Here is a 72,089-nt window from a genome sequence, read left to right on the forward strand (position 1 = left end):
AATATGAGTTATGCAAAATAGGATCGTTTGTTAACTTGGACACATCGGGTAGTTCCAACGTAGCCAAAAATGGTAGCTGCGGGTTGAAGGACATCTGTGGCTGAGGGTTGGAGGCGGTATTAGGGTTCCACCCAGATTGGGGTTGCCCCCACGAACTTTGTCCGGACGGGCCCGGCCCGAAAGGACCTGGCGCGTAGGAATTTTGTCCCGATGGACCTGGTCCAAAAGGACCTGGCGCATAGGGGGTTTGTCCGTAGGAGTTTTGTCCATGTGCGGACGATTGTCCCTATGTTTGCCCCCCAACTCCCCATGAATTAGCAGCTTGCCCGCCAGGTTGACCATATTGATAATTTTGATAGGGAGTGGCCTGTGGTTGCTGATAATTTTGATAAGGAGCATATTGATTCTGCCCCTGGGCTGCTGGTAGCCGTGCGACTGCTGGGTCCCATACAGAGCCTGGTAAGCAGGCTGCGTTTGGTATGAGGGTTGATAACCCGTTTGAGTCTGAGGCCCAGAGTAGTGTCCTTGAACCGGCTGAGGTTGAGTCATACGTCCCGAAGGTTGACTTGGTTGGATTCGTGATGGACCTGGTTGGTTAGCAGGATAACCTTGCTGGACGCCAGGTCGTCCATGTGCCACCAAGGGTTGTCTTCACGGAACAGGTGGTCGGATTGGTTGGATAGCTGGTTGACGTCGAGGTTGGCCAGCTTGTCCAGGTTGACGATGAGGGTAGACTCCGGGTTGATTTGGCTGTATAGACGGTTGGCCCGTTTGTCCCCTACCGTAACCGGGTTGGGAAGAGGGTTGGCCTTGCTGCGTGGCAGGTTGCCCCCCTCGCCCAGAAGGATTCGTGATTTGAGGGGCAGGTTGGCCCTGTTGAACATAGGGTTGTCCACCCTGCCCAAGGGGATACCCTTGCTGGACGGCTGGTTGATTTGAAGGATTGTAAACTGAGCCAGTTTGTCCAGAGGGGTACCCTTGCTGGAAACCAAGTTGGTCTTGTTGAAAAGACGGTTGCTCTGGTTGCCCAATAGGTTGATTCTGATATGGATATGGCGGACCTCCAATACCCATCGGTTGTTCCTGGTAAGGTTGACCTTGTGGGTGCCCAGATGGTCCTGGGTCAGGCGGGCCATACAGTGGTTGCCCCTGGGGGTTTTGCACGTGAAATGGCGGGCCTTGATTGGATGGTCCTATGGGCTGCCGGGGAGGATCTCGGTTTCCAAAGTACATAGTAGTGTCATTATACATGACATTCAAAGATTCCTCGTTTTCTTCAAAAGGGCGATGAGGGAGACTTGAGATTTCCTCAAGAAACTCACCATTTTCATCATAGTAGAAGACGGGACCTTCGTAATCCGGGTCCGTTATGGGTTCCCCATAAGCATCATACGGTCCTGATCCTGGAATTCCTCCAACAAAAGAACCAGCTTGAGGGATTTCAGACGAGGAAACCGGTACAGCACTGATGACCGGAGTCGAACGTGCTATACAAACAGTAGGTTGAGTGGGAACTGAGGTGACGGGTGGGTTGAGTTCTGTCGTGAGGGGTGGAAAAAGAGGCTGCGAAACAAAAGGGCCAATAGAGGCAGCGAGACTAGGATCCCATATAGTGGTAGAGGTTGTTCTAGCATTATACCTATCCCTCAGCGATTGATAGCGTGGAGGGACGGGAGAGGAAGCTTGGATCGGGGTCTCGATGTCCATGACCATGGGTGTCTCGATGTTTGTGACTGCGGGTGTCTCACCCGTACTGGAAGCTGCCCCCTCCATGGGAGATGACATATCTAGAGGGGTACGAGGGGTACGGGGGGTATCCCAATCCTCCTCCCAGACGGGATTCCAATCCTCTAGGTAATCTGGGTTGCCTGGGGCACGTGCGTTGATAGGCTGGATACTCGGAACAATGGGAAGAGTACTGCTTACAATTGGTACCTCGGGAGCAACAGAGGATGGAGAGCCTTGATCACTTAGACCGGGGGTTGATGGGTCAGCCAGGATGACCAGACCCCTTAGAACTCCTAAAGGAAACTACCGATAAAACCCTACTCAAAACTATCGCACACAAGATCTAGAAAGGGTAATGTTATCGAGGCCAAATTAATTTTAAGACGCAAGAACCAAACTTGACCTTTTCATATTTCAGGAGTCGAGAAAAGGACAAAAGATGACTCCAGTCTCCTTCGAATGTTTAATGAGCACGAAGTGACAAGACGCTCATAGGCACCTTTTCGTTTAGGGAGTCCGAAAAGGATCAAAAGTGACTGCTCTGGAATTCTAGGTAGAGGGTGTGCCAAACTTTTCGCAAAACCACAGAATACTTTTTAGGGTACGGGTGGTCAATCTTCGTGAATGTTGTGTTCACTGCATTGCGAATCGTAGGGCGGCCGACTCGGCTTCCTATGGATAAAGGATAAAAGCCTAGTGGGGTCTCCCTATATACTCGACGGTACGTGGGAGCGCAGTCCGTATTAGACCACTATCGAGTCACAGAAGGAGGAATCACCCAACCTAATGTGAAACAACAGTGACTATGTTTTAAGACGCCGGAACACATCTCTAACCTAGACCTCTAAATATTTGCGTTTAGTTCCAATGCGTTCTTAGATTCATTTGGTTCATTTTACAGTTGATCTTGAGATTAAGTTTCGATTTCAAGCTCTATCGTATGTTCGCTCACAATTACTTAGATGCAATCTACATGCAAAAGAATTTCGTTTCGTTCGATGAATTCTAGCTACGAGAGAGCAAAGAATTTTAAACCAAACCAAACAACAAACAAGTAGCTAAATGCAACTACAGCGAGGAAAGGAAACTTTTCTTTTGAAAATGCAAGCCAACGAAATGTTCTTTTCCTTTTCGAATTCTTAAAGCAAGCTACTAATTTGATTTCTCTTCAGTGACATAAAGCATCTAAAGGAATTTGGAGGAACCAGAACACCAAGTAAACTACTTAATGAGAGCACACAAAGTTCCCGAAACACTCAACCAAAGTTTCGAAATCAAAAAGGCAAAGCAATGCACGAGCTATGTGATCTAAGCTCCGCAAAACAAGCAAGGATCGCAAGCAAGGAGGAAGTGAAAAAGACCACTCGGAAACACAATCCAAAATACTCTAACAATTACTGAACAAATGCGAAAACAAGCCTAGAACGAGCTGGTCAATTAAGCAAACAGAGATCCTAACGGTAGGCTTGACACACACACGGCCACTAGATGTCCTAGGGTTCAGAGTGCGAAATCAAGAGAGAAAGGCAAACATCCGATGGACCAGAGTTAGGACCAGTCAATTAGAGACTCAACACAATCTAGCAATTGCAAAAGTGATGATGGAAGCACGGACCAAGCAGCGAAAGCAAGAGAAGGGAAGGTGTTTGCAAACTTAAACTGAGAAAAAACGAAACCCTGTAAAGCTAAGCTCCGTAATCAAACAATTCAAGGTTCAGACAGTGAAAAACCAGTCATTAGACAGATGAGGAGAAGAAGGGAAAGTCACTGCAAGAGGTTCAGGAGGCCAATTTGGTCAAAAATGAGTTTTTCAGGCTCAGCGCGGGTAGCCTTCAGCAACTTGGCGCTGACAGGGGGAGGCCTTCAGCAACTTTGCGACGTCAGCGCGGAAGAACAGGGAAAAAGCGCGCTGTCTCGGAAAAACGAGGTCAGCGCGGAAATAAAACACACAGACGCGATGACGGAAACCACAAAGAAGAGGGGGCGCGATGTCAGCGCGGAAGAACACGAATAAAGCGTGCTGCCCTTGAAAACGAGGTCAGCGCGGCTGTTAGACGTATAGGCGCGATGAAGAGAAAACCAAAGAACAGGGTCGCGATGTCAGCGCGAATGTTCCGAAATAAAACGCGCTGAGAGAAAAAAACAAGGAAAGCCAAGATAAAAACTTCCAGAACCAAAGGCAGGAGCTTTTTAACAATAAAAAGGGTTCCCAGACACACCCAGAAAGTTCATGGGCAACAAAGACAATCCCAAAACTCGGAAAGAGGTCAATCAAAACCAAACCCAAAAGTGGACTCAAGAGACAGTAAGGCTCGCTCCCCAGCGGAGTCGCCAAATTGTTGGAGAGGTAAATCCCCTCTACGGATAGAGGCGATCCCTACTAGCCCAGCGAGGGTCTAGCAACAATCACACAATGCTGCCACGCATGTTCCTAGTTACAATAAAACAAGAAGTAAAGAGCACCTACTTGGATTCCTGCGCTGTCGTTTGTCGAAGAGATGTTGCCTTCGTTCCTTCGCTTCAGCTGGTCACAGTCCTCCACGATCCCCGCGAACGGACACCTTCACACACGAAGAGAGAGCAAACGCAAGCGTGAAATCTAGTAAAGTAACTATATGTCAGTCAGAAAAGACATAATTCACATTTACCCATTGCGTAGACAAACGAGAATGGAACAATAATAACAGTCATCTATTATTAATCAGAATAGAGAAGAGTACAACCAAATGTTCTGATGTCGGTATCCTTCTCAGGAGGGATCAGTCAGCATGTATCTCAAGCATTCACCTTTGAGGATGGTTCTCCCAAGACAAATAACTCTCTCTCTCTCACACAAATGTCACAAACAACCTTCCCCAAGCAATCAATCACTTCCACACCTAGCACACCAAACCTATAGCAGCAATCTGAGCACTACAAGCTCTGTACAATCCAAGCTGAGTCTAACTATGTCCAACTAGCTGCTCATGGTAATGGTGAGAGTTTATATAGGAGAAGGAGTCTCCTAAAAAGGTGGAAGGATGAGCTTATCTTCAAGGGGAGTTGTTGGAAAGGGTCGAACAGACATGCCATAGAAGGGAGTCGACATTCACAAAGCTAACAACCAAGCCTGGAGTGATCTGGAAGGCTGGTTGTTTGAACAAATTCGCCCAAACTGGATCAGCACGGATTATAGGGAAACTTCCGTGTTGTCAGTGCATATCAATAACTGAAGAAGCCATGTCAGCACGGAAGAACACGGGAAAGGCGCGCTGTGTACCATCGCGGAAAAGTGATGTTCTTCCGCGATGGCAGCGCACAGAATACATTGGAAGGCGCCTTTCATCGCGGTTATTTTAGGAACAGACGCGTTGATGACCAAAACTTTGGAAAAATGAGTTTTTAAGCCAGTTCAGGGATCAAGCACTTTGGTTGAGTGTGAATTCTGGGCACAGCAGGGTGACTGACAGGAAGGCAGTGAGAAATTACTGTGTAACACACCCGATGGACAAGATTGAACTACACAAACAAACGGGTGAGATGGTCTATGCTTCATTAGCAGACCAAACCTTAGACAATTACAGGCTACATAATAGCCTTAATAATACAGCTGCCCAGTTGGAATTGGAGAAGGCATCATCCCAGGCAAAAGACAACAGAATAAGGACCTTAGAGGACATTGTTATAGAGATTGGGCATGATCCCAAAGATATCAAAGGCATACAAGAGATCCTGAAATTAAGGGATGCAGATTTGGCAGCTTTAAGAAGGAAAATCAAACTCCCAGCCACTATTCACCCTCAGACTGACGATGTAGCCCAACAAAGACATGATCAACGGGCAAACACTCTGCTGATAACCCTGTACAAACAGCTGATGCAAACACAGGAAAAGCTAGGAGAGGCAGAAGCAGCACGAGCAGCATTACAGGCCACCTTGGCACAAAGAGAAGAAGGGCAGACTTCCCAGCCTCCTCCTGAAACTATCAATCTGGAAGAAGATGCCACTACTACTGCTCCTCCTTCTCAACAAACGGAAGCAATAGCACCAACTACATCAACAACTTCACCAACAACAGAGCAGACTCATAGTCTGGATATGCAGAAGCTGCAAACTGAAATACAAGTCCTGGAAGCTCAAATGAAAGAGCTTAATGAAGTCAAACAATCCCTAGACAGTGTGAATGACAAGTATGATAAAAGAAAAAGAAATGTGGCTGAGAAAGAAAAGGATGTCAAAACTTTAAAGAGAAGAATAACAGAGCTGGAAAAGGATCTCACACTGGACAAGGTAACTGCTGAATTAAAAACTGTGTTGTGGGCCAATATTGGCCAATCTATTACTGACCAATGGCAGTTTATAGAAACCATCCACGAGCAATTAGAGCTCATTCCAAGAGCACGAGCAGAAATTCACAAAGCAAGGGCTACTCTAGGCAGCACCCCTGAAATAGCAACAAGGATGATCAATGTGCTCAACCACAAAACAAGCAGTCAGTTGGCTGCCATGGGCATACCTAACAGAACTGAGCACATCCAGTCAATCAAAAGGGTTCTCACACTCAAGAATTTGGTACAGACATTAGACAGAAGAACCCAGGACATGCAGACCGAGGTAAACAAATTTATGCAGAAGTTTCAGGTGTTGGAAAGCAGAGGGCTCCCTGGTTTACTGAATAACGAAGGGAGATTATACACCCATGACCAATATGCCAAAAGGGTCAACACCTTTGCCACCAGCCAGATCAATGAAAGGCCCAGCAGCTCAGAGGAAATAGGGCCAACTACAGGACAGACTATCTACAACAAGGTAGAAAGTCTATTTTTCATAATGAATGAGATCAATCATCTTTTTGATGCAGCTCCCAACTTTTTCAAGTACACAGAAGTAGAAGAGACCATGGGTGCAATCCTAAGGCATCAGTTACCTACTCAAGAATGGTGGACCAATGCTATACAAACTATTTTGTGAACAGCGTGCCATTCAGCAACTTTTTGCTCATATGAAAGGTAAAAAACTTCCATACACAGGACAACTGCAAAGGGATCAGCATATAGTCAAGATTAAAAGCTGAGCCAGCTCAGCAGAGATTTCGGCCAAAAGGCAAAATAAAAGCTACAGGTGTCCAGGCCGAAAATCTACAGCAACGCAGCTCAAAGAACGCATTGTCACAGCAGTTATGCAGGTCACTCCAACCGACTTAGCAGCCTCCAAAGGCTAAAAATATCTTCTGACAAAGTATAAAGACACATTTACTTTATATTCAATGCTGTAATAACTTTCTGATGTTAATATCTTAAGAGTTGTTGAGATTATTAAATCTGAGATAACTTAGAACTCAGATATTTTTGTAAAGACCGAGAGTATATATTTTCCCCTGGCATAAGTTTAAGGGGTTGTTGTTGATTTCTCAAAAAGAAACTCTTATGTTTTAATCCTTTCTGAAGCCTAATAAAGAAAGCGATGGAATTTCTCGGATGTATGAAATGTTGAATGCGTTCTGATGCCTGTTGATGACTGCTGGATTCCTGTGTATTTCACCATACAATAAGTCTCTGTAACTCTCCCTGTTAATTAGTTGTTTTTTGTTAAAATCCATATATGTTATCTAATTTTCAATACTAAGCAGCAAGGAAAAAGAATAACTTTCAGGATTTATTCACTGAGTACCCTGAGTTCAATCTATGTTGTTTATGAATGTTTTTCTTCAGCTGTAATCTAGATGAGTGTAATTCTTAATTGCTGCACTTTCAGAATACACCTTTCACAGTGGCCTTTGCCACAGGAATTCAAGTCATGCGCCTGTGCAGTGTGCTCACTTTCACCTCACCAACTTAATAGAAAATTCTTAATTGCTTTCTATCAATTGACATGCCTCATCATCTAATCTAATTTTGTTTGTCTAAAATACACAATAGGCCCTGCAGTTTGAACAACACCAGTCCTGTACATCAAGTCATTTCACAACACCAGACTCCATTGCCCAATGGTATTTCACTATCTAAACACTACATCATAAGACCTGAAAGAAATCCTTCAACCAAAACTTAAACCAAAACCTGAGCATAATAGCTAGCCTAAAACTCCATCAAAACAGAGACAAATCATAAAGAGAGAGCCCTCTCTAATTACAGTTCGGCTAGAAACTGTGATCCAAAGATTGGTTAGTGGTTACCCCGGCCGTATTCCCTTGGGAGTCATAGGGAACAACCTGGGTGTTAACATAAATGGCGACTCCACTGGGGACTTCTTAGGATTTTTCAGTTACTATCTATCTTCCAAAGCTACCATCAAGCCTGAAACCAGCCAAGAGGCCTTAGAAACTGTTTCTATACCACAGTGACAGCTTTAGGGAAGAGCTAGTTAGGGAATCTTCATCTTAGCCTTGAAACATATATAGCCATTCCAAAATCTTCATCCAGTCCCTGAATATATAAAACTTCATATAAAAGTCCTAAAAAACAGTTAGAAACTGGCTCCTAAGAAAAATCCTCGACATACTAGGGCTAATCCTGACCCTAATCCACCCATCATTGTTGATAATCCAAACACTATTCCAAGAAACATCAGGAAGCAACAAAAGCAGGACCAGCCTGCTATTTTGACCTCAGTTGCAGATTTTCCCAACCTTTCTACTCCGCTTAAAGTCCTCTTTAGGTCTGTTCCAAGTCCTCCTAGTTCACCATCCACATCTCAAAGTCCTCCTCCCTCATCCTCATTCACTGCACATATCCCCTTCAACCATCATTCAGGTTCAGCTTCACCTGTTACCCCTGTGGTACCCACTGTTCCTATTATCCCAGCAGTCCCTATAAATACACCCAACCCACCAAATATGGAAAATAGATATGCACCCTTGCGGCTACCTGCTAATCCACCAGCTCTACCCCAGGATTACCAAACCAAAATCACATATTTTGACTCCACTGGCCCTTACTCTGCCATCCAACATGCTAAGAGGATGCAAGACCATTTTGAAAACTATGAGATAGATGATGACAGTGTGAGGATGAGAATTTTTGTCCAAAGCCTGACAAGTGATGTTAGAACCTGGTTCGGGTCAATTGTTGCAAATACTATCACGACCCCTGATGAGCTTTATCAGGCCTTTACTACCAGATGGGAGAAGAAGAAAGATCCCCTGCACATAGTTGGTGAATATGAAACAATCAAGAGAGGCCCTCAAGAGACTGTTCTAGAGTATTGTGCTAGATTCAACAATGTGTACAATGCAATACCACAAAACTTGAGACCCCCCCCTGATTTGGCCTTGTACAAATTCCCTGATGGATTTGATTCTGACATAGAATTTTAGTTGAGGGAAAGAGAACCTGAAACCCTTGAAGATGCTCAAAAGGCTGCTGTCACAGTAGAAGCAAACTTGATTGCCAAGAGAAACAGGGCAAGGTTAGAAAAGAGAAGCATATACAAAGAAGAACCCACAACCTTTGACCAAAAGCTTGATGCCATACTCAATAGCATTAAAATATTGGGTGATAGGGTGGAATCAGTTGAAAGAAAAGCATCATGGGAAGCACCACAAAATAACCCTCCTAGAAATCCAAATTTTAGGAGAAACCCAAACACAAACAATGGCAGGGCCAATGTTGATCCTGAAATCAGACCTCCATTTCAAGAACTATGCTGAAACTTCCACATTGACTGAGCCAAATGAAGATCCTGAGATTAATTTGATAGGGCTAGATGGTGAAAGTCAAGTTTTCTTAACACAAGAAGGTCATGAGGATGAGGAAATAAAACTGTTCCAAACTAAATCAGGTGAATCCTTTGACTTTAAACAAGGCTATGACACTGTTGTTTATGAAGTCCATAAACAATACAAGTTGAGGAGCAGAACTGTGAATATCAACCAGCCTGAAAAGAAAAAGGATAATCAGCAGCCTGAAAAAGTTATAGTCACAGAACCTAGTGACCAACTAAACTTACCTACCAAAGAAGTGATTGTTGAAGAAATCACTGAACCACTATCCTCAAGACAACAGTCTCTGGACACTTCACCTTCTCATCCTAATTCAAGTATTAATCCTCAAGAGATGACTAACAAGGATAAATCCCAAAGACAAAGTAAAAATCAAGAAGAAGATGTAATGAACAAGGAGAGAACTGTCACCTGTAACCCCAAAACCCAGTCTGAAAAACCTTTTGATCTTGAAACAGAAATTAGCAAAATAAAAATAGCTATTCATCTCTCGGAATTAGCCAAGCATGACAGCTATAAAGTGCAAATCAAAAGGTCCCTACAACTCACTAGCAACAAAGATGATGTCAATGTACTGGATGACACCCCAGAACTCCTTTTTGGCCCAGAAGTAGATGGAAAAATAGTAGTCACAGGGGTACTGCCTTTCTATGTCAGTTTACATATTCATGACAAAGTACTACATAATGTAATGTTTGACTCAGGTGCCTCTCACAATCTTATGCCAAAAGCAGTCATGGAAAGATTGAATTTAGACATAACAAGACCATACAAGGATCTGTTTTCCTTTGACTCCAGCCAAGTCAAGTGTTTAGGTCTCATAAAAGACCTATGTGTCTCTCTAGTTCAATACCCAAACAAGACAATCCTAATGGATGTGGTAGTTGTTGATATCCCACCTAAGTATGGAATGCTGTTATCAAGATCATGGGGAGCTAAACTCCAAGGCTCCTTACAATTAGACATGTCATATGCTACCATCTCTGTTTTTGGGCAACCAAAAAGACTGTACAGAGAAACACTCATGAAATACATGGTTAGCAGTGAAGAAAAGCCTCAAAACTTTCCCATATATGCTGTCCATTCGGACATAGACTCATACATTCTCTTTAACAGCAGTACTGCTCTCACAAAAAACAATGTTGAAACTGATACACTCATACAAGAAGAAGACTCGGATGATAAAATCATCATTCACAAAACGAAAATTGATCAAATACTAGACACTGTTGATGATCTAGACTTCAAGCATACCAAAGTAAATGATGTAACTGCCCTACAAGACAAGCCAGAACAAGCACCAAAACTTCTGCTTACATTGCCAGCCCATGAACAGATCATAAAAACTCCTTCACAACAAAACATTCTATGGTTCCTTGAGTTTGATGGCTCAGTCAACAAGTTAGGAGCAGGAGCTGGAGTTTGGGTACACAATAAAGAAAATAGTTATGCAGAAGGCAGAGCTTATAGATTAAACTTCATATGTACTAATAATATGGCAGAATATGAAGCTCTTTTACTAGGCCTCAAGTTAGTAAAATTTTTGCAAGCTGCCAGGGTTTCAATCATGGGTGATTCAGATTTAGTCATTCAACAAGTGAAGGGAAATTTTGTCACCAATGACAAAAGACTAAGGACTTATAGGTCTGCTGTTGCTGATGTACTAAATGTTTTCTCTGAATTCCAAATCACCAAAATTCCTAGGACCCAGAATCTGCATGCTCATAGTTTGGCCACATTTGCAAGTACCTGCAAGCTGCCTTTTGGGCCCTACCATTGCTTCACAGCTGAAGTAAAACACAGACCCTCCATACCAAACAACATCAATGATTGGCAAGTATTTGAGGATGACAAGCAAATAAACCAGTTTTTAACTCTACAAAAAGAATTTGCAGGATTAAATATTGACAATGAGACAACAAGTCAATCACAAATACAGTTTCAACAGACTGCCCAGCCAATATCACCTAGGACTGCAAAACAAATGCTAAATCCAACTATTTTCAATATAGAAAACATTCAGCAAATCCAACAAGTTGACTGGGAAGAGGGAATGTCCAATACCGAAACTGAGATCATTGAGCTAAAAGACAATTTTCTACCAACAGGCCTAACCCCACTAGAAGACATCTTTGATTCAAATGATATTCCCAGAAAGCCAAAAATGCAGCCCATAAATGCAGCCATTGAAGAATGCAACATCGGTACCATTGATAAGCCCAAAATAATTAAATTGTCTACTTCCTTACCTCCTGACCAAAAGCCTAAATACATTGACCTCTTTAAAGAATTCCAAGATGTTTTTGCTTGGAGTTATGAGGACCTGAAGTCCTATGACACCTCTGTTATCCAACATACTATCCCTCTTAAGCCTGATCAAAAGCCCTTTAAACAAAAACTGAGGAGAATCAACCCAATGCTTCTCCCAGCAATGGAACAAGAGGTACAAAAAATGTTCAAAGCAGGCATCATAGCACCAATCAGATTCTCTGAGTGGATCTCCAACTTAGTCCCTACAAGAAAGAAAACCGGGGAAATAAGGCTGTGTGTGGACCTAAGAAATCTGAACCAAGTGTCCCTCAAAGACAATTACCCCTTACCCAAGATGGATCACATTCTCCAAAGAGTGGTAGGGGCCTCAAGGATTTCATTACTGGATGGATTTTCAGGTTTCAATCAGATCCTGGTACACCCTGATGATCAAGACAAAACAACATTTACAACCCCACGGGGAATTTTCAAATATGTAAAAATGCCTTTTGGATTGAAGAATGCAGGGGCAAGATTTCAAAGAGCAATGGATATTGCCTTTGCCAAGGAAATTCATGACTTTTTAGTCATTTATTTAGATGACCTAACACCTTTTTCAAAATCAGACCAAGAACATATAAAACATCTAAGACAGATCTTCCTAAAATGCAGAAAATATGGAATCTCTTTGAACCCAAAGAAATCCCTCTTTGGTTTAGAGGAAGGCAAGCTCTTAGGACACATCATCTCAAAGGATGGCATTAGAATTGACCCAGATAGGATAAAAGCTATCCTGCAAATGCCTCACCCAAGGAATGTGAAAGAATTACAAGGATTCTTGGGAAAAATTAATTTCTTGAGAAGGTTTATCCCAAACCTAGCAGAGCTAACCAGATTATTAAACAACATGCTGAAAAAGGATTCAAAAGTAAAGTGGACTGTGGAATCCAATCAAGCATTTGAAGGTATAAAATTGGCCCTCACCCAAACCCCAGTCTTAACCAACCCTTAGTTTGACAGAGAATTTATTATTTTCTCTTTTGCTTCCCAGCATACTATTGTTGCTGTTTTGTTACAAAAAGATGACCAAGGAAATGAGAAGCCAATTGCTTTCTTTAGCAAAGCTCTCAGGGATGCACCTTTAAAGTATCAAATCATGGAAAAACAAGCTTATGCTTTAGTCAAAGCAATCAAAGACTTTAGGATTTATATCCTTTACTCCCATGTGAAAGCATATGTGCCAAATCCTATTGTCAAAGACATTCTCACCCAAGAAAACTTAGAAGGCAGAAGAGGAAAATGGATAGCCAGTATCTTGGAATTTGACATTGAGATAAAACCTACAAAACTAATAAAAGGGCAAGGCTTGGCCAAATTAATGACAGAAACAAATTTTCAAGCCTTAGACATCAATCAGTTGGACAGTGAAACCGAGATGGCGACTCCAAAGATCAATGTGGCCTTTGAACAATCCCCCTGGTACTCTGATATCTGTTATGTGTTACAAAACCTGTGTGCTCCCCCAGGACTGTCCAAAACTAAGTGTAGGTTCTTAAAAATGAAAACATCAAGATTTTGTGTGATGGGCAATCTGCTTTGGAAAAACCATGAACGTATATTGCTGCACTATTTAATTGAAAATGAAACTAACAATATCATGCAAGAGTTTCATGCAGGAGACTGTGGGGGACACTTGTACTGGAAATCCACTGTGGATAAGATACTAAGGGCTGGATACTACTGGCCCACCATGTTCTCTGATGTCAAGAAATTTATCACGTCATGTCATAAATGCCAAGTGTTTGAGGGAAAGAGACAACTGCTACCCCTTCCTTTAAGGCCTATTGCAACAGAGAGACCTTTTCAACAATGGGGATTGGATTTCATTCGGGAAATTCATCCCTCATCCTCAGGCCAACATAGATGGATCTTAACAGCCACAGACTACTTCACTAAATGGATTGAAGCTGCCCCATGCAGACAAGCAAATGATTCAGTAATTGTTCAGTTCTTGGAGAACAACATACTGGCTGGATTTGGCTGCCCTGATAAAATTATTACAGACAATGATGCTGCCTTCAGATCCAAGAAAATGGTGAATTTCTGTCACAAATTTCATATTACTTTGGGCCATTCTACTGCATACTATCCCCAAGGAAATGGCCTTGCTGAATCATCAAACAAAAGCCTTGTGAACATTATAAAGAAGGTACTTGAAGAGAACAAAAAGAACTGGCACAAGAAACTAGTCAATGCCTTATGGGCAGATAGACTAACAACCAAGAGATCAATTGGGACCAGCCCATATGAGTTGGTTTATGGACTAGAGGCCAAATTCCCCTCTTCACTAGGAGTGCCCGTTATGAAGCTTCTTCAAGAAAGCCAAGCTGAACCAAATAATATGCAAAGAAGGATCAATCAGATAGTTTGTCTGCATCAAACCAGAGATCAAGTGTTCAGCAGAGTTCAGGTATTACAGGAAAAACTAAAGAAAGCCTTTGACAGAAGAACCAAAGCAGAAGATTTTAATATTGGTGATAAAGTCCTCAAGTGGGATGCAAGAAGAGAAGAGAAAGGAAAACATGGAAAATTTGACTCCCTTTGGAGAGGACCATTTGTTGTCCAGGCAGTACAAGGTAATAATACATACTTTCTCAAAAGTCTAACTGAAGCTGACTTGGATGAAGGTCTTGTCAATGGCAGGATGCTGAAGCACTATTTCGACTATTTCCCATGAGTGCAACCTGAGTTTCCCTTGTATATATGCAGATGTACATATTGTTTTCTGTTTAGATTGTAAAAATGAAGTTTTCCAAGCTAATTGACTGACCAGCAAAAGATAAATAGAAGCAGAGGTCTACCAAGAAGAGAAGCACAAAATTTGGCACTTCAAAGCAGCAAACTTCAAAAATGATTTGGGCAGCCATGGACCAAGGAAACATGACCTGCTGTTCTTGGTCTTTCAAAAGAAAAACCATCCCCATGTGGAGCCACTGTTAGATACCTATACCAATAGGTTTCATATTTCATGATTGGCTATGGAAGGTCCAAATTTGTTCTGCTTTGATGACTCAAAGATCACACATTTTCAAGAGAATTCAAATTATGCTTATAACTTGGTATGAGCTTCTAATTTTGATGGATGATTTAACAGCTTAATCTGGATCATTCCATGGTTTAAATTTGCAGTTGTAGGATAGAGAAAGGAGTCTGTCCAAACTGTTTTAACTTGGCAGACAAGTAGTTCAGGTAGAGAAGAAAAGGCTCCCAACAACTTAATCTGGGACCTTGGAAGAGATAAGGGTAGAAGTAGATAGCAATTACAAAGAAAAATCCAAAGAAAATAAAAAGGCAAGTAAGGGTCTGGAAGTCCAAGTGCACCCTCTAAGAAGAAATAAAAAATGCTAGGCAAGTAGTTGGGTAAGTAGTTGGGGTTGCAGAAAGGTTATCTTTACCAGTGCAGATGTGTTAACTGTGCCTACGAAGGCAAAGTCTATCAAGTGACAAGGTGTTCGTCTTCATCAAGTTACATCAAGGAGCATGACTAACCTCCCTCCTCCCCCCTTTCTGTTTATTGCTAACATCCCCTTATCAGCTGAGATGCATGGAGGAAGATCATGGTTTCATGGTGGTTCTTGTTCATTCAAAAGCCACATTTCTTGTGTAAAAATCTTTTCATTTTGATCTACTCTCTAAACTAAGTGAGTTTCAAACAAACTTAGTGATATCCCCCTCATTTGCCCCCTTCATCCACATTAACCCCTAATTCTACTATATAACTCCCCTATCTTTCCTTTTCCCCTAATCGTATTAACACCATGGTGTATAAACCCCCAAATTTTTATAAATACCCCTCCCCTTGGCATTATAGCCATATGTTCTCTGAAAAGGGATCAAAATGACATCTGGTCACTTTGACGAACCTATGCCATTTCTCTCTCCCTTGCTACAGGTCAATCTAATCATTATACCCCCCATTTGCAGAAAAAATCATGTAAAAACCCATTTTACCCATATAGCCCTGTGAAAATGTGAAAAATGCCCAAAAAACCACTTTTTCCGCCTAAACCAAAGTCGGGCGCGTATATTTGATTTTTCAAAAATACGTTTAAAAAGCATTACAAGCGCATAGACCGTGACCTTTTCCGCCTGGCGCGTTTTTCAAAAAAATATAATATTTTATTTAAACCTGCCCGTCCGTATCCACCGGTCAAGTCCCTCACCCGTCCGTCGTTGGATCGGGCCCATCAAATCCGACGGCCCACAGCAATATCGGGTTGGACCCGACATCCCCCCGTTACCACCCGAGAAGATGATGAAGGGGTACGTCAGGCCTGTGCCACGCGTCCCCTTCTCGCTCTCTCGGGTCAGAGTCTGACACTAACCGTGCCGTATATAAGCCGCCCCGAGAGACCGTGACGGTTACAGCACTTAACCGTAACCGCCACGGCCCTGGCCGCTTGATAATTGGCCCACCTCAGCGCCACGTCAACTCCAAGTCACCCCGCCTACACCATTTCCTCCGTCCTTTATCCACCCCTCCACCAACATGGCTGCCACCTCATCATCCCCCATGGATCAATGAGAACCCGCCACGTCCCCCGATGACGTCAGCTGACGTCATCCGACCCTGACCCACCAATGACGTCATGCTGACGTCATCACAAAAAGGCGCCAAATTTGGGAAAAAGTCTATATTATGGCCAAAATTTGCGCTTTTACGTTCTTTTCGCTCTATTTTTTCTTGCTCAGTTGCATGTCGTTCGCGTCCGATTCCTCGCCAACCTGCTGAAATCAACCAGGCGACCTCAAGAGTACCATTCCTGCCTACTCGTACAACCTCTGTTCACTGTTCTACCAGGTATTTTTCGTCATTTTCCTCCGTACGCCTGCAGTTGTCTATAAAATCTCACAGGAAGCTTAAAAGGACATTAAAACTCATAATTCACTGGTGAATTCCTCTACAGAACCTCTCTTTTCAATCAACACCTCGAAAAACACTAGCTGAGCCTTAAAATTCCCAAATTTTGTCAAAACAATTGAGAAATGCTCGTGCAATCGTGAGCAAGTAGTTATATCCTTTAAAAACTTGCTACAAGTGACAGAGGGAGGCCTGACAGTATTGCAGCCCCAATTCAAGCAAAATTCCACTTGCTCTTGGATTAATTCCCCTCTGATACCCGTAACTCACCTGCATTGTGATAAATCATCCCTGAACTGGTTTGCCTACTTCAAACAGTTCAATTACAGCTTAGAAGACTTAAAAGCACCATGGAGACACCAATTGCACTCAATATCAAACCACTGAATGCCCCTCAAAAAGAATTGGAGTGGAAAGCATTAGGAGATGTGGATTACCAGATGATGGAGTGGTTTAGAATGGGTTCTAAATACAACATTCATATGCTCAATGAACTAAAAGCCCAGCACCTCAGTGGAGCTGACATCCTGGGAATTTGGGACTCCAATCTACCCATATATAACCTTCCTCAGGCTATCCCTTTGCCTGAATTCATTCACAGATGTCAGGAGTGCTATGACCCCTGTCAAAGAGCTGTTTTGAGCCCCACTGGCTCAATCCTATTTCAAATTACCCCTGAGAGCATCAATGAGATGCTACACTTCCACACAACGAAGTCATTGGCTCCTCTCTCCATGGAGCACCTAATAAGAAAGGGAACTAAGCTGGCAGATGATCAGATCATCAAAATCAATCAGCTGTTTGTCACACCAACCTCTGTAGCCATCAGAACTCCTCCCATTGGATATGCATACTTAAATGATTTGGGCAAAATGATGGTGGATTTGATCAGTTATGTCCTGGGATTCAGGGGAGTGGAGGATGTGGATGACAGTATAATGGCAATGCTGTCCATATTTTCACCTGGAAGGGCCCCTGCCATTCACTATGACTATGCCACATATATTGCAGACAGGATCCATGAGCAGCTAATTAATCTGCCAAGGGAGAGATTATTTAGGTATGCCTCATTCATCTACCATTTGTTTCTATTCTACCAATCAGATAGCTTCCCACTCCTCTTGAAGAAATTGAATGCCCAGGGGAGTCCAAGATCAGTTGTATTCTGGACATCAGTTTTCCACTGCAGCTCAGTGTCACCATATACATATAATGAGTTTGTGGACTTATTCATTCACCCAGCTTTGACACTTTTGTATGGTGTCCCTCCTCCAAGATTGACTGATGATATTAGGAGAGTTCTTCATCTGTCTAAGAAATACAACATTGGTGATTGGTACTTCTACCAACACCACACAGTGATCAGGATATATGGCTGTGAGTTAAAGCCATATAGATTGCCCAGGTATGTCCCAATGAGACTGTTTGCCTTGGAGTATTTCAGGCAATTCGGAAATGCTGACTGCCATCACTTTGAAAGCAAGAATAAGAAAGTACAGCTGAAGATAAGGAGACAGCTGGGACCTTTCCTTTACAATAGAAGAGAGGAAGGATGGAAAGAGGCAGACAGCATCCTAGAGGGCCTCAGATTACAAACCAGTTTTTCTTGGATACCCTATGACCCTAATCACTTCATTTCACTGAGAAGAATCAAATATAAACTAGGAACCTATGCACATGTGAGGCAGCCCGAGATTGAGCAGTATGCTAACACACTGAGATGGGCAGAGGGCACCTTAGAAGAGGAATTTAGTGAAGAAGAGATGTTAGAAAAGGAAGCCAGAAATATTCAAAAGAATACTGATCTGGAAAACTGTGTACAGGTTCCCTTCACATACCGAAGGCAGCTGGGGACAGCAACTTCCTCATCAACAACACAGCAGGCTGCCGAGGATATTACACACAGCAAGGGCAAAGAAAAGCAGGTGGAACAACCACCTCCTTTAACAGAAGAAGAGGTAGAAACATTGCTGCAAGAACAGCAAGAAGAGATGGAAAAGCAAGCTGAAGGAGTGCAGCAAGAACAGCCAGGGTAGCAAGAGCAGCAGCATCAAGAGCAACAAAGGCAGGAGCAACCTGTCCAGCAAGAAAAGATAGTGGAAAATCCTAAAACCACTGAGCCAATAGTGCCTCCAAGGCAAGATATTACAGCTGAGGCATCAATCCTCCAGACCCCTCAGAGGGAGGATACATTCATCTTTAGGAAAAGAGACAAGGAGACTCCCCCCACAGCATCAACAACTCATGGGGAGAAAAGGCAAAGAATAAACCCCTTCTCTGAAGAAGAAATTCCAATGGGGCAGTCCTTTGGCATAGTTCCACCTAGCAGGGAAACATCAGCTAGTTCCTTCCAACAGGAACAAGATAGGACATTGGGAGGAGAAGTCAGCTCCTCAAGGTAGCAAAAGGAAGGTGGACTTGGCATTAAGCAACAGTTCATCGAAATCAAAAAGAGAAATGAGCCTATCAGGATACAGATGTACAATCATCTGCTGAACATGGCTCCTACAAATAAACAAAGGCTCATGTCTGCCTTTGATCTACAAGAAGGCAAAATGATCATGAGTCATTTTATGCCAACATAACTTCAGCCACAATCTACTTCAGATTATCTAAGGACCAACTTGGAGGTCATGGCCAAAGACATCCACCCGATGGACAAGATTGAACTACACAAACAAACGGGTGAGATGGTCTATGCTTCATTAGCAGACCAAACCTTAGACAATTACAGGCTACATAATAGCCTTAATAATACAGCTGCCCAATTGGAATTGGAGAAGGCATCATCCCAGGCAAAAGACAACAGAAGAAGGACCTTAGAGGACATTTTTATAGAGATTGGGCATGATCCCAAAGATATCAAAGGCATACAAGAGATCCTGAAATTAAGGGATGCAGCTTTGGAAGCTTTAAGAAGGAAAATCAAACTCCCAGCCACTATTCACCCTCAGACTGACGATGTAGCCCAACAAAGACATGATGAACGGGCAAACACTCTGCTGATAACCCTGTACAAACAGCTGATGTAAACACAGGAAAAGCTAGAAGAGGCAGAAGCAGCATGGGCAGCATTACAGGCCACCTTGGCACAAAGAGAAGAAGGGAAGACTTCCCAGCCTCCTCCTGAAACTATCAATCTGGAAGAAGATGACACTACTACTTCTCCTCCTTCTCAACAAACAGAAGCAACAGCACCAACTACATCAACAGCTTCATCAACAACAGAGCAGACTCATAGTCTGGATATGCAGAAGCTGCAAACTGAAATGCAAGTCCTGGAAGCTCAAATTAAAGAGCTTAATGAAGTCAAACAATCCCTAGCCAGTGTGAATGACAAGTATGATAAAAGCAAAAGAAATGTGGCTGAGAAAGAAAAGGATGTCAAAACTTTAAAGAGAAGAATAATAGAGCTCGAAAAGGAGCTCACATTGGACAAGGTAATTGCTGAATTAAAAACTGTGCTGTGGGCCAATATTGGCCAATCTATTACTGACCAATGGCAGTTTATAGAGACCATCCACGAGCAATTAGAGCTCATTCCAAGAGCATGAGCAGAAATTCACAAAGCAAGGGCTACTCTAGGCAGCACCCCTGAAATAGCAACAAGGATGATCAATGTGCTCAACCACAAAACAAGCAGTCAGTTGGCTGCCATGGGCATACCTAACAGAACTGAGCACATCCAGTCAATCAAAAGGGTTCTCACACTCAAGAATTTGGTACAAACATTAGACAGAAGAACCCAAGACATGCAGACCGAGGTAAACAAATTTATGGAGAAGTTTCAGGTGTTGGAAAGCAGAGGGCTCCCTAGTTTACTGAATAATGCAGGGAGATTATACACCCATGACCAATATGCCAAAAGGGTCAACACCTTTGCCACCAGCCAGATCAATGAAAGGCCCAGCAGCTCAGAGGAAACAGGGCCAGCTACAGGACAGACTATCTACAACAAGGTAGAAAGTCTATTTTTCATAATGAATGAGATCAATCATCTTTTTGATGCAGCTCCCAACTTTTTTAAGTACACAGAAGCAGAAGAGACCATGGGTGCAATCCTAAGGCATCAATTACCTACTCAAGAATGGTGGACCAATGCTATACAAACTATTTTGTGAACAGCGTGCCATTCAGCAACTTTTTTCTCATATGAAAGGTAAAAAACTTCCATACACAGGACAACTGCAAAGGGATCAGCATATAGTCAAGATTAAAAGCTGAGCCAGCTCAACAGAGACTTCGGCCAAAAGGAAAAATAAAAGCTACAGGTGTCCAGGCCAAAAATCTACAGCAACGCAGCTCAAAGAACGCATTGTCACAGCAGTTATGCAGGTCACTCCAACCGACTTAGCAGCCTCCAAAGGCTAAAAATATCTTCTGACAAAGTATAAAGACACATTTACTTTATATTCAATGCTGTAATAACTTTCTGATGTTAATATCTTAAGAGTTGTTGAGATTATTAAATCTGAGATAACTTAGAACTCAGATATTTTTGTAAAGACCGAGAGTATATATTTGCCCCTGGCATAAGTTTAAGGGGTTGTTGTTGATTTCTCAGAAAGAAACTCTTATGCTGTAATCCTTTTTGAAGCCTAATAAAGAAAGCGATGGAATTTCTCGGATGTCTGAAATGTTGAATGCGTTCTGATGCCTGTTGATGATTGCTGGATTCCTGTGTATTTCACCATACAATAAGTCTCTGTAACTCTCCCTGTTAATTAGTTGTTTTTTGTTAAAATCCATATATGTTATCTAATTTTCAATACTAAGCAGCAAGGAAAAAGAATAACTTTCAGGATTTATTCACTAAGTACCCTGAGTTCAATCTGTGTTGTTTATGAATGTTTTTCTTCAGCTGTAATCTAGATGAGTGTAATTCTTAACTGCTGCACTTTCAGAATACACCTTTCACAGTGGCGTTTGTCACAGGAATTCAAGTCATGCTCCTGTGCACTGTGCTCACTTTCACCTCACCAACTTAATAGAAAATTCTTAATTGCTTTCTATCAGTTGACATACCTCATCATCTAATCTAATTTTGTTTGTCTAAAATACACAATAGGCCATGCAGTTTGAACAACACCAGTCCTATACATCAAGTCATTTCACAACACCAGACTCCATTTCCCAATGGTATTTCACTATCTAAACACTACATCATAAGACCTGAAAGAAATCCTTCAACCAAAACTTAAACCAAAACCTGAGCATAATAGCTAGCCTAAAACTCCATCAAAATAGAGACAAATCATAAAGAGAGAGCCCTCTCTGATTACAGTTCAGCTAGAAAATGTGATCCAAAGATTGGTTAGTGGTTACCCCGGCCGTATTCCCTTGGGAGTCATAGGGAACAACCTGGGTGTTAACAGATTCTTTCAGGAACCAAGAGGATATCCCACAAAACGAGAAATCCAAAATGAGATCCATTTACAATATGATTATCCTTTACTGAATGTTGGCATATGGATGATGTTTTCTATAGAGATGGAGGAGATCAAGAAATGAGTGATGAAATTGTTAAATTAGGAAGTCATCAGACCAAGTTCTTCTCTGTGTGGCTCATGAATCTTGTTGGTGCCAAAGAAACATGGCACATGGAGAATGTGTGTAGACTACAGGGTGCTAAACAAGATTGTGGTGAAGAATCAATATGCTATCCCTCAGATTAATTAATTTTTAGATCAGTTGAAAAATGTTGTTTATTTTACAAAGATGGATTTATGTAGTGGATATCATCAGGTTAGAATTGTAGAGTAGGATTTTTGGAAGACTACACTCAAAACTAAACAGGGGTTGTTCGAATGGATGGTTATGCCATTCAGAATGTGAAATGTTTCAGCCACATTTATGAGGGTAATGAATGATATTTTTAGGCATTTTCTTGATAAATTGTGCTTGCATATCTGGACAATATTCTTGTGTATAGTAGGACATGGGATGAACAAGCATGTCAAGTGAAGAAAGTGCTTGATGTTCTGAAATAAGAAAAATTGTATGTAAAAATGTGAAAGTGTGAGTTTGGGAGGATCTCTTTGGTTTATTTTGGCCACATAGTCTGGAATGGGAAAATGAGGATAGATACCTCTAAAGTGGATGTGATTATGAGTTGGCCTGAACCCACAAATGGTATGGAGGTCCAAATTTTCTTGGGCAAGGTACAGTATTGGAAAAGGTTCATTTATCACAACCCCCTTGCAAGCATTGAACAGTGTGAAGAAGACCTTTAAGTGGGGAGGAAAGAACCAGAAATGCTTCAACACACTGATAGAGAAGATCATCACAACACCAATTCTCTCCTTACTAGACCTTCAACAACCTTTTGAGATTCAGACATATGCCAGCAGATATGCCATGGGCACTGTATTGATGCAACAAAGAAAGACTATATGTTACCATTGTGAGACATTTTACCATGCAATTTTCAATTATCCCATGTGCGAGAGGGAGTTGTAGACCTTGCTTCGAAGTGTGAGGAACTGGAAACAGTATCTGATCAGAAAGGAGATCGTCATCCATATGGATCATTAGCCTTTGTAATACCTTTGGCCACAAACCAATCTTCACCAATCCTGTCATTTCAGATGGATGGGATTCCTCCGACTATTCAATTTGGTAATAAGATACATGAAGGGCACCAACAAAAATGTAGTAGATATGCTTTCTCGCCCTCTTCTTTCTACATCTGTAGTTATGAAAAATGTTTCTTTATCATTATAAATTTATGATGAACAATATGCTAACGATGATGATTTTAAAGAGATTTATGCAAAACTAAGTCATGGATCGTAGGTGGACAATTATCATTTGGATGGAAATCTATTGTACCATATTCAACAATTTTTCATACCCATTGATGAAAGGGTTCATGTAATCCTAGAGGCTCATACCTCTCTGGTGTCTGGTCATTTTGAGATTCAAAATACTTTATCTCATTTAGAGAGGTTTTGTTTTTGGCCTCATATGAAAAACATTGTGACTCGCTTTGTAAAGTTTTTTGTGTTGTGTTATGTTTCGAAGGCCTCTATCAGAAAACTTGGGCTCTACACACCACTCTGTATTCTGAGTTGACCATGTGAAAGTGTGTCCATGGACTTTGTAGGAGGTTTTCCTATGTCTAGGAAAGGTCACAGTTATTTGTATGTCCTTGCATTGGGGGAATCTTGAGGTTTAAAATGGGCCTCCTAAGATAAATGTACAATAAAAATAAACATATAAGAACCAATAGGATTTAAGATGATGATGTCGACCATGGTGGATGATTCACCATTTTTTGAATAAAAAATAAAAAATAATAAAATAATAAAACTACTTTCTCAACTTGTATTTTTAACTTATATCCCTAAGGGTTTACTCAAGTTTCGAGTAGGAGTACTCCTTGTATGAAAATTCTAATTCCTCGTCCAAGGAGTACCCATGTTGCATATTTTCGAAGGATCCTGCTACATATAAAATGAGAAATACATGAAAACACATGATTGCAATCATGTTTTTCATGTATTTCTCATTTTCATGTAGTAGGGTCCATCGGGAGTATGCAAGATGGGTACTCCTTGAGTGAGGAATCAAATTTTTCATCCAATGAGTATTTTTTCTCAAAATTTGTAGTAAACCCATTTGGAGATAAATTGAAAATATGAGATGAAAACATGTTTTCTTTTTCCCTCTAAAATTTGATGATATAATCTAATCTTATTTTATTATTTCCACTATTATTTCATAATTTCCTTAGGAATCCCATTTTAAACTCAAAATTCCCCTAATGTGGACCGTTTTAGTAAAATGTATATTTTAAGGCCTTGTAAAAAGCAGGTCAATGCTGAGGAGATTGCTTATCTTTCCTTTCAACATGTTTGGGTCCATTTTGGGTTGCACAAATATGTTGTGTCAGATCAAGACTCTCACTTTATTAGAGAGTCTTGGACCAGCTTGTGGAGAATGATGGACACTAAGATGAAAAGAAGTACAACTTTTCATCCACAGCCTGATGGGTAGATAGAGGCTATCAACTGCACCATGGTAAATTTGTTATGAGGCTATTGTGGAAAACATCCCGAGTTGCGATATGCATAGCTTCCTTATGTGCAACATGCATACAATCGAACAACACCTTCATCTACACAAAGCTCATCATTTCAAACATGTTTTGGCTATCTACCAAGAGATCCCTTTGACATGGTATTTGAGAAAGAGGAGGATGGCAATGGATAAGATGATATGGACAAATCATGGAAGTTTATTGAGCCGATACAGGTGATTAATCAGGTAGTACAGAAGCCGTTGGAGAAGATTCAAGATCAGTATAAATCCCAACATGATAAGCATCGAGTTGACCATCAGTTTCAAGTTGGGGACAAGGTATGGATCAACATCAACAAGGAAAGAATGAAGGCAGAAGGGAAGAAATTGAGACCCATTCGATATGGTCCCTTCACCATATTGGAAAAGTTTGGAGATAATGATTTTCGTCTTGAATTTCCTGCGTATATGCAATTGTACTCTGTAGTAAATGTTGAAAACTTGAAGCTTTGTGAACCTCCATTGATTATGGATATTGAAGAGGTTGAACATATTCCTACAGTGGAGGATTTTCCACCAGAGTATCTTGATAAGTTGAGAAAGATATCATACTAGACCGAAAAACGAGAACTTCACGATGGGGGGATGCAGAGTACATTAATGTTGGCTTCAGAGTAATGCATCTAAGTAAAGCTCGATGGATGGAGAAAGGGAAAGTGATGTAGAAATTTCCTCACTTTCCAATTGACTGAAAAGGATTTTGGTAGTCCAAAGGCTATTAGTGGGGAGGATTGATCCAAGTGGACCTTCATAAAGTACTAGTAGCATGGTAAAAGGCTCAAAACTCAAAGTGGTAGAATCTGAATAAATTTATCATTGGATCAAAGTGCTCATTATCTAGATTCCAATGGTGTGAATGGCACTCAAATCCGAGTTCATATGCAAAAGTTAGAGCAAGTCAAATATCAAGTTTTACTTGACCAGGTGGCAGGCAGGGGTGACATGGAAAAAGTCTTAGCGAATGGGGAAATGCAAAGTGGTAGGCTTCCATTAGCCCCACATATTGCATATTAGAGAAAGAAGAAGAAGTGGCTTAAGGAGAATCGACCCTGACAGAATCCTAGTTGGGATTGCGATATCGGATATCACAGGCCAAAGGAAGAACAAGTGTTAAAGAATCATCCCTCGACAGAGACAAGGTTGTGATGCGATCAAATCACAATCACAAATCGCAGCAGGAGCAGTCATATGGAGTACCAACCCAGTATCCGCCAATTGCAATTGGCTCCGAACCCAATAATTTAAGAACCATATTTTATAACCCTAGCAGATCTGCTACTAGTGTAGTGCATGTGCTTTTCCATCTGCAGGGGGAAGTGCGTATTGCGATTTGTGGGCAGGATCCAAAAGTCATATTTTATAAACTACATTTCATTATCTCAGTAAGTATGCAATCATCCTAGAGCGTGGGTCTATCTGCCGATTGTGATTTTCGATGAGGACCCAGATGCAATGTTTTATGTTTTGTGTCCTATAGCCTAGTGGATTCATTGTATTGCAGGTTGCGTGATGTATGGGTTGGTCTATGCACTGATGAAACTGGTTATTGTTGGGTTGTGTTATATTCTTTCCATGACTAGCCAACATAGTTAACCATGGGATTAGAGGGGTCGAGAGCCCCTCCTTCATTGCGCCAATTTTGTAGTGAGGGGGTCACAAGGGATTTGTGGGGGACAGGTAGGCCTCCTCTACAACATCTAGGGTAGTGCCATGGGGAAATTTTTTTCGACCCTATATTAGGTTGGGAAGACCTACCTATGGTTTTGTGCATTGCTTTCGCACATGGTTTTCGACATGATGGTTTTTGGTCCATGGTTTTGGATGCGATGGTTTTTAGTTCATGGTATTGGATGCTTCAGTAGGTATAAATATGTATTGTAACATTGAAAGGAAAATAATGAAAAATCAAGTTGGTAGTCCTAGTTTTGGGATCTAGGGGAAAATATTTATGTATATGTGTTTTATGTGTTATGCTCTCGCATTGTTTATTTTATCTGTTTTAGAATTTGTATGTAGGTGATTTATGTACAGCATTAAAACCTACATTTGGGATCAGAGTTGTTTTGGCTTCAAGCAGACGCGTTTGTTTCTGAGGGGCTTTACTTGGGCTTGTGGTAGACCCTATTCAGTGGGATATTTGTAGGATCAATTCTAGTGGTGAAAGAAGATGGCGAGCATTGGAAAGATAGAGATCGAGAAATTTAATGGTCAAATTTTTGAGCTGTGGTAACTCAAGATGGAGGATCTGTTGGTGGATAAATATCATTGGATCGAAGTAGATCCAAGTACTAAAGCAACAGGAATGTTCGATGAAGAATGGAAGAAGTTGGATTGGAAGGCTAAGAGCACAATATGTTTGTGCGTCTCAAATTCAGTATTTTTGAATGTATCAGGGGAAGCTACACCGACGGCTTTGTGGGACAGGTTAGGGACTTTGTAACAATCTATGTATCTGGTGAATAAACTGTTCCTACGCAAAAAGTTGTCTAACCCGAGGATGAAATATGGGGACTCAGTGATAGAACATTTGAATGCATTTAATAATGTGGTAAGTAAATTATTATATGTTGATATTAAAATTTCATATGAAAATAACTGCATCAGTTTGTTGTTTTCTCTATCAGATTCATGGGATAGTCTGGTTATTGCAATAGGTAGCAATTCAATTTCCTTGTAGTTTCATGAAATAGTCTCACCCTTGCTGATGAAGGAGATGAGATGGAAAAATATGGAGAGCTAGAATGGTGATGCCTTGTAAGTACGAGGATGGTACCAGAACAAAAACAAAAACAAGTCATCGAGTGGGCGATCTAAATCGAGAGGGAGATCTAAATCTCCAGGAAAACCTATAAAGGTGGTTTGTTGGAAATGTGGAAAGTAAGGGAACTACAAAAGGGACTGTAAATCTAAATCTCCTGAAAAAGGAAAGGGATCTAACGATCGTTCTTTTACAAAGGCTAAAACCACCTCAGATGAAGGTGTGAATGTGTACTTGGCTTCTTCAAGTACACGTAGATCATGAGGCATGGTTGATTGACGTAGGTGCATCCTTTGACTTCATTACCCATATAGAGTAGTTTTGCAAGTATGAGAAATATGATGGTGGTGATGTCTTATTGGGGATGATAGGAAGGCTAGAATTGTTGGTCACAGAAATGTAAAGTTGAAGTTGCAGGGTGGAAGGCTTAGAAGACTTCTAGGTGTTCTGTATATTCCTGCATTAGTCAAAAATCTGATTTCTGTAAGCAAGCCAAATGATGTAGGTGTAAAAACAGTGTTGAAGAAGGATGCATGCAAGATGGTTTAGGGAGCACTGGTATTAATGCGGGGAGTTCGAATTGGAACTTTGTAAAAGCTGCAATGTAGAACTGTTCTTGATGGGTGCAACAGTTCTATGGTTCCTGAAAGTGGAGCAGAAAATGTAGTGGCCTCTAGAAATAAGACCATTTTGTGGCATTAAAGGATTGGACATATTGGAGAGAAGGGCCTTCGAATACTTCATGGTAAACATATCGTAAAAGGTATGAGTAATAACTCTCTTGATTTTTATTTCTATGAAAATTGTGTATATGGGAAGTAGAATCAGGCAAGTTTCCCCTTTGGTGGTAAGACGGTGAAACATATATTAGAGCTTGTGCACAATGATGTGTTTAGACCTGTGAAGGTTCCATCACTGGGTAAGTTAGTGTACTATGTATCATTTATAGATGACTTCTCAAGGAATAAATGGATATATTTCCTTAAGAATAAATCTGAAGTCTTTGACAAGTTTAAAGAATTGAAGGCTCTGGTGGAAAACAAGACATAGAAGAAGATAAAGGTGTTGAGGCGAGTTAACAGTGGAGAGTTTTACAACAAGGAATTTGAAGAATTCTGTAAGAAGTGTGGTATAGCACGACAAAATACTACTCCATACACACCTTAGCAAAATGGAGTTGTATAAAGAATCAACAAGACGTTGATGGAAAGGGCAAGTAGCATGCTCAGTGGTGCTAGGTTAGGGCAAGAATTCTGGGCAGAGGTGGTAGAGACAACATGTTACCTAGTCAATAGATCACCTTCATCAGTGTTGGAGGATAAGACTCCACAAGAGGTATGGACTGGTAAGAAACGCTCTCTTTCACATCTAAGGATATTTGGATGTGATGCATATGTACATGTTCCAAAGGAGGAAGGAACCAAGTTGGGTAGTAAATATGAAAAGTGCATCTTTATTGGGTATAAAGATGGTTTAAAGGGTTACAAGCTTTGGAACCCAGTAACAAGAAAGGTTGTGTACAGTGGAGATATGGTGTTCAGAGAAGTGAAAGATGTTATTAAACATGAATTCCTATCAAAGGAACCTCAGGAGATAGAGTTTGAGCTAAAGGAGGAAGAATCAGACTTTACAGTAGAGGAGGAATCAAAAGATGAAGAGCCACAAACTCCAGGTGTGAGAATATTAGTTCGAGAAAGAAGGGAGCCAGAAAGGTATAGTCCATATGCTTTCTGTTCAAATTTTTCTTTATCTGTTATTGATGATGATCCTTGAGCTGTGAAGGAAGCAATAGATTCAGAGGATGGAAAACTCTGGAAAGATGCCATGGTTGATGAAATGGCATATTTGCACAAAAATGAGGCTTGGGATCTAATGGAGTTACCAACTGGAAGGAAACCCATTGGCAGCAAATGGGTGTGCAAGAAGAAGACGAATGCAGAAGGAGAGGTGGAGAAATACAAAGCTAGGTTGGTAGAAAAAGGTTATTCCCATGTGTCGGGAATTGATTTTGGTGATATTTTTTCTCCTGTTGCCCAAGTAGCTTCTATTAGATTAATTTTATCTGTTGCTACTGCTTTTGACTTTGAGGTAGAATAGATGGATGTGAAGACAAAATTTCTTCACTAGGATCTAGAAGAGGAGATCTACATGAAGCAACCTGAAGGTTTTGCGGTGAAGGGTAAGAAATAACTCATACACAAGTTAAATAAGTCTCTGTATGGGTTAAAATAGTCACCAAGGATGTGGCATCAGAAATTTGATACATTTATATGGGGACTTGGCTTCACCAGAATCAAGCATATCACTGTGTGTATTTTAAATTAATTGGTGACCATCTTATTTATCAGGTCTTGTATGTGGATGATATGTCGCTGGTTGGAAATGACAAAGAAATTGTCCAGGATTTGAAGACCCAATTATCCTCCAGATTCGACATGAAAGATCTTGGTGCTGCAGACTATATTTTGGGCATGGAAATTAAAAGAGATCGGGAAAAGAGGAAGCTTTGGTTAAACCAGAGGAAGTATGTCGAGACAATGCTATAGAGGTTTAATATGTAGGATAGTAAACCAATGAAGGTTCCTATTCCTGTAGGTGTAAAGTTATCTGCCGAATAGTCCCAAGACACAAGAAGAGGAAGAGGAAATGTCTCGTGTTCCATATGCAAGTGCAGTCAGTAGCCTGATGTATGAAATGCTCTATACTATATCAGACATTGCACATGCAGTGAGAGTGAGAGTATTGAGCAGGCTTATGTAAAAACCAGGGAAGGAGCATTGGACAACAGTGAAGTGGGTTTTTGGGTATTTTCATGGCACTTGCGATTATGGTTTTTGCTACCAAGGAAGACCATGATTGGATAGAGTGTTGGATATTCATGGTTTTGTTGATGCAAACTTGGTTGGAGATCTAGATCAGAGAAGATCTACAACTGGGTATGTGTTTAACTTATTTGGAGGTGAAGTCAGTTGGATGAATAAGAAACAATATGTAGTGGCACTATCAACTACAAAGGAAAAATACATGGAAGCCACTGATGGAAGGAAGGAAGTAGTTTGGTTGCAGAGATTTTGTTCAAGTAGGGGGTTAATACAAGGAGATATAAGGATAGACATTGACAACCAAAGTGCAATTTTCTTGGCAAAAAACCCTACTTACCATTCAAAGACAAAGCACATTTTTGTTCAGTATCAATTTGTGAGGGATATGATACAGGACAAAAAGGTGTGGCTGGTAAAGGTGGACAGTTTGAAGAATATTGCAGATGCATTGACAAAATGTGTGAGCTTTGAGAGGTTCTCTTAGTGTATAGAAATAATGGGTGTTGTAGGGATGGACAAATGACTAAGCTCTCATTTCGAACGAAAACAAGAAGTTGGAGAATGTTGGTTTGTGTTATATTCTTTCCACGACTAGCCAATGTAGTTAACCAGGGGGTTAGAGGGGGGTGGGGATAGTCAAAGGGGGTTTGAGGGGGCTGGGTAGCCCCCCTCTATAGGGTCCGGGGTAGTGCCCTAGGGAATTTGTTTTGGACCCTATATTAGGTTGGGTGGACCTACCTATGTTTTTTTGCATGGTTTTCGCACATGCTTTTGGATGTGATGGCTTTTGGTCCATGGTTTTGGATGTGATGGTTTTCAGTCAATGGTATTGGATGCTTTGGCATGTATAAATATTCAATGTATCATTGAAAGGAAAATAATGAAAAATCAAGCTGGTAGTCTCAGTTTTTGGATCTGGGGGAAAATCTCTATGTATATGTGTTTTATGTGTTATGCTCTTGCATTGTATATTTTCTGTGCTTTAGAATTTGTATGTAGGTAATTCCTGTACGCGGTTAAAACCTACACTGATTGCAATGAAAAACTATGTTCTATGCATAGTTAAAGGGGTCTTGCCATGTTTGTAAGGGTTGTTTCCACATACTATTCGGCGCCCCAAGAACCTCTATGGAAAATGCCCACTTTCGAAACTTCGATGCTTGTTTGGCATTGCCTAGGTATTGAGCGATTTACTACCAGCTTATATAAGGGACCATCTGTGTTAGAGAGAGGTAGAGAGGATTGGCTGATTAATTCATAATCTCCTGTACAAGAAATCCTGACCCTGGCAGCATGTTGAGACCTCATCTTGAGTAGGAGGGAGGTTTCGAGAAGCTGCAGAAGGCCTGATTATCCAAAATGGGTGTTTGGATAAGCGTTTTTGCATGATATGTTGCAAGGATTTCAGCAGTTCTGTCTATTTATGAAGTTGGGCTCTCCATGCTTTCTCCATATTCCAGCTTGGAGGTATAAGGATTCTAAAGAATGTTTCTTGTACTTTTATCTCTTTTTATTTCACTTAATGAATTGAGGCCTCCCCACTATTAAACAAGGTCTAAAGACATATTCTAAATTGGACGAACACCGTAATCAAATCATTGTGCATGGTTTCATGTTTTATGGTTATTTCCACATTGTTTATGTGATTTTAAGTTCAACGGTTAATTTGCCCTATTATCTGTAATTATGATCCATATGTAAGTAAAAGGTATTGCATCAGTGAAACACCTGTTTTACACACCATTCTACAAAGCCCCATATTTTTTACTTTTATTAAATTTTTTGTCAACTTGATTGTTTTTCATATCTCATCGTGTGGTCATGTAGAGTCCATTGTTCACAAAATTTTCTGTTTCCACCTCAGTTGCACAGAATCAGGTTTGAAAGTGAGAGTTTGATAGCCTACATAGTAAGGATGGAAGACATCGAAGATAAAAAGAAGTGAAGGGGAGGGTAAGTTGTCTAATTTGAATCAAGGAGTCTAGATATTTTCAATGTTGACCCAACTATCCAATTCCCATTTAAACAAACAGGTTGTGTAAAAATTTTTCCGAAGGTTCAAACCCATGGTTACCACTTTCAGCTTTTGAATTTATTTCCTCTCAGTCTTAAAGTTAACTAGGTGAAGGTTGGAGACTTGGAGTTCAATGCTTTAGAAGAACCCATCCCCTAAGCCATAGATATACTCCTACTTGGTGAAATATGGTTCAAAGGCATGGAGCTTGATGCATCACACTACAAATATTTTTAAAACCTTGTACATAGGTAAGTATGGACCTAGATTTCCTAGGAATTACTTGTTATACAACTATTGTAAAATATTAAAGGTGATACAAAGGTATTTTACATGTCAGGGTTGTTTAAGTTTAGTGTACCAATATCATATTGGGATACTCATGCACTTCAATGGAAAAAGGAATCTTTACTTACACCATTACATTGTCAAAAGCTTGGAATTGTTTTATAGAAAAGGTTTAGTCCAAGGGAGAGAAACACTTGCTCCATTTGTTACAATTTCTACTAATCATATTGTTGGTTTTCAATGAGTTGGGTAAGATGAAAAGGTATTGTGATATTTTTTTGTCAACCTCAGGTTTGCTAGACCATTCAGACAGTTCTAAAACTCAAGAAGGCACACGTCAAGGGGTACCTGTAGCTAAACAGATAGTTAGTAGTCCTAAATTTGAAGAGATACTCAAGAGGTTATTGAAGGATATGAGAAAAACATATAAAGGAAAATGTAAAATGCCACAATTTTCCCATGAGGAAACCTATGTTCCCCACATACCAAGAACCATGTCACTACAAGAAAAAAGTTTGAAGAAACCAACCCTAAGAATACCATTGAGCTACTAGATGATGTACCAAAGTAGTTTGAGGTGGGTGGTCAAGAATTTTGTGGAGATAGCCAAGAGCCTGTGATGGAGGAGAAGGATCTAGAAATCATAGAGCTATAGGACAACCTTTAAAAAGTCCAACTCATGGTAGCTTATTTTTGGAATGAAAATAGAGAGCTTAGACAGAAACAAGCAGAGGCAGCCCAATATATTGAAGGTGGGTAACCCAAGAGGCCTTCTAGACCTACAACCCAAGAAAAAGAAAAGCAAGTGATTGATGTAGAAGAGTTCAACATGCCAAAACACTAGGAAGACCCAAGAAAAGGTCAACAGTGAAGAGGGAAGAACAAATGAAAGATATGCTTCTAGCAAATGAAAATCAAGAGTTCCATGAGTCGAAAGACTATGAGAAGCTGTTTGAGAAAATTGAGGAGTGCTAACATCAAGTTGATTGGGTGAAAAAAATAAATGAAAGGTACAAGGAGGAACTCTATTCTTATGTTATGGAAGATATTAAGACAATTTAAAAAGACAAGGTAGTTTTGAAGTGGACTCTGCCTTTACACGGATAGGTAAATAGCTACTACACTAGGAATTTGATCCTAAAAAGAAGGTTAATATTGATGAAACTAAAGTTGACCAAGTCTAGAAAAAACTAAAGGAAACCAAACAATCATCTAACAAGTTTGCCATAGCTACAAGGAAACTTAAAGAAACCAAAAAATCATCTACAAAGAAGAGGAGGAGGTAGCATTCCATCTTGAATGAGGCTACCCAAATATGAAGTTGTATAAGGAGAACATGCTCATTTTGCTCATTTTTGGCTATATATTATGTTTTGCTCTAATTTTTGTGAAGTGGGAACCTATGTAACCAAGGGCCTATTATGTAGTTCCATAATATATTCTTTATGAATGTGTGGAGGTTTTAGAAGTTTTGAGGGATCATGGGTAATGTAAGGTGAATGAGATGGTTGATTGGTCACTCATAATACTTTTAGAGTAGGATAATTTAGCACAAGTTCAAAATTCAACCTTTGCTATGCATATGTTGTGCAATATGAAATCACTCATTTTGAAGGCCTACAAGCATGGAAGGAAGCACTTAGTGGGTTCCAAACAAATACACAATCATCTCAAGAAAATCCATATGCTCAGTTTTGTTTAGAAGGATCTGGAACCATGCCGAGTGTGAAAACTTGAACCCTCTACTTTGCAAATATATGGGTTAATTCTATTTTCGAAAATTTTGAAATTTGGTGATTCTAGAAGTCATTTTAGTTATTGGAAAAGTGTAGATAAGTTTAAAGTCATGTAGTTTTAAGTTTATTCATGTGTTGATAAGTTCCAACTTGGTTGATGTTTCTAAAGTGTATCAATCTTGATATAACAATTTCTATTTTTTTTTTGATAACAGTAAATAAGATTTCATCTAGACCATTCGACTATTATGAAGTGAAATCGATCACCTAGAGTGGTAATATGAATTTCTCATTATATATAATGATTTTAAGACATGTAAAATGGTTATGTTGGTTAGTGTGTGGAAAAATGACTCCTTTTTTGTACCCCTTATCAGAACTCTGCCTCTGGATTCATCCTTCCTTTGGAAGGTGAGATATCCAGTGAATGCCCATACAGTCGATCTCTATACGAGAAATATTTTGTTCTCACGAATTTTAGATCGGAAGCAGTTGAGTTGGAGCTGGTGGAAATTGAATTTGCAGCAATGTCGTTGAAATGTCTTTCAACGGATTGCAAATGTTATTCCAAAGCAAGAGCGACCTGGCGCTCAAGGATAAACTCAGAAACAATAAAGGTGAGAATGGATCTTCATCAAGGGTATCCGATGAATAGAATTGCGCTTTGGCTGCCAAAGCAAAGAAGGGGAAGAACAAGAAAGCTTCTCAGTCTGGTGCAAAAGGCAAGAAGCAGGATATGTCCAAGGTGAAGTGTTTTCACTGTCACCAACACGGACACTATGAAACTAATTTTCTGCAGAAGAAGAAGAACAAGCGGGCTGTTGGATCTTCAGCAGGAGAGGCTCTAGCCTCAAAGTTTGAGCTTGATTTTTCATTGATCGCATGCTTGGTTTCAAGTGTGATGGGATCAGTATGGTTCTTGGACAATGGTGCGTCTTTTCACATGATGGGAGATAGAGATTTGTTCTCTGATCTGGAGGACAAAGATCTTGGAGTGCACATCGAGATGGGCGATGATGGTAGATACAGTGCGACTGGTATCGGTACCATTTCCTTTGAGAGGGAGTCTGGTAAACCCTTTGTATTGAAGGAAGTCATGCATGTTCCAAGATTGGAGAAGAATCTCATCTCAGTGGCGATGTTAGAAGACAAGGGGTATGATGTTGTTTTCAACGAGGGAAAGGCCTTCCTGCGCAGCATGACAACCGGTGAGACCCAGAAGATAGGGGTTCAAGTGAGGAACCTTTATCAGTTGCATGTAGATGGATGTGTAGCAATGGCAGGCAAGGCAAAAGGATTGGTGAGCCGGGATGATGGCGAGTTGTGGCATAGGAGATTGGGTCACCTTCACCATGGAGCCTTGAAGATACTGCAGCAGATCACTACAGGGCTTCCTAAAGGCACACTTGCACAGTCAGATCAGTGCAAGGGGTGTACTTTGGGGAATTTTGTGAAAGCCACCTTTCACGAGAAGGATATTTGCGCCACGACGATCCTTGAGAGAATTCACACAAACGTGTGTGGACCTTTCTCAGTTTCTTCGACAGCAAAACACAGGTATTATGTGATTTTTGTTGATGATTTCTCTCGTAAGTGCTGGATCTTCTTCATGCAGAAGAAGAGCGAGAAATATTCAAAGTTCTATGAATTCAAAGCACTGGTCGAGAAGGAGTCGAGGAAGAAGGTGAAGGCTCTAAGGAGCGATAATGGTGGTGAATACATCTTGGACAAGTTCAAGGATTTCTGCAAGGCAGAAGGGATTCGTACAGAGCTCATAGCTCCCCATAACCCACAGAAGAATGGGGTAGCTGAGTGGAAGAACAGAACGATCGTGGGTGTTACACGGGCAATGTTGCATGATCAGGGCCTACCCCTTCACTTGTGGGTGGAAGCATGCAATACAGCAGTTTATGTGCAGAACCAATGTCCTCATAGGATACTTGGCATGAGTACACCCAAGGAGGCTTATTCTGGTAAGAAGCCTGATCTTTCTCATTTGAGGATTTTTGGTGCTAACGTTTACATGCAAAGACGAAGGATGCCAGGAATAAGTTGGAGCTAACCGCAGAGGTTGGGATATTTTTGGGGTACACTGATACGCCCCACAACTATCGTGTGTATTTGCCAGACAGTGGTAAAATTGTTGTGTGACGGGATATAAAATTTCAGGAGGAGAAAGCCATGAAGTGTTCGCTTGAGAGGGAGCTACACTTGCATGCAGATGAGGAGCTATTAGTTCCTAAGGATGAGCTTCAGGATGTGGATCAGCCACAGGATGAGGTTCATGGAGTGGACGAGTCCACTCATGCAGCGCCAACCATCAAAGGGCGAAAGCGCTTGATAGAAGCTGAGCGACTGGCTCAAGACTTCTCTAGAAACTTGTAGGACCACCTACAGCCCAACGCAGGCAGAGACAGTCACCTGATCGGTACACTGGATACATGGCTCTTATGAGCAAGTGTGTTGTGACTGAGCCATCCTCTTTCGAGGAAGCTGTGCAGGATCCCGCATGGGTAGACGCCATGGTGGAAGAGTATGATTCTATTGTCAGAAACAGTGCATGGGAGATTGTTCCTAGACCGGAAGGGAAATCAGTGGGTGGTTCGAGATGGATCTACAAAGTTAAGCAGGCAGCTGACGGGAGTGTGGAGAAGTACAAGGCAAGATTTGTTGCCCGAGGCTTTTCACAGATAGAGGGGATCGATTATGAGGAGACCTTTGCACCTGTTGCAAGGTATTCTTCCATACAGACGATTCTTGCTCTCTCAGTGCAGATGGGATGGCACATTCATCAGATGGATGTGAATATTGTGTTCCTCAATGGAGTCATTGAGGAGGAGGTGTACATTGAGCAACCCGAAGGCTTTGAGTTCTTCAGCAGTGAGTCGCATGTGTGCAGGCTCAAGAGAGCACTGTATGGGTTGAAGCAAGCACCACGTGCTTGGTACACACGGATAGACAGCTATTTCAAAAGACTTGGATTCTCCAAGAGCGAGGCAGATCCTACCCTATACCAGATTGTGGTGGAGGGTAAGTTGCTTATCATTGTACGATATGTTGATGATTTGATTCTAACGGGTGATGAGCTGTTGATACTGTCATGCAAGAAGGATCTTGCTACAGAGTTTGAGATGAAGGATTTGGGCCTCCTTCACTATTTCCTAGGATTGGAAATATGGCATCATAGTGGTGGACTGTTTGTTTCTCAGGGCAAGTATGCTTGGGAGATACTGGAGAAATTCAACATGCATGGCTGCAAGCCTGTTGATACTCCTCTTCTTGGAGGTTGGTGGAAGGAGGATTCCACTTCAGGAGAAGAAGTGGATGCCACTGTTTATCGACAATTGGTGGGGTCGCTGATGTATTTGGTCAATACACGACCCGATATATGCTATGCAATTAACCAACTTTCACAAGCTATGGTTAAGCCTACCAAGCTCTTTTGGAAGGTGGGAAAGCATGTATTGCGCTACTTGAGAGGCACATCAGGATATGGTTTGTGGTACAGACAGGAGGATGAGGTGAAGCTATGTGGCTTCACGGATGCAGATTGGGCAGGAAGCCCAACAGACAGAAAGAGCACATCAGGAGGGGTCTTCAGTATTGTATCGACAACAGTTTCTTGGTATATCAGGAAGCAGAGATCCGTGGCACTCAGTTCAGCGGAGTCCAAGTATATGGCAGCAAGTTTGGCTCCATGCGAGGCTATATGGATGAGGAGATCTTGGTTGGTTTGTTTGGTTCTCATTTGGATCCTACTGTGATTTACTGTGATAACCAGAGTTGCATTAAACTCTCAGCTAATCCTGTATTTCATGATAGATCTAAACATATTGACATCAGGTACCATCATATCAGAGATTGTGTGCAGCGGAGGATCATGTTACTTTCGTACATTCCAACGGAGGATCAGGATGCTGATATTCTGACGAAGGGTCTCACCAGGAGCAAATTAGAGTACCACCGAGGCAGGATAGGGGTTGTTGATAATCCATATCTTGTCGAGAGGGAGTGTTGAGATTGCAACAAGATGATGGAGCTTAGTGAAAAGAGTCACCTTCACTAAGTGGGCCCACAAGCTATTTTTGGTGCAAGTCTATTTTTAGACTATGTCTATTTTTAGAAATATGGATCATGTCTATGGATTGCAGGTTGTTGTTTATGGATGATTGGTCAAGTTGGGAAAAATAGATGGACTTCTATTTTTTATCACAGTGTGAGTGATCAAAGTCTATTTTTAGACTGGTTGTCAAAAATAGAAAAGTCAAATATTATTGTCTCATAATAATATTTGGACTATAAACTTGATCTTATTCTCTTGGAGCACTTCAGTTTGAGCTACACAGGTGGCATATGTAGCTGTCAGAAGGAAATACGCTTTTCTTATGAGTCAGTTGAGTTGTTGCATGCATGACTTCAATTAGAACTCAATCAGTTGAGTTTGGTGGAGTTGATGCAACTAATGAATACATCAGTTAACTCAGTTGCATGTCAGGCATGTTCAGTTCAACAGGGACAGTTGTTAGAGAATTAGATTGCTATCAGTTGTGACTATAGTTGTGCACCAGATCTTGCACAATCAAGGGATTGAGTATGCCAATGAGTTTGCTCACGTATTTGCCCAATATTTTAGCCTCTTCTCACGTCCAAAAAAGTGTGAGTTATTCTTTGGAGGTCAAATATGAGTTTGGTAAGCCATACTCATCAGTCCTTGAGCAGGTATTGAGCAGTGGAGGCAGGCAAGCAGTGGAATAGATTTGGAGATCAGATCTGAGCTGTATTGTGTGTAACAAGTGGAGCTGGTACTGGATTGCTTGTGATAAGCATTGTGCTTTGTAATGTTACATGTTTTCAATCATTAATATATAGATAGTTGGGGTTTTTAGCGAGATGCTTTCCCCGGGTTACATACTGTGTTAATGTGTGAATGCTCTTGATGTTTTATTGTTATTGATGCTGCTATATTGATGATCAACGTAGAGGAGCTTATGTATTGTGTATGTATTCTGCAATAGTACATGATCAAGATAATATCTGTTGAATATGTGTTAAATTATTCAAAATTTCTACATCATGATGATGATGATGATGATAGCTACCGTCCATTGAGACCAAATTGGTCTATCAGACCTATAATTTTCTTTTTTATTTTCTAATTGTTTGGCTCCCCGTCTTTCTTGGCGAGATTGGTGTTGTAGCTTTCTTTTTCTTCTCTACATTCTTCCAACTTTCTTTGTCTTTAATCTCCTTCATCTCTTCTGATTCTTGGGACATTGGTGTCTTAGCAGATAAGTAATTCAAATCTATATTTAGGAAATGTTGGTTGAATATAAAGAAATACTAATTGACTGATAGAATTAATTAAAGAGGAAAATTGCATAGAAGTGCATGTAGGATAGAGAACATAATTGAAATGCTTACATTCAATAGAACATATAGTAAATTTTACAGATAAGTAATGCATGATCTAGTTATGTTACTATAACAAGTAGATACACAAACCCTTGAAATTAGTGGATTTAGAATCTCCAACAAATAATAGCAAGAAGGAGAAATAAGTTTAATATCTAAGAAATCATTGCTTGTTCATTCAAAATGTTACTTTTAAAAAGGAAATAGAAAGGAACCTTATAGACTACAAGAAGCACACAGTAATGAATATATACAAGTACAAGGAAAAAAAAACTAATTCTTTTAAATGTGAAGGACTGAGCATAAATAGACAATATCTAAAAAACTTAATTTAAGTCCATAATCCCAAGACGGGCTCAATGATGTTAAAATGCCAAAGTATTTAATTAACCCCAAACCCTTGAGTCTATAATCTTAATAGGAAACATTTACAAATAGATGTCCACTGTTCAACATTTTCTTTTAGATAAAAATACCCAGGTAAACTGCAGTCGAAACTCATAACAAATAGTTTAAAGCCCATCTAACGTCGCATGTAAAACATAACCAAGGTACACAGACATCCAAATAAAGGTCTAGCTCAACGAGATTTAGTGTAAATCCTCTGCCTGGAAAACATTTCTTCCATAGTACAAATTACCATATGACTATTAAACATCTAATGAACCAGAGAAGATTTCTGACCTATAAACACCCATAGAGGACCATAAGATCTTAAAATCACAAAAGACATTGTTTTGACCACGAGAATATCTTGTTGGCTACAGTGGGATACCTGCATCAATGCGGCAGAAACCACATAATCCATTATAATGGAGAACCTACTAGTAAACAACTCTAAAAGGATGATGAGAGGACAATGACCATACCTGAGACTAGAGGATTCAATTGGAGGGTGGTCCACCTTCAAACCAATAAAATTAATTAGTTACTCAAATTTGGAAACAAAAATCCACAAGAAACCTTTAGAAGAAATCTATGGAAGACATGAATAAAAATAAAGTTGCATGCTTACCTTTTGGAAATCAACTTTGGTCCTGGCTACCTTCCGCAGAATCAGAAAACCATTGAACTACCCCTAAACAGTGGAAACAACCATTTAAATAATGCACCAGATGGAAGACATAAGTGAATCCTAAGCTCAAACATCATAGAAAACTGGAACAACATAGGGTCAAGTAGTTTAAGATACCTTTTGGTGAGGGGTTGACCAAAATCTCCATTGGACACAACTGAAATGGTCATGACCCAACTTGAAAGCACCAAAGGCCAACCTCATTAGAGAGCAGTGAAAAACAAAAAGCTGTCAACAACAAATGGCTCCATAGTCGGCCAGATTTAGGGAATTGGTTAGATGGTTAAACCCTAAACCCTCGCCACAGTTGGATTTCCCTCTAAATATCAATGGGATTAAATCGGGGCAACTATCGCAAGTAAGCACAACCCTATGATGGATAGATGCAGTTGGATTAGCCATGGGTATGCCACGTGTATGAGAGTACAAGAGACATTTAATTGAGGTTTGATCATGGATGACTACACCCATTGGGAGCCATGTGAAAAGTTATAGCAAAGCACCATATACATTGTAAAAGTGTTGTATTAAATATAAATAGTCAAGCCAAATAAGTGTGCCACTAAGGATCATTCAGTCACTGTTATGTGTTACATATTACAATTTTTTTTATTTTACATATTTCTATAAATTGTTTATTTCTGGTGTTACAAATGGTATCAGAGCTTAGGTTCGTACACTGAGACTCTTTGGATGAATTACATATATATGCATAAATGATATTAATCAAGATAACTAAGTAAGTGTGCATGTGAATATAGAGAGCCACATCAACACAAAACGAGTTAGAATGCAGAGGAGCCCAAGACCACTAAACCCGCCAGAGACAACTTATGTGAATGCCAACCCTGACATTTGGATATAGCTAGGAGAGGAATCTCATCTAGATATTACTTACTTGAAACCATTCAACAATTGCATGCTAAGATGGCAAATTTAAGAACAAACAATGAATGGCTATGACTAGAGCATGATAAAATTCTCAAAAGTCTATCTAATTAATGGAACAAATGAGATCTAGACCCGAGTGATGAAGATAGAGAGAAAACCCCGGCATCTTAGCATGGAAAAGAGAATGCTGAGTCAGTTGAAAAACATGGGGAAGATGAAGAAGGGTATTGAGACAAAATCTCCAACGAGTGTAAGGCAAAAAGAAAAATTGTGTTACAAGGATAATTCGAAAAGATTGAACCATCACTCTTTAAGGGGAATCTGAAGAGGCAATAAAATATTTGTTAGTTGATGTGATAAATTACTTTCATATTTATGATTACACCAATAAACTGAAATCACATTTGGTAGTTTATCAATTAAAAGGTAAGGCCAGCATTTGGTGGGAGGAAATCAAAACCGTGAGGAAAATCAACGAAGAACAAGTTACATGGAAATAATTTCAAAAGAATTTTAAGGATAAGTAGCTAACTAAATGTTATTATGATGAAAAAGAAAAGGAATTTCACGAGTTACGATTGGGAACCTTAACCATTGATGAATATGTGAAAAAATTGACCTCCTTACTACACTATGTGCCTTATATGAAAGAATAATCTTTAGGAGAATCTTGAGTTTTATTACCCAAGAACAATGGATGATGCAGTTCGAAAATCCTGCATTTTCTACTAGGAAATGAAACATAAAAATGAAGGACCTAAAGGGGGATTCAACATGAAGGGGAGGAACCTGATCCAGAAAAAACAAATTTTTTTTATTAATGGCAGAAATATACAACAAAACCTGTCAATAAATTTCGGTTAAGGAACCAGCCCAAAGCTGCATATTCTGAAAATAGCCTGATCTAAAAATGGATCTTGGATAAACCTCTATGTCTCAATGACTTCATATAAGAGGTAAAATGTGGAAAATCACACAAATCCTTTGTAAATCATAGGAAAATGAAAGTTGCAAGTTGCTCTCAGAAATAGTCTCACTATAGAGATATCTTCATTTTGAATCCAATGCAACTTGAATGAGTGAAAATGAACATCAGATGAAGAAGTTATTGCAAAAAGAAGTCTACCTTTGTTCCTTTGAAAAGGAGGCAAATTCTTTGAAAAATGGGCTTCAAGCCTTAATAAAGGAGATCACATCGTAGAAAGGCCAAGGGTAGACTTGAGGCAGGCAAGAGAGACCATCGAACATTGATCTATGAAATATCAGGTCAGAGGCAAGCATGCAGGTGGTGTTGGGACCCTAGGCGGAGCCGATTATGACATGTGATCAACGATAGCGCCGATGCAAGGGGATCAATAGCAATACATTGATATCGTTGATCGGAAAACCCCTGCACAAGTGACTTGTGACCTGCTGATAAAGAAAATTTCCAATGCTGCGATGAGTGATAATACGATTGCATCAGGACCATTGGATCGCGAGTCTGATTGGATGGTGGAGATTTAATGAGGAATATCACATCGCTATTTGCATTAAGACCATGGACTGGGGCTCCTGCTTGTTGTTATTGTTATATGCGATCAAAGGCAGACCATATAAGTTTATAGATTTGATTGTATGTATTTTGAAGTCCGGCTGAATGGCTCATGATGTGTTTTTCGTGTGTTTTCCTATGTTTTTCTGTTATATGGCTATTTTTGGATTTTATACAGAGGGAGGCCAAAAAACCGGGTTTCCTGTGCCCTCCAGTTCATTTTCATTTTTGAACTGATTCTTGACATGAAATAGTCGATTCCACGCTTCAGAGGAACTAAAACTACTGTGTATTAAATACACAGAGAACATAATTGACAGGGGGATTTTTTTCGCTTGGAGGTCGAGAAAAACACATATGAGCACAGAGGCCGATAAAAATACAAAAATCACAGGGAGTAGTGGATTCTTGAAGGCCGAGAAAAAGGAAGGCAAGGAGGTAACTCCAAAAGCTCAGAGAGGCTTGGACGATGAGAATTTTCTAAGAGGGCAGTCCACAATGTGAAGTGAATGCGTGGGTAGAGTTGGAGCGCTTAGGAACCCATTGGGAAGATCAGTGTGCCTGAGCACTTGATAGGAGATAGCCATGAGAGGCTGGAAAGGAAGAGCCAGAGCATTTAATAGAGTGAAGCCACTAGAGGTTGGAGGTAATGCATAAGTGGTTCAGTGAAGCATCAGACAGTAAAGAGATCGAATGATCAAGCTGTTGCTAGTGTTGTTTGAGTTGAAGAGAAAAGAAGGAGTCTAGAGACAGTAAACAATTCTGAGGGAATCAGAGAAGCCAGAAGCTCGAAGGAGCTCAGAGCACTGACTGAATAGTTAGTCCAAAGAAGCTTAGATCTATTTGTAGCTAAAGGACAACTAGGGGTAAGATTGTATTCTGAGCCCATTGGTTTATTTGTAAACCATATGGAGTTGAGTCAAGGACTTGTAAAAGAATTTAGAAATAATTCCAAAGAGCCTAATTGAGTTAATTAGAGCTCAAGGAGACATAGCCCAAGATATCAGGGTGAACTCCATATTACATTGTTCTCTTATATGTTTGCTTCTTTGCTACTTTATTTATTGTTATATGTGTTTTACATCAGCATAAGAAAATGTACAAAAGCACTTTAGCAGTTAAAAAAAAACAAGCATAAGCATCCACGATATTGTCAAGCATATTTCTTAATTCCACATTTGTTAATCAAATAGACTTGGGAATACTCAAGCTTTGGAAGTTGGAGAGGTTCTTTTAAGTTAAATAAGAAGCCTATGAGCCCCATTTTTAGATCAAGTGGTATAAGAGCTTAAGATGATTAAGCCCCCCTTCAAGGAAGGTTATATCAGAATGTTTAATAGACAAAGCAAACACTGCTTGTCTGAAATGTGTTTGAATAGGAAGAGGCTAATTGTATGCTTGTTTTGCAGACTAACTATTTCTGAGTTTGCAGAGGTGAAGAGAAAGCTATTGATAGCTCAGTCAAAGAAGGACAAGAAGGAGAAGGTCTAAAGGCACTCTTCTTATCCCAAACAACCTCAAGTAAGCCCAAAGCATAAGAAGTTTGTTGCAAGAGGTTGCTTAAATAAGCTCTTTATTTATCTTGTTGAAGTTTTTTGTTCATTGGCATAATGAAAACTTCTACAAGTGGGTCCTCAAATTCTTCTCACTTCACAAGATTCTTTGATGAAGACATGAAGTAAGAATTTTCACCAATAATGTTAACCTTGAAACGGGAAGTCATATTGTTACCCGTTTTGTAGAGATAGCAAAAAAGTGACCCGATTTTGAAAAGGGGTGATGCAGAACACACATGTGTTTTTTAGAGCATAGTTTTTGGCACTATAATTTTTTTATGTACATTGTGTTTTAGAATGGTAGTGTTTTTTATGCTGATTTAAAAACGTGGTAATTCTACACTAAGCCCTTTTTTTAAAAGGCTTTTATTTTTTATTTTTTTATTTTTTATTTTCTAATGTGTGAAATTTAAATAATTATTTTGTAAATTTAATAATTTTTGAAGTGTTCTTTTTCTTCGTATTTTCTTGTTTTTGTTTTAATTTTATTTTTTTGTAGTGAGGTTTCTATTGTTTTGCATATATAAAGAAGAAAGTCGATATTTTGAATTTTCGATATTCTACATATTTATACATCGTTAACTAATTTTTCAATCTACAAGAAATAATTGTTTCTAAAAAACAATATTTTTTAACAATAGACATAAAAATAGCCATTTTTAACATAAATATAACTAAAAAACTACACGTTTTGATAAATTTTTTTGCTACAATTGGCATGCAAAAATCACAATTTTTAATTGAAAATTTTAACCAAAAATAGTTAAATAGTAGTTTTTTAATGAGTTTCATGTCAAAAAGTAATAATAATCATTTTTTTTTTCAAAAAATAATGATTAACTTAAAAATTAATACGAAAATCACATATTACAATCATTGAATGCATAACTGTTATAGACATTTTGGGGCACTGCAACCCCAATCAAACATGTCCATAAAATAAGGTCTCCTAAGTCCCTAAAAGTGTTGTTTCATACCCTAAAGGAACAAGGTCAGCTGATTACATCATCTCCCAGAAGTTCTTCACAGGAAACTGCTCAGAACTGGTCAAAACTGGACCATACATGTTGCTCAGTGCTAAGGGTGAGATGCATCCCACTTGCCCAGTGAAAAGGGTGCGATGCATACTGAAAATCCATTCTGTAGGGTGCGATGGTCGAGAGTGGACAAATGGTAGAGACAGTTTGCGAGGTGGATGATCACAGAATCTTCCAGAAACTTCTCCTATGACACTTGCCTCTCTGAATTCGCCCATGGATGAGTAAGAGATCATCAATCTCTAAGTGGAATCAAGAACTATCAAAGAGAGGACACTAATCAAAATCCCAGAAGCTGACTCACCCCCCTGCAATCATCTATATATGCATCCCTCATCCCAGAGATCCAGAGGCTGAAATTTTGTATCTTGTAAGGAAGTGTTGTTGGTTTCTTGTTGGAATGTCATAATGTTGGGTGATCCAAGATTTTCATGAGGTGAAAGAAGGGCTTTCACGCTGGAGGATGACGCTCGGTCAGAACAATTGGTTTTAATCCTCTTTGCTATTCTTGATATTAATGAAGCTATTCAAGTTTTCCTCCACATTCTTGTATGTTTGATGATATATGCATTTGTGTGGTGAATATACATCTGGTCCTATATTGTTTATGATTGTAGATCTTTGTTCTTCGATAGTATTATGCTGCTTTGATTCCTCAAGTGCTCTTTGAAGCTAGGTAGATGAAGGAGAAGTGGCAAGGATCTGTCAAAAGGGAGAGGAACCGAGTAAGGAACCAAGCACAAGACTGAGGCTGGTGTCCTTCATTCCACTCTTATCTACTTCTCATAAAGGAAAAGAAAGTAGTTTTAGTTTGTTTGTTTCTAAGATAGCTACTAGTCTTCGTGGGACTAGCAGCTCCGAGTGGACACTAGATTTCTTGATAAAAAAATGGTAACCATACTGGGGAGCGAATAGTTTGTTTGTTTGTCTATATTTGTTTGTTTTATAAACTTACAAATGGAGCCTGAAGTCAAGCTATCTAGCCTTCGAACTACATTTGCTATGCAAGTGCAAAGTAGATCAATGTTGCTTCAGTCTATCTACGGGTTTTTTTATGAACTGAACAATCAATTTGTAAACTTTCTAATTATCCTAGTGGTGGATCTAGTAACCTCATTAGATCAGCCCCTGTGATTTCTATTTACTGTACATCACTTGTCTGGTCTAAATCCCTAAATTGAATTGCAAACTATGACCCGAAACCTAGTTGAAGTCTCGTCCCTGGACCATCGCACCTTTTACTCTTGGGAATCTAGATGCATCACACTTCCTGTGTGCAGTAAGTGCGCTGCATTGCACTTTACCTGTGTTACAAGTGCACTGATCAGACAAAACCTCTTCTACTCTTAGATTTTGGTTTCTGTGTTCACTCTCTTCAGCTCTATTCAGGAGCTTTGCTGTCTGTGATCAGTATATCATTGTCGAAATCCCCTTACTTTCCATCATTCCGCCTCCATTGTGAAAATAACTGTGAATGATTTTATGTATTTTACGCCATTTTCAATTCTCTTTTATAAAGTAGTAGCATAGTCGAACTGTCGTCTTTTGATTTGAAAGTGTCACAAGTGTCGTTTTTAGTCAAAGAAAAGAATTCTATGTTCTTGATGGTCTATTATACATTTACTCTTGTATTTGATGTGAATTAGTAGTTTTTCAAGTGTCAAAAGCAGTTTTCAATTCAATATAGTAAAGTATCGTCATTATATTCCTTTCGTTTTTGAAGAGAAATTTGTTAGTACCGTCGCTTTAAAAAGATAATTCAGATTTTTACTTAGCATTCTTCTTGTCATTCACACATTAAGAAAGCTGAAAACAAATACATGCATGTGCATTTGCATTTAGACTGCTTGTTGGTTTGATTTACGACAGTGCATCTAGTGTGTGTTCTCTGCTCTATGTTGAATGAATATCATCTCTCATTCTTTAGTAGCTAGGATTTTCATTGCAAAAAGAATATTAAATGATTGTTTATCATCTTAGATTGAATTTTAGGAATTGTACATCTACATCACGCGGTGAACCTGAAAGGAAAATTTCTTAAGAAAGATCAACTGTAAAATAAATTTAATGAACCTAAAAACGATTTGGAACCTAAGGCACAACATCTAGAAGTCTAGGCCAGAGACGTATTCCGGTGTCGTAAAGCCTGCTAACTGTCGCTTTCACTGTTGGTTGGGTGATTCCTCCTCTTTGAGATGACAAGTGCCAATACAGACTTGTGCTCCGATGTATCGTCGAGTATATGTTTGGAGACCACAATAGGCTATATCCTTTATCCATAGGAAGCCATGTTTGATTCCCTATCAATCGCAATGCACTGAACACAGCATTCAAGAAGATTGACTGCCATAACATAAAATGTATTCTGCAGTTTTGTGATTGGTTTTGTAATTCCTCTATCTAGATTTCTAGAGTAGTCTCTTTCATTCCTTTTCAGAATCCTTAAAGGAAAAGGTCCATCTGAGCATTTGTCACTTGAGGCTCATTAAAAATTGAAGGCAACTAGAGTCATCTTTTGCTTTTTCTCGACTCTTAAAAATTGAAAAAACAAGTTGTGTCAAATCGTATAAAATTCATTTAATTTGAAAACATTTTCACCTTTATTTTTAGCTGATTGAGTAATCTTCAGTCATGGAAGAAATTCAATTGAAACCCCATTGTTTGTGGAGAATTACGAGTCAACCGTCTTTGTCCCTAGAAGCAAAACTATTCTGAACAAAACAAACTCGTTTAACCAGCTCAAAGTCCCCTGGTCGAGTTGGAACAAGTGTTCAGACACCCTCGGAGACTCCGGTTACTCCAAACATTTCTGGTACCCGTTCCTTTATAGAAGAAGTTCCGCAGCTACAAGAGGAAAGTAGAATTGATCTAGTGTGAGGGCAAACACTTCTATACCTGAACCGGCTCCATCCATAGCTGATTCGAAAGGTGTTGCTCCCCAAACATTAGTCATTGCAGAATCTATACCTTCTTCGAAACCAGAAATATTTTACGGACCTAATGGTCTACCTCTTCCACCCAGTTTGATTGTTATAGAAGAGATTGTGGAGGATCCACCATCTAGTACTCCATTGAAATTTGGAGTAGGGGTCACTCTATATCCTTCTTCATCAGAAACTAGTCTACCAATATCGAAAGTTCCTATAGAATCGCTAGGAAACCTTTTGGATAGACTAGATATGTCTGAATAACCGTCGACACCTAGGACTATATCATCTGACACAGCAGTGGCAGAACTTCCTGCTGCTACGCTGACAATGTTCGTCGGCGTACCATCTATCACAACTAGCTCTCAATCACTAGATGGGATCCATCCAGGGGCTGTTTCGACGGTATGGTCTATTCCCGTTTGTTCATCCAGAATAATATCTGGAATCTCTTATGTTGAGTCTCAGCAAATTGATGCTTCGTAATGTCAATTTGGGCAGTCCGGTCCTCAAAGGCAAATAATTCCCTTAAGCACTAGATTACTGTCATATGGAGGGAAATATGCCCTTTCATTGTCGCCTCCAGGAGGTCAAACATATGAGAGTTCACGACAAAATTCAGGTTATGCTGGAATTACATCTAGTGGTTGGATACCAATACTACCTCAACAACCAAGAGTTGTATACTCAATGAAACAAAGTATGCCTATGTCAAATATCCCCACTACATCAGCTATTGTGACGGTGTCGCAAGTACAAGTGTTATCTATTATATGCCAACCTCAAGTCTCTCAGGTTGTAATCCAACAACCCCTTGTCCCTGCAATGCCACCACAATCGTTGGTGAGTGGCTCCTTAACTGGAGTGACCCAGGCTCAAACGAGTACCATTACCCCTCATATCGGTCAAATATCCAGTATTGGGAAACAACACATAGCCTCACAACCATGGCTGGTGAAATATAAACAACCACAATTCCAACAAGTTTACCAAGGATCTGAGCACCAAGTCTTTGTAAGTAATGGGCAGCCGTATATTCAAAACAGACAACATCAACCATTTCATAATAGTTATTCCCATCAACCTTATCAAAGTTATCAGCATCAAATGCACTATGTTGGTATGCAAAGACCCACTGCTCAGGCAATCCCATCTTATCCTGGGTACGCTTCGCTAAACCTGAATCAATAGTTTTCCTTCATGGCAACTTTAGAGTTACCAGATCTAAATCAGCTAACAAACAATCCAATCCCTTACGCCCCTTGGTGGCCAACGATTCCTCATAAGCTTCCATCAGATATTCCCAAATTTAATGGAAATCCAGGTGAAGACTTGCCGAATCATGTGATGACCTTTCACCTGTGGTGTTCATCTAACACTCTAAATGATGATTCGATCAAGCTTTGCCTTTTTCAGCGAACGTTAACTGGTCTGGCAGCAAAATGGTATATAAAATTGCCTAGAGCTTTGTTTGATAACTTTAGCACCCTAGCCACAACCTTTTTAACCCATTTTCAGTCACCCATAAGGTACGTGTTATGAAACCAGCTCACAAAAAGATAGAAAAGAGAGATCCACGCCTTAGAATTCAGCCTCTTCGAGGGGGAAACCTCCTTTACATTACATAAATGAACAATTCTTGGATGATACAAATGAAAAACCTCCTTTCTATATATAGGAGTCTAAGGAGTCACAATATAATCCAGCCGACCTAACAATAATAATATAAAGCCACAAAAATAACAATAGAGGGATTCTATGGGGCACAAAAATAAAAATATGGGGGTAATAGGGGCACAACAATATAAATAGGGGGTATAACTACAATAGTAATGGGGTAATCACTAGTATTATAGGGACCCAACATGCCCCTCTCCTTCAAAAAAGTGTTGTCCTCAACGCTTGAGTAGTTCTGGATACTTCTGCATAAAATTCTCATCCTCCCATGTGGAATCTTCAGCGGATAAGTTCTTCCACTTGATAAGATACTCTGAAATTGATCGATTTCGTAGCTGTCGAGTTCTTGTTTCTGTGACTGCTTCCGGTTCCAATATAATTTTTCCTTCCTCGTCAAGTTCTGGCAATATTGTTTGAATTGGGAGCTTGTCACCTATAACCTTCTTTAAACATGAAACATGGAAAACTGGGTGCAATCGAGAAGCTGCAGGAAGCTCCAATTTGTATGCCATAGTACCAATCTTTTCCAACACCTTGTACGGACCATAATACTTTGGTGATAATTTATTATCCTTCTTAGCTTGCTTTAGGGACATTTGCTTATATGGTTGTAGCCGTAGGAATACCCAATCACCTACATCAAAACTTCTTTCACTGCGATGTTGATCTGCCTGTTGTTTCATTCTATTTTGTGCCAACACGAGGTTATCCTTTAAGAGTTGGAGGACTTGTTGTTGATGTTCGATGTGATGTTCCACTGCCTGAACCTTAGAATTTTCTCTTAAATATGATGTGATGGATGGTGGTTGATACCCATAAAGTGCCATAAATGGGGTCATTTTTGTTGCTGTATGGAAGGAAGTGTTATACCACCATTCAGCCAGAGGCAACCATTTGACCCATTGTGTCTGTTTATCAGATACAAAGCAACGAAGATATCCTTCCAAACATTTGTTTACTATCTCAGTTTGCCCATCAGATTGAGGATGATAAGATGAGCTATGAGCTAACTGAGTACCAAGACAAGAAAATAATTCTGTCCAAAAATTTCCAGTGAAAATGGGATCTCTGTCACTTACAATAATCTTTGGGTTTCCATGTAGCTTTTGAACTGTTTCCATAAATGCAGTAGAAACTGTACTGGCTTTAAATGGATGTGATAATGCACAAAAGTGTGCATACTTGGTAAGTCTGTCAACTACCACCATGATGACACTCTTTCCCTCAGACTTGGGTAAACCTGTGATAAAATCCATTGAAACCTCCTCCCAACGTTGGCTTGGAATGGATAAAGGTTGTAATAGACCTGGTGTCTTAATTGTTTCAACTTTATTTTGCTGGCAAACCAAACATTCCGCCACAAACTTTTGAATATCTGATTTAAGGCCATCCCAAAAAAATTCCTTCTTAACCCTGTGGTAAGTTTTTAAAAATCCTGAGTGCCCTCCTAAGGGAGAAGTGTGCAATTCCATAAGAATCTTTTGTTTTAGCTGGGAATTCTTACAGAGGTATAAGCGATCTTTGTACCATAACGAATCATTTTTCCAGCTAAATGTATCAGAAGTACTGGAATCTTGTTGTAGCTTTCGAATAAGTGCCCACACTTCTTCGTCATTCTTCCATTCCTCCCTTGCTTCGTTTATCCAATCTGGTTGGATAATAGAAATGGCACACAACAATGCTTCCACATCCTCATCCTTTCTTGAGAGTGCATCTGCCACCACATTTTGCTTCCCTTTTTTGTAGATGATTTCAAAGTCATAACCCAACATCTTTGTGACCCACTTTTGTTGCTCTTCAGAGGATAATCTTTGTTCTAAAAAGTATTTAAGGCTATCATGATCCGTTTTTACCTTGAAGTGTCTTCCCATTAGGTAGGGTCGCCATTTCTTAAGTGCATGGAGTATTGCCAACATTTCCTTCTCATAAATAGCTTTGCTTAAAAACTTTCCCTTGATTGGACGACTTTCAAAAGCAATGGGTCTTTCATCTTGCATTAGAACAACACCAATTCCATTTCCTGAAGCATCACATTCCACAATAAAGGTTTTTGTGAAGTCCGGTGTAGCTAAGACCGGTGCTTGGCACATTGCCTCTTTAAGATGTTCAAAGGCCTTTGTTGCTTCCGAAGTCCATGAAAATGAATCTTTCTTCAATAATGTTGTTAGAGGTGCTGCTATTCTCCCATAATTCTTAACAAACTTGCGATAATACCCTGTCAACCCAAGAAATCCTCGCAGATGCTTTATGGATGTGGGGATTTTCCATTCCTTAATGGCTTTAATTTTGCTAGGGTCTACCTTAACTCCTTCATGAGATACAATATGACCCAAATATTCCACCTCCTGGACTCCAAAGAAACATTTGGATCTTTTTGCATATAATTGTTTCTCCTCCAATAGTTGTAGCACCCTGTCAACATGTTCAACATGATCCTTCCAAGACTTGCTGTAGATTAGTATATCATCAAAAAATACTAACACAAATTTTCTAAGGAATGGTTTGAAAATTGAATTCATCAAACCTTGAAATGTTGAAGGTGCATTGGTAAGGCCAAAAGGCATGACCAAAAATTCATAATGACCCTCATGAGTTCTAAATGTTGTTTTCGGAATGTCTTCAATCTTCATTCTGATTTGATGATATCCCGAACGAAGATCCAACTTGGTGAAGTAAATTGATCCATGCAATTCATCCAGTAATTCATCAATAACAGGAATGGGGAACTTATCTTTAATAGTGAGCTTGTTGAGCTCCCTATAATCTGGACACATGCGCCATGATCCATCCTTCTTGTGCACCAATACTACTGGAGCTGAGAAAGAACTTTGACTCGGTTGAATTATACCAGCCTCTAGCATTTCTGCAACCATACGTTCAATTTCACTTTTTTGGACATAGGGATATCTGTACGGCCTGATGTTTGGAGGAACACTTCCTGGAATCAGATGAATAGCATGATCATGATCACGCATAGGTGGGAGACCTTTGGGAGTCTCAAATACCTTGGAATGATTGTCCAGGACTTTTTGGAGATCTGGAGAAATAGATGATTCCAATGTGGAAACATCTAGCGAACATAATTGTGCAATTACACCTCTTTGCTCCTTTTTTAGAAGCTTTGTCATGCCATTAGAGCTGATTATCTTTCCTGGTTTCCCTGCAATACCCCTTAATTCAACTTCCTTTCCTTCCACAGAAAATTTCATGAAAAGTTCTTGAAAATTAAAAGCTATTGTACCCAAGGATTGTAGCCATTGGACTCCTAGTACAACATCAGCACCTCCCATTGGAATGGAAAGCATTGGGCTAGTCAATACATATTCTCCCATGGATAGCTTGATATTATGGCACTTTCCAGAACAATTTATTGTTCCTCCATTTGCAATCATCACTTGACACTCTGGTGCTGGATATAGGAAGCAATTCAATTCTTTTGCTACCCTACAATGAATAAAATTGTGGGTGCTTCCTGAATCAATCAACACTATTACCTTTTTCTTCTTGATTTGTCCTTCTATCTTGATGGTTTGAGGAGTGGTAATTCCCGCCAATGCATTACAAGATATGGTCGGATTTATTTGTTCTTCATCTAGGCTTTGTTCCTGGAATATATCCTCTTCTTTTGACCTTTCTTGCTCCTTTTCTTCTTCCTCTTCACAATCTATGTAGAATAATTTCTTCTCAGCACACTTATGACCTTTTGTGTATTTGCTATCACAATTGTAACAAAGCCCTTTTGCTCTTTTTTCTTCCAATTGTTGTGGTGTCAACCTTGTAGGTTGTGGAAGACTATGGGCAACAACACTTCCGTCTTTATAGTTGTGAGTGGTATGCTTCCTAGTTGCCATAATTTTGCTTTCCATTTTTCTTGCTAACCTGAATGCCTTCTCTAATGAATCAGGTTCCCAAAGGCGCACATCATGTTGGATATTATCCTTTAAAGACCCTATGAACACATCAATCCTATGCTCCTCTGGAATATCTTTTACCCTTATGTTCAATTTTTGGAACTCCTCAATGTGCTCCATTATTGAACCCTTTTGTTTGAGACTTATCAATTGGCTAAAAAAAGTGTTGCTTTTTGTATCCTCATAATGTGCTATCAATTCTTCCGTAAAAATTGCCCAAGTGATAAATTGTTTACGAGAACAAAGCCATTGATACCATACAAACTGATTTGGTTCCAAATATAAAGTTGCCATACGTACCTTTTGTGTGTTTTGCACATTATTGAGATCGAAGAATTGCTCCATCTGTAATATCCATGTGGCGGGATCCTTGCCATCAAACTTCCTCATATCGATTTTTGGAACATGGTGAGTCTTCGATCCAACATTAAGGTCTATGGAATCATGATTAACATTTCTTTTGTTCTCATCATGAGTTTCCTTTACTACCTTTTCACCATTAGTGACCCTTTCTTGTAGCAACTTCTTCAATTCTTCCATCTTATCATCCATGCCATCAATTTTAGCGTCCATGCCATTCGCCTTAGCTTCCATGCCATCCATCTTAGATTCCATGCCCTTTATATTAGATTCCAGGCCATTTACCTTAGATTCCACGCCACTTATCTTAGCTTCTGTTAGCTTTTGTGAGCGTGACATTTGTTGCACTTGTTCTTGTAATTTTGATATATCATGTAGCATTTCTTCCTCTTCTTCATGAGTCATGCTAGAGCTTTCAGGTTCCTTACTAGGTGTTTGCATTTTCTTTCCTCGGGGCATCAGTTACCGATAATAATGTTTTACTATGCCCTTTGAATTCTGTTAAACCAAGCTTACACAAAAAAAAAAAAAAAAAAACTACACACCTTTTTTCACTTTATAGAAGCCTGATATTGAATCTGATGTATCTCTGTAATTTCGAATCCTCCAATTCTGAAATTGTACCTGTAGTAGCCTTCTGCGTCCTCTTTCCAATGCCACAAGTCTGAGCCAAATTGGATTCTCCAAGGAAGAGTTATGTGAAATCTCCCACAGTGACTTGCTTTTAGACTGGTTCAGTAGAGCGAAATTGTACGACGTGCCACGAGTCCCTGTTTCAACCTTTAAATCTGAAACACACATACAAAAAACTAAGTCCGTCCTCTTTCTGTAACTTCTTACGAAATTTCAATCCGATCCCCAGAGAGAAAGTTATGACGATTTTCCCCAGGTCACCTATTTTGAATGTAATTCAGGAGTCTGCAAAAAGACCAACTTCCTCAGATCATATATCCGCAAATATCGCGGAAAAGCTATGCAATTCGGACCCAAGGTTCAGAGTGATTTATTCTCAAATGGGTTTTTTTGTGACTTCTGAAACATCACAGAAAAGAAGTTATAGTAAAACTGCCACGATGACCTGTTTGGAGCAGCGGAACCCTAGAATCCAAAGCTCTGATACCAAATGTTATGAAACCAGCTCACAAAAAGATAGAAAAGAGAGATCCACGCCTTAGAATTCAGCCTCTTCGAGGGGGAAACCTCCTTTACATTACATAAATGAACAATTCTTGGATGATACAAATGAAAAAACCTCCTTTCTATATATAGGAGTCTAAGGAGTCACAATATAATCCAGCTGACCTAACAATAATAATATAAAGCCACAAAAATAACAATAGAGGGATTCTATGGGGCACATAAATAAAAATATGGGGGTAATAGGGGCACAAAAATATAAATATGGGGTATAACTACAATAGTAATGGGGTAATCACTAGTATTATAGGGACCCAACAATACGAAATGAGAACAGAGCTTCTTACCAATTTCAAGCAAACGACGGCCACTCACATATCCGATCATATTCATGAGTGGCGACGTCGTTGTAGAATCGTAAAAACATATGTTCCTAATCAGCTATTGGCTGAATGGTTTATTAAGCCGTTGTTACCTTCTATTATGGAATATGTGGCAAAGGGAGGAGTCGTCACTAAAGAGCAAGTAATTGCTCGTGTGCAATATTTAGGCTTAATCTATACTCAGTCTGACACACTCTACGATAAAATCCCTGATGCTCCTAGACTGGGATTTTTCGTTCCTTCATCTCCTAAATCAAGCAAAGAATCTCATGCTAGAGACGGCGTGATAGGAATGACCAGCACAAAAACCGTAAAGGCTAAGTCGAAGAAAGCCCGTATGGTTTCAGGTCAAAATTCAAATGAAGAACTTCTTTCCTCGGAAGTAAATTTTGTATCAACTAACAAAGGCAAAGAAACTAAGCAACTAGGAGGCAAGAAGAAAAAGAAAGGGAAGAAGAAGAAACAGGAAGAGTCGTCCACTGAAAAATCTTCTGCAACTCCTTCTAGAGATAGGAAACCAAATCGTCCATGCCTAATATGTGATGAGGATCATTGGACAAGAGACTTTCCGTATAAAGTTGAGCTTAGAAAATTCTTCAAGAATTTAAAAACCTCGGCAGTATTGAATAATCTGTTTCCAAATCCAGGAACAAATCTGGTTGCTAGCAACAATGCTTCCCATGCCAAGTTCTAATGTTGCCAGTTTCAAAGCATCAAAATGATTCTTTGATATCGACAAGGAATAAATATTACGGGAATCCACAGCTGTTGGACAACAAGGGAGATGATCAACCCAGTAGTTCGACAACAAATTTGATCGAAGTTGTGCTACCCATCATTCCTAAACTAACAATAAAGCCGCCAAAGGGAGTAGTACACGAATCAACATTTAATCCTTGTGCGAGAGCAGCACAACATTATAATATAATGGAGGATATAGCCCAATCGCCATCTGCTATGTCGACACTTGAGGTACTGCAAAATTTCCCTTCTCAAAATCAGGCTTTATTATCAGTGATAGGTGGGATTGACCCAACGGATTCCAATCTTGTATCCTTTAATCACCAATGATATGACCCTCAGTTACTAGCTCAACTAGTTTTCCTTATTCAAGTGAAATACCTCAACAAAACTATTCATCGAACAATTATTGATGAGGGGGCATCTACATGTATTATGTCGATGAGTTGCTGGAAAACTTTAGGATCTCCACCCTTGTCGCGATCTTCGACAACATTAAAAGCATCTGATGGGCGAACATACACCCCATACAGGAATTTAAGTAACTTGCAAGTCGAACTGGGGGGAAAAACAATAGAAATAGATGTTGAAGTAATTGACGGAAACCTCGATTACAACATCCTACTGGGAAGGCCCTGGATATATTCTATGGCAGTCGTTGTGTCGACCTATTTCAGGAAGATTTCATTTCACTTTCAAGGAGGAATTACAATCGTCGACCAATAGACATTTCTCCACAATAGTTCACAAGTTACGGGAATCATTCTGATGATCCACGGAAGCCCTCACTCATTTCAAAATATCGGAGTAGGCCTACTCAAAGACCCTATATTAATGGGGACTTTTTCCCTACTGCCTCCAATTCATATGGCGGAAGTGGCAACAATGGGAACCTGCAATATGATATCTTCTATTCAAAAGATCTCTGAAAACAATATTAAAATGGATCATCTACAGGTATTGCCTCCAAGCCCAATAGAAATCTTGTAGCAAGCAATGTTTTCGGCATGGGAGGAAAACCCAAATCAATGCTTATCAAGGGTTTGGATAGATAGGGCTAAGGAATATGGTACCCCTTCAGATCCTTGGTCACAAGTACATTATACAGATGAAGGAATTATTCAGTCAATGATGATTGATGGGGTACCATGGGAAGATTACCACCATCGTTCCCATCCTCTGGATTACAAAGAAGATACTCCTAGTGACCTTCATCATCCCTCAGTTTTTGATTTTCTATCAAATACTGTAAACATGGTGGATTCTGAGTGAAACTTGTCCAATATTGAAGAGACTATCGCCATAAATATCTTGACCAAAACAGATGTTGTAGAGAATATTCATGTCGGCAAATCTTGTTCTCCTTCAGAACTGGAAATATATAACGCTCCTTTTCATGAATTTAGAGATGTCTTTGCTTGGTTGTATGATGAAATGCTAGGCATTGACTCGAGCATAGTTGAACAGGAAATTAAGATGTATCCAGATATCAAACCAGTACAACAATAGCTACGGTAGGTGCACCCCAAGAAAGCCGCTTCCATCAAGGCAGAAGTTGAAAAACTTATCCATGTTGGTTTTATTTACGTAGTTCCTCTAACTAATTGGGTATCGAATATTGTTCATGTAATGAAAAACAAGGAACGATTAGAGTGTGCATCGATTATAGTGATCTAAATCAAGCTTGTCCAAAAGATAACTACCCTACACCCTTAATTGACCAGATAATTGATGAATGCACTGGATGTGAATTCTTCTCATTTATGGGTGGATTTTCCTGGTATAATCAAATAAATATCTGCCCATGGGACCAGTCAAAGACTGCATTTATTTTTCGATGGGGCACATTTGCATATTGCAAGCTACCCTTTGGTTTAAAGAACGTAGGGGAAAAATTTGATAAGGCAATGAATTATTCCTTCCATGACATCAAAAACATCGTTCAACCATATCTTGACGATATTCTGGCTCATTCACGAAAGCAGACCAATCATCCGCAGCATTTGAGAGCGATATTTCTACGTTACCGACACTACAACATACGACTCAATCCACACAAATGTGTATTCTGTGTCAGTTCTGGTCGTTTACTTGGCTTTATGGTTTCAAAGGACGATATTCGTCTCGACCCATGTAAGGTTTAGGAAATCATTAATTTTCCTCCACCTTCAAATTTGCTTCAGATTCAGAAACTCCAAGGGAAAGCAAAATTTCTGAGGAGGTTCATTCCAAATTAAACCAAACTTGCTAAAGGTTATACTCGTCTATTGAAAAAAGAAGTATCCTTCATCTGGGATCAGGTCAACAGATGTTGGGGGGAAAATATTCAAAATGGATAGCAATTCTACAAGAGTTTGATCTTGAATTTATAAAATCCAAATCAAAGAAATCCCTGGTTTTCACGGAGTTACTATGCGATCTCTCATCGTCGTCCAATGATGTAACATCAGAAGAAGCAATCGTGGACGAATCTTTGTTTCTAATATCTTCAAGAAATCCGTGGTATGGAGACATAATAATCTATCTCCAAACCCAAACATATAGGTCTAATAGCTCCCGCTCGGAACAACAACGCATTCGATACCAAGAAAAAGACTACATGATCATCGATGATACACTTTACCGTCGTGGTGTCGATACCATTCTAAGGAGGTGCCTCACCCACGAGGAGGCCGAAAAAGTCCTGAATGATTGCCATTCAAGAGCGTGTGGGGGGCATCAATTTGGTTATGCTACGACGCAAAAGATTTTACGAGTAGGATACTTCTGGCCAACAATGTTTAAAGATTGCATAACCACAGTCAGAAGTTGCCATGCATGTCAAATCTTTGATCAAAAAACTAGAATACCACCTGCACCTCTGCAGCCAGTAGTTGCTATTGGGCCATTTTCCAAATGGGGCATAGATTTCATGACATGTAACCCCACCTCGGCCGGGGGGCATGGGTATATCATAGTCATAGTAGACTATTTTACCAAATGGGTCGAGGCGATGCCTACATTAAACAACAGCGGCGAAACGACTGCCCTCTTCTTTTTCAATCATTTAGTCTCCAAATTCAGCATTCCACACGCCATAGTCACAGACCATGGATCACATTTTTGCAATCATATGATGGTTGCGTTGGTTGCTAAGTTAGGGTTATCCCATGATAGTTCTACTCTGTATTATCCACAGGCTAACAGACAAGTTGAGGCAATCAACAAGGTCCCGAAGCGGATGCTGCAAAGGATGATTGAAGTCCACAAAGGAGTTGGCACTTGATCCTGTAATCAGCCTTGTGGGCATACCGAACATCGGTGAGGAATGCAACTGGGTTCACACCCTTTCAATTGGTGTATGGCCTGGAAGCAATCTTACCGGTTCAGTGTGAAATCTCGTCCCTCAAACTTGTAGTCAACCTTCTCCCCGAAACTTCAGAAGAAGAGGCTCGTTTCTTGGAACTAATCCAATTGGATGAAACCCATCGTGATGTTGCTTTTTCTAACAAGCCCATAAGAAACGAGTCAAGGCGCAATTCGAAAATAATGTCAAACCCCATGTCTTCTTAGAAGGTGACCTGGTCTTACTTTACGACCAGCAATCTGACAAATTAGGAGCAGGTAAGTTCAAATCCTTATGGATGGGCCCCTATATTGTTAAACAAAAATTAGCAAAAGGGGCCTACAAGTTAGTAGATTATGATGGCATTCCACTGGCAAAACCTCGCAAGGGGTTGTACCTTAAGCGTTACTATGCTTGACTCAAGATAGTAACCCCTATGCTTTTGTTACATTTTTGTTTTCACTAAGGGTAATTGTTTTGGTTAAGTGATCCTATTTTACATTTGTTGTAGATGTCAGACCTATTGGAATCATTTGTTGGATATGCCAATGAAGCGAGTCGTAGTTCGCGGAACCTATCTTTTGTAGCTTGGGCCACCTGCGATCCAAGCGGCGAGTTAGTAAGTTTCAGAGGGGTATGTATTGGTCGGTCAACAAACAATATTGTGGTATACAGTGTGTTGATAGAGCTCCTCTCTGATGCCATTACGTGTGGCATACGCCGACTAGTCGTCAGGCTACAATCACAACTCATCATCCTACAACTCACTGATATCTACTCCATACAGAATCCAGCTATCTATCGCATGTTCCTAAGGGTCAAGATTTTGGAAAGGCAGTTTGATTCTATTCTATATCAGCATATTTCTAGAAACTTAAACATATTAACAGAATCATTGTCAAATTATGTGTTAGATAGACATTTGCAACATTTATAAAAGAAGAATTTCATCAAATATTTGCATCAAGATCACGTAACTCAACCAAAATAAGCTCCGAAAATCAAAAATATATATATAACTGTTTATGGTTCATACATAATGTTCGGTAACCAGGACAAAATCGGTCAAATGAACCAAAACTCAAAATGCTAGGGAGCACCCTAGTCTAATGATGTTGGTGATAACAAGTCATCGCCTGTGCAATCATGCGTAAAAGCCTAGTCCATCGACTCGACACTCCAGTAGTGTGTCGCTACAACCTTAGGGGCAGCCCGTTGGTCCTCACATCTGTAATACCAAGAATGAGTCCCTCGACCTGATCCTATAATGCTGAAAGAGTCTCGGCCACATCAAGGTCGTGAAGGATAGCCCTCCTCATAGCCTCTCCTACTGGAGCGGCAGCTGGTATTCTCAGACGTACTACTGGCTGAACTGGTCCAATATCTGCATGAGCACATGAGTTATGATTAGTCCTGATAGAAGAAAGCACAAGAACATTATAAAAAGAAACGATGAACATAGATATGGTCTGAGAATTTACCGATAGCGTCCCACTGCTCACTAGCTAGCAACACCAAATCTAGGTCACCCCGGAAATGCATACTAGCATATGGATACTCGAAAAAAACCATCTCCTAATGGTTGAACCACTTGAAAAAGGTATCAAAAAAGGAAACCTGGGACTCACTAGCATGTGAGGCCATAAGGTCAACCCATCTCTACATCCATGGCTCAATCGGTGGAGTTAAGTCAAGTGAGATGTACTGCGCCTGCATCAATGGGATATTTTCCAAGGAGAAAGTGGTCAAAATAGAACCATAGCCGAAGTTCTTCAATTTTCCGTTTTTACCTTGGTCAATTGTTCTTTCATCACAAGGAGTACAACGTCACACTAGTTGAACACCTTTGGTTCAAGGCATTCCAAAGCGTACTGCATATAGGACGTATTAGCCATGTGAGGAGTAGCACTACCAGCCAGTCTAGCGAAAGTGAATAGAATAGTCCTCAAGGACCATTCATTGACATCTTGGATGTTGATCTTGCAGTCCCTACTCGGCTGAGATCCCTCTTTGCAATACTGGTGAATATAATCTCTCACGGATTCGCCCCCACGGGCGGAACCTGAGAGTGAAAGAGGGGCACCACGCCTTAATAAACTGATCAAAAAATAGATGTTCATTTGCCTCTAATCTGAAACAGTTGGTTGGTAGGATCCCATGCCTTGAGAAGATATTGCAACAAGTTGATTTTTTGCGTCATGTTAGAGATGCAGAAAAACTTGAACAGGCCACAATTCTGCAGTGCAGTTACCGTAACTAGGTCATGTAAAGCAAGCATGTCCTCTTCTTCATGCTCGCATTCTTGCCATGTAACAACCATTTTGCTCCAATAAATCTATGCAAAACAAGCAAGAGAAGAGTCAGGATCCTAATTTGGCAAAAAATAGGCAAAAATCCCATGAGAAAATAGTGCAAAAATTTCCCTTTTCGTGCTCATCGCACCGCCTGTAATGTATTGGGTGGGATGCATACTGATTGGCCAATGGGCAAGCTAGTATGCATCACACCTTTCAATATAGGAAGGGTGCGATGGAGCCAGGGCGAATTTTTCAAACCCCAGAGGTTCAGAAAAATAGGGAAACATGCATAGAATTCAAAAAGGAAGGAATGCAACTAAAGAGCTTAGGTTTAGCTCCTACCTGGTCCAGATGGTGCCGATAATTGTCCACAGCCCAAAATCAACTAGTGTAAATCAAGGGGGGAAACCACCTCCAGAGCTCCAACAAGCCAAAGTTCAAATGAAATGGTAAAATGAGGGGTAAAAAACCACTTTTAAACTACTTTTCACATAATTCAAGTAAAATATTAGTGTTTTGACTCATTTTGAAACATATATTGTTCATTTCTAATCAGTTTTGATGAAGCAATTGAATAGGCAGTACAGCCCTTTGAAGGAACAAAGTGATTAACGATGAAATTAAATCGATGACCATTATCACGAGCAGTTTTTATGTGGAGTTCAAGCTCATTAAAATTAAGCATAAGCAATTAGAAAACGTTCCCCCAGAGTTTAAGCTCATTAAAAAATGAACCAATTTCCAGTAAATAACCATTGTGAATGCATTATCATCAGCTTTTGATCCCTGGTCGTGTTCTCATCATCACCTCCACTTTTTTTTAGCCAATCATTCACCTCCATTTGATTGCTTACCCCTTTTGAGGAACAGCTACGAAGAGTGATCTTGTTAACCATCCTTGTGACACTGTTGTGACTGGAAAATTCCAAACGATACCTGGAATCGCCTGCTACCTGAAATTATCACTTGTTCCTTAAAAGCGAGTCTCCTTTAAGCTCTTTTCACTTGACTCGTAAAATATGAAAAGACTGTCGAGTGATTGGCCTCTCCAGCTCATTAAAGTGACCGGAAGTGCTATCCCTCCTCTTGATTTAATCTTTTTGGACTTGAGGGATTATTACACAAAAAGATCGAGCACTTGTCTTGTTCGGCTCGTTAAAATTATCGAAAATTCATCTCTTTCATATTATTTTATACCTTTTTGGAATTAAGGGATTATATGACGAAAAATTATTATTGGAGTTTCCTTTAGGTCCCTTTCAGAATCTCTAAAATTGAAAAGGACCGAGTTATCTTTGTCATTAAACGCGTTAAAACCGAATAGCGACAAACTTGTCCATACAGACAAGAACGAGTTTCACTGTCACTAGGCTCATTAAAATATAGTGATGGGTTTGCCAGAAGGGAAAATTATAGAATAAGCACATCTTATTCTCCTCAAGCTTGACAAAAATATAGAGGTACTAGTCAGCAATGACTGGGGGAAAATTGGGAAGAAAACTTGAAGAAACTTTATTGGTAGCAAGTCACTCTTGAACATGACACTTTCACTCCACATCCGAGTCCAGTTGGGTTGTTCCGTTCACTGGTCATATCACCATTGGTCCATCACACAATCCATATTTTGGGTTAACGCTACGAATCCATATCAGTGTCACCTATATGTTCAAGAGAAGTCGCTCAGAGAATTCACCTATGTCTCATCTGTTGCAATACATTCACGCTCCATTCTTTCATGACCGCCACCCTGAACCCCATATCATCATATTGTTTTCACCTCCAAAATCATTTACTCTGTTCTGTGTCGTAGATGTGGGATTCATTAAGGCCCTCCTACGGTGGGTCGCTTCTTGTCGACATCAGCTCATTATCCATGAAGTCGACTTAGGAACAACCCTTTCAGTACTTTGAAGCTTGCATGCCTCAATGGCAAGTTTCTCACTTCTAGCGATAGGTTTACATCGATGGCCTTTGACCGAAATATTTTGCGTGGTGCTCGACACCAAGTCCCTTATTCACACCATGCAAATTGTACTATAGTACCTTGAGGGTCATCATCATTATCGGTGATTCCTCTCGTGCCTGTTAACTACTTACATCAATGGCTAGTAATCAGGCGATGTCTTTCCATGTTCGACTCCATAACATCTTTCACATGGATCGACTTATACTCCGAGTGAAGATTGAACGAGTTTGAAGATCCCAGATCTAGTTTCATCCATTTGGGCTACAATATATTCAGGAAAATAAAGACATCAAATGTACATTGTTGCTGCACAGATGATCATCTAAATCAAAGGATGATGACTCTATCAGAATCATTGGTTTCCCACACAGACGATTGTCTGTCTTATGTACATGAAAATGAATTTACAAAGCTGAGCATGGGAATGCCAACCTCAGCTAGATCATGAAAAATATTATGAAGATAATGCATTCTATTGTATCTTATTACAGATCGCCTTCTAGATCGAAAAAACTTCGGATCCTCATGATAAAACATTTCACCGACATTAAAAGATTAATGACCACATGCTTTAGGGGGCAACTGTTATAGACATTTTTGGGCACTGCAACCCCAATCAAACATGTCCATAAACCAAGGGCTCCTAAGTCCCTAAAAGTGTTGTTTCATACCCTAAAGGAACAAGGTTCGCTGATTACATCATATCCCAGAAGTTCTCCACAGGAAACCACTCAGAACTGGTCAAAACTGGACCATACAGGTTACTCAGTGCTAAGGGTAATGCATCCCACCTGCACAGTGAAAAGGGTACGATGCATACTGGAAAACCCTTCTGTAGGGTGTGATGGGCGAGAGTGGACTAATGGCGGAGACAGTTTGCGAGGTGGATGATCACAGAATCTTCAAGAAACTTCTACTATGACACTTGCCTCTCTGAATTCGCCCAGGGATGAGTAAGAGATCATCAATCTCCAAGTGGAATCAAGAACTATTAGAGAGAGGACACTAATTAAAATCCCAGAAGCTGACTCACCCCCCTGCAATCATATATATATAGATCCCTCATCCTAGAGATCCAAAGGCTGGAATTTTGTGTCTTGTAAGGAAGTTTTGTTGGTTTCTTGTTGGAATATCATAGTGTTGGGTGATTTAAGCCTTCCATGAGGTGAAAGAAGGGCTATCATGCTGGAGGATGACACTGGGTTAGAACAATTGGTTGTAATCCTCTTTGTTATTCTTGATATTAATGAAGCTATTCAAGTTTTCCTCCACATTCTTGTATGTTTGATGATATATGCATTTGTGTGGTCAATATACATCTGGTCCTATATTGTTTATGATTGTAGATCTTTGTTCTTCGATAGTATTATGCTGCTTTGATTCCACAGTTGCTCTTTGAAGTTGGGTAGACGAAGGAGAAGCGGCAAGGATCTGTCAGAAAGGATAGGAATCGAGCAAGGAACCAAGTGCAAGACTGAGGTTCATGTCCTTCATTCCACTCTTATATACTTCTCATAAAGGAAAATGAAAGTAGTTTTAGTTTGTTTGTTTCTAAGATAACTACCAGTCTTAGTGGGACTAGTAGCTCTAAGTGGACACTAGATTTCCAGAACAACCCCATCCCGGCCTACCCACCACCCCTCCCTCACACAGTGCCCAAACCCACACCATTCCCCCAACCCATGCCCTCCTCCCACACTCCCCTCTCCTCCTCCCCACCCCTTCAAACTCCCCGCTCTTCCACCCCCTGCCGCCCTCCCCCAACCTGCAATGAGTCGAACACCCACCCCTCCCTTCCCCCCTTCCCCCATCTACCCCTCACCCCACGTGCCCCCTCCCCCTCACGTCCCTCTCCACCCGCCTCCTTCATTCTCCCCCACCCATAATCAACCGGCCACCCGCTCCCTCCCCCCACTCCTCACCCTACCCGTCTCCGGCCCCCCTCTCACCCCCCCCCCTCTCAGCCCCCCTTCCTTCCAGACTCTCCATCCCTCACCGCACGAACCCCCTCCCCCTCACGCTCCTCCAGGACCCCTCCTCACCCTCCTCTAACCCGAACCATCCACCCCCTGACGCCCCCCACATGCTACCTGACCCTCACCATAGTCGCCCTACCTGCCCACCCCCTCACGCCCCCCTCGCCCTACCCGGCCCTCACCCTACCCTCCCTACCCACCTACACCCTCACGCCCTCCCCACGCACCCCCTCACACTGTTATGAAACCAGCTCAAGAAAAGATAGAAAAGATAGATCAACGCCTTAGAATTCAGCCTCTTCGAGGGGGCAACCTCCTTTACATTACATAAATGAACAATTCTTGGATGATACAAATGACAAAACCTCCTTTCTATATATAGGAGTCTAAGGAGTCACAATATAATCCAACCGACCTAACAATAATAATATAAAGCCACAAAAATAACAATAGAGGGATTCTATGGGGCACAGAAATAACAATATGGGGGTAATAGGGGCACAACAATATAAATAAGGGGTATAACTACAATAGTAATGGGCTAATCACTAGTATTATAGGGACCCAACATGCCCCTCTCCTTCAAAAAAGTGTTGTCCTCAACGCTTGAGCAGTTCTGGATACTTCTGCATAAAATTCTCATCCTCCCATGTGGAATCTTCAGCGGATAAGTTCTTCCACTTGATAAGATACTCTGAAATTGATCGATTTCGTAGCTGTCGAGTTCTTGTTTCTGTGACTGCTTCAGGTTCCAATATAATTTTTCCTTCTTCGTCAAGTTCTGGCAATATTGTTTGAATTGGGAGCTTGTCGCCTATAACCTTCTTTAAACATGAAACATGGAAAACTGGGTGCAATCGAGAAGCTGCAGGAAGCTCCAATTTGTATGCCATAGTACCAATCTTTTCCAACACCTTGTATGGACCATAATACTTTGGTGATAATTTATTATCCTTCTTAGCTTGCTTTAGGGACATTTGCTTATATGGTTGTAGCTGTAGGAATACCCAATCACCTACATCAAAACTTCTTTCACTGCGATGTTGATCTGCCTGTTGTTTCATTCTATTTTGTGCCAACACGAGGTTATCCTTTAAGAGTTGGAGGACTTGTTGTTGATGTTTGATGTGATGTTCCACTGCCTGAACCTTAGAATTTTCTCTTAAATATGATGTGATGGATGGTGGTTGGTACCCATAAAGTGCCATAAATGGGGTCATTTTTGTTGCTGTATGGAAGGAAGTGTTATACCACCATTCAGCCAGAGGCAACCATTTGACCCATTGTGTCTGTTTATCAGATACAAAGCAACGAAGATATCCTTCCAAACATTTGTTTACTATCTCAGTTTGCCCATCAGATTGAGGATGATAAGATGAGCTATGAGCTAACTGAGTACCAAGACAAGAAAATAATTCTGTCCAAAAATTTCCAGTGAAAATGGGATCTCTGTCACTTACAATAATCTTTGGGTTTCCATGTAGCTTTTGAATTGTTTCCATAAATGCAGTAGAAACTGTACTGGCTTTAAATGGATGTGATAATGCACAAAAGTGTGCATACTTGGTAAGTCTGTCAACTACCACCATGATGACACTCTTTCCCTCAGACTTGGGTAAACCTGTGATAAAATCCATTGAAACCTCCTCCCAACGTTGGCTTGGAATGGATAAAGGTTGTAATAGACCCGGTGTCTTAATTGTTTCAACTTTATTTTGTTGGCAAACCCAAACATTCTGCCACAAACTTTTGAATATCTGATTTAAGGCCATCCCAAAAAAATTCCTTCTTAACCCTGTGGTAAGTTTTTAAAAATCCTGAGTGCCCTCCTAAGGGAGAAGTGTGCAATTCCATAAGAATCTTTTGTTTTAGCTGGGAATTCTTACAGAGGTATAAGCGATCTTTGTACCATAATGAATCATTTTGCCAGCTAAATGTATCAGAAGTACTGGAATCTTGTTGTAGCTTTCGAATAAGTGCCCACACTTCTTCGTCATTCTTCCATTCCTCCTTTGCTTCGTTTATCCAATCTGGTTGGATAATAGAAATGGCACACAACAATGCTTCCATATCCTCATCCTTTCTTGAGAGTGCATCTGCCACCACATTTTGCTTCCCTTTTTTGTAGATGATTTCAAAGTCATAACCCAACATCTTTGTGACCCACTTTTGTTGCTCTTCAGAGGATAATCTTTGTTCTAAAAAGTATTTAAGGCTATCATGATCTGTTTTTACCTTGAAGTGTCTTCCCATTAGGTAGGGTCGCCATTTCTTAAGTGCATGGAGTATTGCCAACATTTCCTTCTCATAAATAGCTTTGCTTAAAAACTTTCCCTTGATTGGACGACTTTCAAAAGCAATGGGTCTTTCATCTTGCATTAGAACAGCACCAATTCCATTTCCTGAAGCATCACATTCCACAATAAAGGTTTTTGTGAAGTCCGGTGTAGCTAAGACCGGTGCTTGGCACATTGCCTCTTTAAGATGTTTAAAGGCCTTTGTTGCTTTCGGAGTCCATGAAAATGAATCTTTCTTCAATAATGTTGTTAGAGGTGCTGCTATTCTCCCATAATTCTTAACGAACTTGCGATAATACCCTGTCAACCCAAGAAATCCTCGCAGATGCTTTATGGATGTGGGGATTTTCCATTCCTTAATGGCTTTAATTTTGCTAGGGTCTACCTTAACTCCTTCATGAGATACAATATGACCCAAATATTCCACCTCCTGGACTCCAAAGAAACATTTGGATCTTTTTGCATATAATTGTTTCTCCTCCAATAGTTGTAGCACCTTGTCAACATGTTCAACATGATCCTTCCAAGACTTGCTGTAGATTAGTATATCATCAAAAAATACTAACACAAATTTTCTAAGGAATGGTTTGAAAATTGAATTCATCAAACCTTGAAATGTTGAAGGTGCATTGGTAAGGCCAAAAGGCATGACCAAAAATTCATAATGACCCTCATGAGTTCTAAATGCCATTTTCGGAATGTCTTCAATCTTCATTCTGATTTGATGATATCCCGAACGAAGATCCAACTTGGTGAAGTAAATTGATCCATGCAATTCATCCAGTAATTCATCAATGACAGGAATGGGGAACTTATCTTTAATAGTGAGCTTGTTGAGCTCCCTATAATCTGGACACATGCGCCATGATCCATCCTTCTTGTGCACCAATACTACTGGAGCTGAGAAAGAACTTTGACTCGGTTGAATTATACCAGCCTCTAGCATTTCTGCAACCATACGTTCAATTTCACTTTTTTGGACATATGGATATCTGTACGGCCTGATGTTTGGAGGAACACTTCCTGGAATCAGATGAATAGCATGATCATGATCACGCATAGGTGGGAGACCTTTGGGAGTCTCAAATACCTTGGAATGATTGTCCAGGACTTTTTGGAGATCTGGAGAAATAGATGATTCCAATGTGGAAACATCTAGCGAACATAATTGTGCAATTACACCTCTTTGCTCCTTTTTTAGAAGCTTTGTCATGCCATTAGAGCTGATTATCTTTCCTGGTTTCCCTGCAATACCCCTTAATTCAACTTCCTTTCCTTCCACAGATAATTTCATGAAAAGTTCTTGAAAATTAAAAGCTATTGTACCCAAGGATTGTAGCCATTGGACTCCTAGTACAACATCAGCACCTCCCATTGGAATGGAAAGCATTGGGCTAGTCAATACATATTCTCCCATGGATAGCTTGATATTATGGCACTTTCCAGAACAATTTATTGTTCCTCCATTTGCAATCATCACTTGACACTCTGGTGTTGGATATAGGAAGCAATTCAATTCTTTTGCTACCCTACAATGAATAAAATTATGGGTGCTTCCTGAATCAATCAACACTATTACCTTTTTCTTCTTGATTTGTCCTTCTATCTTGATGGTTTGAGGAGTGGTAATTCCCATCAATGCATTACAAGATATGGTCGGATTTATTTGTTCTTCATCTAGGCTTTGTTCCTAGAATATATCCTCTTCTTTTGACCTTTCTTGCTCCTTTTCTTCTTCCTCTTCACAATCTATGTAGAATAATTTCTTCTCAGCACACTTATGACCTTTTGTGTATTTGCTATCACAATTGTAACAAAGCCCTTGTGCTCTTTTTTCTTCCAATTGTTGTGGTGTCAACCTTGTAGGTTGTGGAAGACTATGGGTGACAACACTTCCATCTTTATAGTTGTGAATGGTATGCTTCCTAGTTGCCATAATTTTGCTTTCCATTTTTCTTGCTAACCTGAATGCCTTCTCTAATGAATCAGGTTCCCAAAGGCGCACATCATGTTGGATATTATCCTTTAAAGACCCTATGAACACATAAATCCTATGCTCCTCTGGAATATCTTTTACCCTTATGTTCAATTTTTGGAACTCCTCAATGTGCTCCATTATTGAACCCTTTTGTTTGAGACTCATCAATTGGCTAAAAAAAGTGTTGCTTTTTGTATCCTCATAATGTGCTATCAATTCTTCCGTAAAAATTGCCCAAGTGATAATTTTTTTACGAGAACAAAGCCATTGATACCATACAAACTGATTTGGTTCCAAATATAAAGTTTCCATACGTACCTTTTGTGTATTTTGCACATTATTGAGATCGAAGAATTGCTCCATCTGTAATATCCATGTGGCGGGATCCTTGCCATCAAACTTCCTCATATCGATTTTTGGAACATGGTGAGTCTTCGATCCAACATTAGAGTCTATGGAATCATGATTAACATTTCTTTTGTTCTCATCATGAGTTTCCTTTACTACCTTTTTCCCATTAGTGACCCTTTCTTGTAGCAAGTTCTTCAATTCTTCCATGTCTGTCTTCAAATCTATCTTCAAATTTACCATCGAATCCTCCATCTTAGCTTCCATGCCCTTTATCTTAAATTCCACGCCATTTATATTAGATTCCATGCCATTTATATTAGATTCCATGCCACTTATCTTAGCTTCTGTTAGCTTTTGTGAGTGTGACATTTGTTGCACTTGTTCTTGTAATTTTGATATATCATGTATCATTTCTTCCTCTTCTTCATGAGTCATGCTCGAGCTTTCAAGTTCCTTACTAGGTGTTTGCATTTTATTTCCTCGGGGCATCAGTTACCGATAATAATTCTTTACTATGCCGTTTGAATTCCGTTAAACCAAGCTTACATAAAAATTAAAACAAAAACTACACACATTTTTTCACTTTATAGAAGCCTGATATTGAATCTGATGTATCTCTGTAATTTCGGATCATCCAGTTCTGAAATTGCTACCTATAGTAGCCTTCTGTGTCCTCTTTCCAATGCCGCAAGTCTGAGCCAAATTGGATTCTCCAAGGAAGATTTATGTGAAATCTCCCACAGTGACTTTCTTTTAGACTGGTTATAGAGCTAACTTGTACGACGTGCCACGAGTCACTGTTTCAACCTTTGAATCTGAAACACACACACAAGAAACTACAATCCGTCCTCTTTCTGTAACTTCTTACGAAATTTCAATCTAATCCCCAGAGAGAAAGTTATGAAGATTTTCCCCAGGTCACCTGTTTTGAATGTAATTCAGGAGTCTGCAAAAAGACCA

This window comes from Pinus tabuliformis, chromosome 9 (assembly GCF_031772625.1).
Source record: "Pinus tabuliformis cultivar Carrire ecotype Pingquan chromosome 9, CPIR1, whole genome shotgun sequence".
In the NCBI taxonomy this organism is placed as follows: Eukaryota; Viridiplantae; Streptophyta; class Pinopsida; order Pinales; family Pinaceae; genus Pinus; species Pinus tabuliformis.